Source organism: Camelus dromedarius, unplaced genomic scaffold, assembly GCF_036321535.1.
Source record: "Camelus dromedarius isolate mCamDro1 unplaced genomic scaffold, mCamDro1.pat HAP1_SCAFFOLD_169, whole genome shotgun sequence".
Classification (NCBI taxonomy): Eukaryota; Metazoa; Chordata; class Mammalia; order Artiodactyla; family Camelidae; genus Camelus; species Camelus dromedarius.
Window position 1 is genome coordinate 722,830 of NW_026989778.1, and position 72,089 is coordinate 794,918.

Sequence of the window (72,089 nt, forward strand, 5' to 3'; positions counted from 1 at the left end):
AGCTTGTTGGGAACACAAAGTTTCTTTTCAGTTGCCAACTCCATTCCATAAATATATATGGGGAGGTACTAGCTCCAACTCGGTTTTACAGTGAAAACTGCAGGAACTTCAAACCGGCCCTAGGAAACAGACTGAGAAAGCAGAGAAACAGTGTCTCCTGCAACCCGTTCCCTTGGTGCTAAATGAACGAACGTCTCTCCACTTGCTAAGTTCTGAGAGATAAGTGAGAATGATAGGCTTCCTTCACCAAGCTTGTTGGGAACACAAAGTTTCTTTTCAGTTGCAAACTCCATTCCATACATATATAAGGGGAGGTACAAGCTCCAACTCGGTTTTACAGTGAAAACTGCAGGAACTTCAAACCGGCACTAGGAAACAGACTGAGAAAGCAGAGAAAAAGTGTCTCCTGCAACCCGTTCCCTTGGTGCTAGATGAACGAACGTCTCTCCACTTGCTCAGTTCTGAGAGATAAGTGTGTGTGAAAGTCGTCCTTCACCTATCTTGTTGGGAACACAAAGTTTCTTTTCAGTTGCAAACTCCACTCCATCCATATATATGGGGATTTACTAGCTCCAACTGGGTTTGACAGTGAAAATTGCAGGAACTTCAAAACGGCACTAGGAAACAGACTGAGAAAGCAGAGAAAAAGTGTCTCCTGCAACCCGTTCCCTTGGTGCTAAATGAACGAACGTCTCTCCACTTGCTCAGTTCTGAGAGATAAGTGTTTGAAAGCCGTCCTTCACCTAGCTTGTTGGGAACACAAAGTTTCTTTTTAGTTGCAAACTCCATTCCATATATATATAAGGGGAGGTACTAGCTCCAACTAGGTTTGACAGTGAAAACTGCAGGAACTTCAAACCAGCACTAGGAAACAGACTGAGAAAGCAGAGAAAAAGTGTCTCCTGCAACCCGTTCCCTTGGTGCTAGATGAACAAACGTCTCTCCACTTGCTCAGTTCTGAGAGATAAGTGTGTGTGAAAGACGTCCTTCACCTAGCTTGTTGGGAACACAAAGTTTCTTCTCAGTTGCAAACTCCATTCCAAACATATATATGTGGAGGTACTAGCTCCAACTCGGTTTTGGAGTGAAAACTGCATGAACTTCAAACCGGCACTAGGAAACAGACTGAGAAAGCATAGAAAAGTGTCTCCTGCAACCCGTTCCCTTGATGCTAGATGAACGAACGTCTCTCCACTTGCTCAGTTCTGAGAGGTAAGTGTGTGTGAAAGCCGCTCTTCACCTAGCTTGTTGGGAACACAAAGTTTCTTTTCAGTTGCAAACTCCATTCCATACATATATATGGGGAGGTACTAGCTCCAACTCGGTTTGACAGTGAAAAATGCAGGAACTTCAAACCGGCATTAGGAATCAGACTGAGAATGCAGAGAAAATGTGTCTCCTGCAACCCGTTCCCTTGGTGCTAGATGAACGAACGTCTCTCCACTTGCTCAGTTCTGAGAGATAAGTGAGTGTGATAGCCTTCCATTACAAAGCTTGTTGGGAACACAAAGTTTCTTTTCAGTTGCAAACTCCATTCCATACATATATATTTGGAGGTAAAAGCTCCAACTCGGTTTTACAGTGAAAATTGCAGAAACGTCAAACCGGCTCTAGGAAACAGACTGAGAAAGCAGAGAAAAAGTGTCTCCTGCATCCCGTTCCCTTGGTGCTAGGTGAACGAACGTCTCTCCACTTGCTCAGTTCTGAGAGATAATTGTGTGTGAAAGCCGCTCTTCACCTAGCTTGTTGGGAACACAAAGTTTCTTTTCAGTTGCAAAATCCATTCCATACATATATATGGGGAGGTACTAGCTCCAACTCGTTTTGACAGTGAAAACTGCAGGAACTTCAAACCGGCACTAGGAAACAGACTGAGAAAGCAGAGAAAAAGTTTCTCATGCAACACGTTCCCTTGGTGCTAGATGAACGAACGTCTCTCCACTTGCTCAGTTCTGAGAGATAAATGTGTGTGAAAGCCGTCCTTCACCTAGCTTGTTGGGAACACAAAGTTTCTTTTCAGTTGCAAACTCCACTCCATCCATATATATGGGGATTTACTAGCTCCAACTCGGTTTGACAGTGAAAACTGCAGGAACTTCAAAACGGCACTTGGAAACAGACTGAGAAAGCAGAGAAAAAGTGTCTCCTGCAACCCGTTCCCTTGGTGCTAGATGAACGAACGTCTCTCCACTTGCTCAGTTCTGAGAGATAAGTGAGAGTGATAGGCTTCCATCACCAAGCTTGTTGGGAACACAATGTTTCTTTTCAGTTGCAAAATCCATTCCATACATATATATGGGGAGGTACTAGGTCCAACTCGGTTTGAGAGTGAAAACTGCAGGAACTTCAAACCGGCACTAGGAATCAGACTGAGAAAGCAGAGAAAAAGTGTTTACTGCAACCCGTTCCCTTGGTGCTAGATGAACGAACGTCTCTCCACTTGCCCAGTGCTGAGAGATAAGTGTGTGTGAAAGCCGTCTTTCACCTAGCTTGTTGGGAACACAAAGTTTCTTTTCAGTTGCAAACTCCATTCCATACATATATATTTGGAGGTACAAGCTCCAACTCGGTTTTACAGTGAAAATTGCAGAAACGTCAAACCGGCTCTAGGAAACAGACTGAGAAAGCAGAGAAAAAGTGTCTCCTGCAACCCGTTCCCTTGGTGCTAGGTGAACGAACGTCTCTCCACTTGCTCAGTTCTGAGAGATAATTGTGTGTGAAAGCCGCTCTTCACCTAGCTTGTTGGGAACACAAAGTTTCTTTTCAGTTGCAAAATCCATTCCATACATATATATGGGGAGGTACTAGCTCCAACTCGTTTTGACAGTGAAAACTGCAGGAAATTCAAACCGGCACTAGGAAACAGACTGAGAAAGCAGGGAAAAAGTTTCTCATGCAACACGTTCCCTTGGTGCTAGATGAACGAACGTCTCTCCACTTGCTCAGTTCTGAGAGATAAGTGTGTGTGAAAGCCGTCCTTCACCTAGCTTGTTGGGAACACAAAGTTTCTTTTCAGTTGCAAACTCCACTCCATCCATATATATGGGGATTTACTAGCTCCAACTCGGTTTGACAGTGAAAACTGCAGGAACTTCAAAACGGCACTTGGAAACAGACTGAGAAAGCAGAGAAAAAGTGTCTCCTGCAACCCGTTCCCTTGGTGCTGAATGAACGAACGTCTCTCCACTTGCTCAGTTCTGAGAGATAAGTGTTTGAAAGCCGTCCTTCACCTAGCTTGTTGGGAACACAAAATTTCTTTTTAGTTGCAAACTCCATTCCATATATATATAAGGGGAGGTACTAGCTCCAACTAGGTTTGACAGTGAAAACTGCAGGAACTTCAAACCGGCACTAGGAAACAGACTGAGAAAGCAGAGAAAAGTGTCCCCTGCAACCCGCTACCTTGGTGCTAGATGAACGAACGTCTCTCCACTTGCTCAGTTCTGAGAGATAAGTGTGTGTGAAAGCCGTCCTTCAACTAGCTTGTTGGGAACACAAAGTTTCTTTTCAATTGCAAACTCCATTTCATACATATATATGGGGAGGTGCTAGCTCCAAGTCAGTTTGACAGTGAAAACTGCAGGAACTTCAAACCGGCACTAGGAAACAGACTGAGAAAGCAGAGAAAAAGTGTCTCCTGCAACCCGTTCCCTTGATGCTAGATGAACGAACGTCTCTCCACTTGCTCAGTTCTGAGAGGTAAGTGTGTGAGAAAGCCGCTCTTCACCTAGCTTGTTGGGAACACAAAGATTCTTTTCAGTTGCAAACTCCATTCCATACATATATATGGGGAGGTACTAGCTCCAACTCGGTTTGACAATGAAAAATGCAGGAACTTCAAACCGGCATTAGGAATCAGACTGAGAAAGCAGAGAAAATGTGTCTCCTGCAACCCGTTCCCTTGGTGCTAGATGAACGAACGTCTCTCCACTTGCTCAGTTCTGAGAGATAAGTGAGTGTGATAGCCTTCCATCACAAAGCTTGTTGGGAACACAAAGTTTCTTTTCAGTTGCAAACTCCATTCCATACATATATATGGGGAGGTACTAGCTCCAAATCGGTTTGACAGTGAAAACTGCAGGAACTTCAAACAGGCACTAGGAAACACACTGAGAAAGCAGAGAAAAAGTGTCTCCTGCAACCCGTTCCCTTGGTGCTAGATGAACGAACGACTCTCCACTTGCTCAGTTCTGAGAGATAAGTGTGTGTGAAAGCCGTCCTTCACCTAGCTTGTTGGGAACACAAAGTTTCTTTTCAGTTGCAAACTACACTCAATCCATATATATGGGGAGGTACTAGCTCCAACTCGGTTTGACAGTGAAAACTGCAGGAACTTCAAACCGGCACTAGGAAACAGACTGAGAAAGCAGAGAAAAAGAGTCCCCTGCAACCCGTTCCCTTGGTGCTAGATGAACGAACGTCTCTCCACTTGCTCAGTTCTGAGAGATAAGTGAGTGTGATAGGCTTCCATCACCAAGCTTGTTGGGAACACAATGTTTCTTTTCAGTTGCAAACTCCATTCCATACATATATATGTTGAGGTACTAGGTCCAACTCGGTTTGACAGTGAAAACTGCAGGAACTTCAAACCGGCACTAGGAATCAGACTGAGAAAGCAGAGAAAAAGTGTTTACTGCAACCCGTTCCCTTGGTGCTAGATGAACGAACGTCTCTCCACTTGCCCAGTGCTGAGAGATAAGTGTGTGTGAAAGCCGTCCTTCACCTAGCTTGTTGGGAACAAAAAGTTTCTTTTCAGTTGCAAACTCCATTCCATACATATATATTTGGAGGTACAAGCTCCAACTCGGTTTTACAGTGAAAATTGCAGAAACGTCAAACCGGCTCTAGGAAACAGACTGAGAAAGCAGAGAAAAAGTGTCTCCTGCAACCCGTTCCCTTGGTGCTAGATGAACGAACGTCTCTCCACTTGCTCAGTTCTGAGAGATAATTGTGTGTGAAAGCCGCTCTTCACCTAGCTTGTTGGGAACACAAAGTTTCTTTTCAGTTGCAAACTCCATTGCATGCATATATATCGGTAGGTACTAGCTCCAACTCGTTTTGACAGTGAAAACTGCAGGAAATTCAAACCGGCACTAGGAAACAGACTGAGAAAGCAGAGAAAAAGTGTCTCATGCAACCCGTTCCCTTGGTGCTAGATGAACGAACGTCTCTCCACTTGCTCAGTTCTGAGACATAAGTGTGTGTGAAAGCCGTCCTTCACCTAGCTTGTTGGGAACACAAAGTTTCTTTTCAGTTGCAAACTCCATTCCATACATATATAAGGGGAGGTACAAGCTCCAACTCGGTTTTACTGTGAAAACTGCAGGAACTTCAAACCGGCACTAGGAAACAGACTGAGAAAGCAGAGAAAAAGTGTCTCCTGCAACCCGTTCCCTTGGTGCTAGATGAACGAACGTCTCTCCACTTGCTCAGTTCTGAGAGAGAAGTGTGTGTGAAAGTCGTCCTTCACCTAGCTTTTTGGGAACACAAAGTTTCTTTTCAGTTGCAAACTCCACTCCATCCATATATATGGGGATTTACTAGCTCCAACTCGGTTTGACAGTGAAAACTGCAGGAACTTCAAAACGGCACTAGGAAACAGACTGAGAAAGCAGAGAAAAAGTGTCTCCTGCAACCCGTTCCCTTGGTGCTAGATGAACGAACCTCTCTCCACTTGCTCAGTTCTGAGAGATAAGTGTTTGAAAGCCGTCCTTCACCTAGCTTGTTGGGAACACAAAGTTTCTTTTTAGTTGCAATCTCCATTCCATATATATATAAGGGGAGGTACAAGCTCCAACTAGGTTTGACAGTGAAAACTGCAGGAACTTCAAACCGGCACTAGGAAACAGACTGAGAAAGCTGAGAAAAAGTGTCTCCTCAACCCGTTCCCATGGTGCTAGATGAACGAACGTCTCCCCACTTGCTCAGTTCTGAGAGAAAAGTGTGTGTGAAAGCCGTCCTTCACCTAGCTTGTTGGGAACACAAAGCTTCTTCTCAGTGGCAAATTCCATTCCATACATATATAAGGGCAGGTACTAGCTCCAAGTCGGTTTTACAGTGAAAACTGCAGGAACTTCAAACCGGCACTAGGAAACAGACTGAGAAAGCAGAGAAAAAGTGTCTCCTGCAACCCGTTCCCTTGGTGCTAGATGAACGAACGTCTCTCCACTTGCTCAGTTCTGAGAGATAAGTGTGTGTGAAAGGTGTCCTTCAACTAGCTTGTTGGGAACACAAAGTTTCTTTTCAGTTGCAAACTCCATTCAATACATATATATGGGGAGGTACTAGCTCCAACTCGGTTTGACAGTGAAAACTGCAGGAACTTCAAACCGGCACTAGAAAACAGACTGAGAAAGCAGAGAAAAAGTGTCTCCTGCAACCCGTTCCCTTGGTGCTAGATGAACGAACGTCTCCCCACTTGCTCAGTTCTGAGAGATAAGTGTGTGTGAAAGCCGTCCTTCACCTAGCTTGTTGGGAACACAAAGTTTCTTCTCAGTTGCAAATTCCATTCCATACATATATAAGGGCAGGTACTAGCTCCAACTCGGTTTTACATTGAAAACTGCAGGAACTTCAAACCGGCACTAGGAAACAGACTGAGAAAGCAGAGAAAAAGTGTCTCCTGCAACCCGTTCCCTTGGTGCTAGATGAACGAAAGTCTCTCCACTTGCTCAGTTCTGAGAGATAAGTGTGTGTGAAAGGTGTCCTTCACCTAGCTTGTTGGGAACACAAAGTTTCTTTTCAGTTGCAAACTCCATTCAATACATATATATGGGGAGGTACTAGTTCCAACTCGGTTTGACAGTGAAAACTGCAGTAACTTCAAACCGGCACTAGGAAACAGACTGAGAAAGCAGAGAAAAAGTGTCTCCTGCAACCCGTTCCCTTGGTGCTAGATGAACAAACGTCTCTCCACTTGCTCAGTTCTGAGAGATAACTGTGTGTGAAAGCCGTCCTTCACCAACTTGTTGGGAACACAAAGTTTCTTCTCAGTTGCAAACTCCATTCCATACATATATATGGGGAGGTACTAGCTCCAAATCGGTTTTGGAGTGAAAACTGCAGGAACTTCAAACCGGCACTAGGAAACAGACTGAGAAAGCAGAGAAAAAGTGTCCCCTGCAACCCGCTCCCTTGGTGCTAGATGAACAAACGTCTCTCCACTTGCTCAGTTCTGAGAGATAAGTGTGTGTGAAAGCCGTCCTTCACCTAGCTTGTTGGGAACACAAAGTTTCTTTTCAGTTGCAAACTCCATTCCATACATATATATGGGGAGGTACTAGCTCCAAGTCAGTTTGACAGTGAAAATTGCAGGAACTTCAAACCGGCACTAGGAAACAGACTGAGAAAGCAGAGAAAATGTGTCTCCAGCAACCCGTTCCCTTGGTGCTAGATGAACGAACGTCTCTCCACTTGCTCAGTTCTGAGAGATATGTGTGTGTGAAAGCCGTCCTTCAAATAGCTTGTTGGGAACACAAAGTTTCTTTTCAGTTGCAAACTCCATTCCATACATATATATGGGGAGGTACTATCTCCAAATCTGTTTTACAGTGAAAACTGCAGGAACTTCAAACCGGCACTAGGAAACAGACTGAGAAACCAGAGAAAAAGTGTCTCCTGCAACCCGTTCCCTTGGTGCTAGATGAACGAACGTCTCCCCACTTGCTCAGTTCTGAGAGAAAAGTGTGTGTGAAAGCCGTCCTTCACCTAGCTTGTTGGGAACACAAAGTTTCTTCTCAGTTGCAAATTCCATTCCATACATATATAAGGGGAGGTACTAGCCCCAACTCGGTTTTACAGTGAAAACTGCAGGAACTTCAAACCGGCACTAGGAAACAGACTGAGAAAGCAGAGAAAAAGTGTCTCCTGCAACCCGTTCCCTTGGTGCTAGATGAACGAACGTCTCTCCACTTGCTCAGTTCTGAGAGATAAGTGTGTGTGAAAGCCTTCCTTCACCTATCTTGTTGGGAACACAAAGTTTCTTTTCAGTTGCAAACTCCATTCCATACATATATAAGGGGAGGTACAAGCTCCAACTCGATTTTACAGTGAAAAATGCAGGAACTTCAAACCGGCACTAGAAAACAGACTGAGAAAGCAGAGAAAAAGTGTCTCCTGCAACCCGTTCCCTTGGTGCTAGATGAACGAACGTCTCTCCACTTGCTCAGTTCTGAGAGATAAGTGTGTGTGAAAGCCGTCCTTCACCTAGCTTGTTGGGAACACAAAGTTTCTTTTCAGTTGCAAACTCCATTCCATACATATATATGGGGAGGTACTATCTCCAAATCGGTTTTACAGTGAAAACTGCAGGAACTTCAAACCGGCACTAGGAAACAGACTGAGAAACCAGAGAAAAAGTACTTCCTGCAACCCGTTCCCTTGGTGCTAGATGAACGAACGTCTCTCCACTTGCTCAGTTCTGAGAGATAAGTGTTTGAAAGCCGTTCTTCACCCAGCTTGTTTGGAACACAAAGTTCCTTTTCAGTTGCAAACTCCATTGCATATATATATAAGGGGATGTACTAGCTCCAACTCGGTTTGACAGTGAAAACTGCAGGAACTTCATACCGGCACTAGGAAACAGACTGAGAAAGCAGAGAAAAAGTGTCTCCTGCAACCCGTTCCCTTGGTGCTAGATGAACGAACGTCTCTCCACTTGCTCAGTTCTGAGAGATAAGTGTGTGTGAAAGCCGTCCTTCAACTAGCTTGTTGGGAACACAAATTTTCTTTTCGGTTCCAAACTCCATTCCATACATATATATGGGGACGTACTAGCTCCAACTCGGTTTGACAGTGAAAACTGCAGGAACTTCAAACCGGCACTAGGAAACAGACTGAGAAAGCAGAGAAAAAGTGTCTCCTGCAACCCGTTCCCTTGGTGCTAGATGAACGAACGTCTCTCCACTTGCTCAGTTCTGAGAGATAAGTGTGTGTGAAAGCCGTCCTTCAAATAGCTTGTTGGGAACACAAAGTTTCTTTTCAGTTGCAAACTCCATTCCATACATATATATGGGGAGGTACTATCTCCTAATCTGTTTTAAAGTGAAAACTGCAGGAACTTCAAACCGGCACTATGAAACAGACTGAGAAACCAGAGAAAAAGTGTCTCCTGCAACCCGTTCCCTTGGTGCTAGATGAACGAACGTCTCTACACTTGCTCAGTTCTGAGAGATAAGTGTTTGAAAGCCGTCCTTCACCTAGCTTGTTGGGAACACAAAGTTTCTTTTCAGTTGCAAACTCCATTCCATATATATATAAGGGGAGGTACTAGCTCCAACTCGGTTTGACAGTGAAAACTGCAGGAACTTCAAACCGGCACTAGGAAACAGACTGAGAAAGCAGAGAAAAAGTGTCTCCTGCAACCCGTTCCCTTGGTGCTAGATGAACGAACGTCTCCCCACTTGCTCAGTTCTGAGAGATAAGTGTGTGTGAAAGCCGTCCTTCACCTAGCTTGTTGGGAACACAAAGTTTCTTCTCAGTTGCAAATTCCATTCCATACATATATAAGGGGAGGTACTAGCTCCAACTCGGTTTTACAGTGAAAACTGCAGGAACTTCAAACAGGCACTAGGAAACAGACTTAGAAAGCAGGGAAAAAGTGTCTCCTGCAACCCGTTCCCTTGGTGCTAGATGAACGAACGTCTCTCCACTTGCTCAGTTCTGAGAGATAAGTGTGTGTGAAAGCCTTCCTTCACCTAGCTTGTTGGGAACACAAAGTTTCTTTTCAGTTGCAAACTCCATTCCATACATATATAAGGGGAGGTACAAGCTCCAACTCGATTTTACAGTGAAAACTGCAGGAACTTCAAACCGGCACTAGAAAACAGTCTGAGAAAGCAGAGAAAAAGTGTCTCCTGCAACCCGTTCCCTTGGTGCTAGATGAACGAACGTCTCTCCACTTGCTAAGTTCTGAGAGATAAGTGTGTGTGAAAGCCGTCCTTCACCTAGCTTGTTGGGAACACAAAGTTTCTTTTCAGTTGCAAACTCCATTCCATACATATATATGGGGAGGTACTATCTCCAAATCGGTTTTACAGTGAAAACTGCAGGAACTTCAAACCGGCACTAGGAAACAGACTGAGAAACCAGAGAAAAAGTATTTCCTGAAACCCGTTCCCTTGGTGCTAGATGAACGAACGTCTCTCCACTTGCTCAGTTCTGAGGGATAATTGTTTGAAAGCCGTTCTTCACCTAGCTTGTTTGGAACACAAAGTTCCTTTTCAGTTGCAAACTCCATTGCATATATATATAAGGGGATGTACTAGCTCCAACTCGGTTTGACAGAGAAAACTGCAGGAACTTCAAACCGGCACTAGGAAACAGACTGAGAAAGCAGAGAAAAAGTGTCTCCTGCAACCCGTTCCCTTGGTGCTAGATGAACGAACGTCTCTCCACTTGCTCAGTTCTGAGAGATAAGTGTGTGTGAAAGCCGTCCTTCACCTAGCTTGTTGGGAACACAAAGTTTCTTTTCTGTTGCAAACTCCATTCCATACATATATATGGGGAGGTACTAGCTCCAACTCGGTTTCACAGTGAAAACTGCAGGAACTTCAAATCGGCACTAGGAAACAGACTGAGAAAGCAGAGACAATGTGTCTCCTGCAACCCGTTCCCTTGGTGCTAGATGAACGAACGTCTCTCCACTTGCTCAGTTCTGAGAGATAAGTGTGTGTGAAAGCCGTCCTTCAACTAGCTTGTTGGGAACACAAAGTTTCTTTTCAGTTGCAAACCCCAATCCATACGTATATATGGGGATGTACTAGCTCCAACTCGGTTTGACAGTGAAAACTGCAGGAACTTCAAACCGGCACTAGGAAACAGACTGAGAAAGCAGAGAAAAATTGTCTCCTGCAACCCGTTCCCTTGGTGCTAGATGAACGAACGTCTCTCCATTTGCTCAGTTCTGAGAGATAAGTGTGTGTGAAAGCCGTCCTTCAACTAGCTTGTTGGGAACACAAAGTTACTTTTCAGTTGCAATCTCCATTGCATACATATATATGGGTAGGTACAAGCTCCAACTCGGTTTTACAGTGAAAACTGCAGGAACTTCAAACCGGCACTAGGAAACAGACTGAGGAAGCAGAGAAAAAGTGTCTCCTGCAACCCGTTCCCTTGGTTCTAGATGAACGAACGTCTCTCCACTTGCTCAGTTCTGAGAGATAAGTGTGTGTGAAAGCCGTCCTTCACCTAGCTTGTTGGGAACACAAAGTTTCTTTTCAGTTGCAAACTCCATTCCATACATATATATGGGGAGGTACTAGCTCCAAGTCAGTTTGACAGTGAAAACTGCAGGAACTTCAAACCGGCACTAGGAAACAGACTGAGAAAGCAGAGAAAAAGTGTCTCCAGCAACCCGTTCCCTTGGTGCTAGATGAACGAACGTCTATCCACTTGCTCAGTTCTGAGAGATAAGTGAGTGTGATAGCCTTCCATTAACAAGCTTGTTGGGAACACAAAGTTTCTTTTCAGTTGCAAACTCCATTCCATACATATATATGGGGAGGTACTAGCTCCAAATCGGTTTGACAGTGAAAACTGCAGGAACTTCAAACCGGCACTAGGAAACAGACTGAGAAAGCAGAGAAAAAGTGTCTCCTGCAACCCGTTCCCTTGGTGCTAGATGAACGAACGTCTCTCCACTTGCTCAGTTCTGAGAGATAAGTGTGTGTGAAAGCCATCCTTCACCTAGCTTGTTGGGAACACAAAGTTTCTTTTCAGTTGCAAACTCCATTCCATCCATATATATTGGGAGGTAAGAGCTCCAACTCTGTTTGACAGTGAAAACTGCAGGAACTTCAAACCGGCACTAGGAAACAGACTGAGAAAGCAGAGAAAAAGTGTCTCCTGCAACCCGTTCCCTTGGTGCTAGATGAACGAACGTCTCTCCACTTGCTCAGTTCTAAGAGAGAAGTGTGTGTGAAAGCCGCTCTTCACCTAGCTTGTTGGGAACACAAAGTTTCTTTTCAGTTGCAAACACCATTCCATACATATATATGGGGAGGTACTAGGTCCAACTCGGTTTGACAGTGAAAACTGCAGGAACTTCAAACCGGCACTAGGAATCAGACTGAGAAAGCAGAGAAAAAGTGTTTACTGCAACCCGTTCCCTTGGTGCTAGATGAACGAACGTCTCTCCACTTGCCCAGTGCTGAGAGATAAGTGTGTGTGAAAGCCGTCCTTCACCTAGCTTGTTGGGAACACAAAGTTTCTTTTCAGTTGCAAACTCCATTCCATACATATATATGGGGAGGTACAAGCTCCAACTCGGTTTTACAGTGAAAACTGCAGAAACGTCAAACCGGCTCTAGGAAACAGACTGAGAAAACAGAGAAAAAGTGTCTCCTGCAAACCGTTCCCTTGGTGCTAGATGAACGAACGTCTCTCCACTTGCTCAGTTGTGAGAGATAAGGGTGTGTGAAAGCCGCTCTTCACCTAGCTTGTTGGGAACACAAAGTTTCTTTTCAGTTGCAAACTCCATTCCATACATATATATGGGGAGGTACTAGCTCCAACTCGTTTTGACTATGAAAACTGCAGGAACTTCAAACTGGCACTAGGAAACAGACTGAGAAAGCAGGGAAAAAGTGTCTCCTGCAACCCGTTCCCTTGGTGCTAGATGAACGAACGTCTCTCCACTTGTTCAGTTCTGAGAGATAAGTGTGTGTGAAAGCCGTCCTTCACCTAGCTTGTTGGGAACACAAAGTTTCTTTTCAGTTGCAAACTCCATTCCATACATATATAAGGGGAGGTACAAGCTCCAACTCGGTTTGACAGTGAAAACTGCAGGAACTTCAAACCGGCACTAGGAAACAGACTGAGAAAGCAGAGAAAAAGTGTCTCCTGCAACCCGTTCCCTTGGTGCTAGATGAACGAACGTCTCTCCACTTGCTCAGTTCTGAGAGAGAAGTGTGTGTGAAAGTCGTCCTTCACCTAGCTTGTTGGGAACACAAAGTTTCTTTTCTGTTGCAAACTCCACTCCATCCATATATATGGGGATTTACTAGCTACAACTCGGTTTGACAGTGAAAACTGCAGGAACTTCAAAACGGCACTAGGAAGCAGACTGAGAAAGCAGAGAAATAGTGTCTCCTGCAACCCGTTCCCTTGGTGCTAGATGAACGAACGTCTGTCCACTTGCTCAGTTCTGAGAGATAAGTGTTTGAAAGCCGTCCTTCACCTAGCTTGTTGGGATCACAAAGTTTCTTTTTAGTTGCAAACTCCATTCCATATATATATAAGGGGAGGTACTAGCTCCAACTAGGTTTGACAGTGAAAACTGCAGGAACTTCAAACCGGCACTAGGAAACAGACTGAGAAAGCAGAGAAAAAGTGTCTCCTGCAACCCGTTCCCTTGGTGCTAGATGAACAAACGTCTCTCCACTTGCAAGTTCTGAGAGATAAGTGTGTGTGAAAGCCGTCCTTCAACTAGCTTGTTGGGAACACAAAGTTTCTTCTCAGTTGCAAACTCCATTCCATACATATATATGGGGAGGTACTAGTTCCAACTCGGTTTTGGAGTGAAAACTGCAGGAAATTCAAACCGGCACTAGGAAACAGACTGAGAAAGCAGAGAAAAATTGTCCCCTGAAACCCGCTCCCTTGGTTCTAGATGAACGAACGTCTCTCCACTTGCTCAGTTCTGAGAAATAAGTGTGTGTGAAAGCCGTCCTTCACCTAGCTTGTTGGGAACACAAAGTTTCTTTTCAGTTGCAAACTCCATTCCATACATATATATGGGGAGGTACAAGCTCCAAGTCAGTTTGACAGTGAAAACTGCAGGAACTTCAAACCGGCACTAGGAAACAGACTGAGAAAGCAGAGAAAAAGTGTCTCCTGCAACCCGTTCCCTTGGTGCTAGATGAACGAACGTCTCTCCACTTGCTCAGTTCTGAGAGGTAAGTGTGTGTGAAAGCCGCTCTTCACCTAGCTTGTTGGGAACAGAAAGTTTCTTTTCAGTTGCAAACTCCATTCCATACATATATATGGTGAGGTACTAGCTCCAACTCGGTTTGACAGTGAAAAATGCAGGAACTTCAAACCGGCATTAGGAATCAGACTGAGAAAGCAGAGAAAATGTGTCTCCTGCAACCCGTTCCCTTGGTGCTAGATGAACGAACGTCTCTCCACTTTCTCAGTTCTGAGAGATAAGTGAGTGTGATAGCCTTCCATCACCAAGCTTGTTGGGAACACAAAGTTTCTTTTCAGTTGAAAACTCCATTCCATACATATATATGGGGAGGTACTAGCTCCAAATAGGTTTGACAGTGAAAACTGCAGGAAATTCAAACCGGCACTAGGAAACAGACTGAGAAAGCAGAGAAAAAGTGTCTCCTGCAACCCGTTCCCTTGGTGCTAGATGAACAAACGTCTCTCCACTTACAAGTTCTGAGAGATAAGTGTGTGTGAAAGCCGTCCTTCACCTAGCTTGTTGGGAACACAATGTTTCTTCTCAGTTGCAAACTCCATTCCATATATATATATGGGGAGGTACTAGCTCCAACTCGGTTTTGGAGTGAAAACTGCAGGAACTTCAAACCAGCACTAGGAAACAGACTGAGAAAGCAGAGAAAAAGTGTCCCCTGCAACACGCTCCCTTGGTGCTAGATGAACGAACGTCTCTCCACTTGCTCAGTTCTGAGAAATAAGTGTGTGTGAAAGCCGTCCTTCACCTAGCTTGTTGGGAACACAAAGTTTCTTTTCAGTTGCAAACTCCATTCCATACATATACATGGGGAGGTACTAACTCCAAGTCAGTTTGACAGTGAAAACTGCAGGAACTTCAAACCGGCACTAGGAAACAGACTGAGAAAGCAGAGAAAAAGTGTCTCCTGCAACCCGTTCCCTTGGTGCTAGATGAACGAACGTCTCTCCACTTGCTCAGTTCTGAGAGGTAAGTGTGTGTGAAAGCCGCTCTTCACATAGCTTGTTGGGAACACAAAGTTTCTTTTCAGTTGCAAACTCCAATCCATACATATATATGGGGAGGTACTAGCTCCAACTCGGTTTTACAGTGAAAACTGCAGGAACTTCAAACCGGCACTAGGAAACAGACTGAGAAAGCAGAGAAAAAGTGTCTCCTGCAACCCGTTCCCTTGGTGCTAGATGAACGAACGTCTCTCCACTTGCTCAGTTCTGAGATATAAGTGTGTGTGAAAGCCTTCCTTCAACTAGCTTGTTAGGAACACAAAGTTTCTTTTCAGTTGCAAACTCCATTCCATACATATATAAGGGGAGGTACAAGCTCCAACTCGATTTTACAGTGAAAACTGCAGGAACTTCAAACCGGCACTAGAAAACAGACTGAGGAAGCAGAGAAAAAGTGTCTCCTGCAACCCGTTCCCTTGGTTCTAGATGAACGAACGTCTCTCCACTTGCTCAGTTCTGAGAGATAAGTGTGTTTGAAAGCCGTCCTTCAACTAGCTTGTTGGGAACACAAAGTTTCTTTTCAGTTGCAAACTCCATTCCATACATATATATGGGGAGGTACTAGCTCCAACTCGGTTTGACAGTCAAAACAGCAGGAACTTGAAACCGGCACTAGGAAACAGAATGAGAAAGCAGAGAAAAAGTGTCTCCTGCAACCCGTTCCATTGGTGCTAGATGGACGAACGTCTCTCCACTTGCTGACTTCTGAGAGATAAGTGTGTGTGAAAGCCGTCCTTCACCTAGCTTTTTGGGAACACAAAGTTTCTTTTCAGTTGCAAACTCCATTCCATACATATATAAGGGGAGGTACAAGCTCCAACTCGATTTTACAGTGAAAACTGCAGGAACTTCAAACCGGCACTAGAAAACTGACTGAGAAAGCAGAGAAAAAGTGTCTCCTGCAACCCGTTCCCTTGGTGCTAGATGAACGAACGTCTCTCCACTTGCTCAGTTCTGAGAGATAAGTGTGTGTGAAAGCCGTACTTCACCTAGCTTGTTGGGAACACAAAGTTTCTTTTCAGTTGCAAACTCCATTCCATACATATATATGGGGAGGTACTATCTCCAAATCGGTTTTACAGTGAAAACTGCAGGAACTTCAAACCGGCACTAGGAATCAGACTGAGAAAGCAGAGAAAAAGTGTTTACTGCAACCCGTTCCCTTGGTGCTAGATGAACGAACGTCTCTCCACTTGCCCAGTGCTGAGAGATAAGTGTGTGTGAAAGCCGTCCTTCACCTAGCTTGTTGGGAACACAAAGTTTCTTTTCAGTTGCAAACTCCATTCCATACATATATATGGGGAGGTACAAGCTCCAACTCGGTTTGACAGTGAAAACTGCAGGAACTTCAAACCGGCACTAGGAAACAGACTGAGAAAGCAGAGAAAAAGTGTCTCTTGCAACCCGTTCCCTTGGTGCTAGATGAACGAACGTCTCTCCACTTGCTCTGTTCTGAGAGATAAGTGTGTGTGAAAGCCGTCCTTCACCTAGCTTGTTGGGAACACAAAGTTTCTTTTCAGTTGCCAACTCCATTCCATACATATATATGGGGAGGTAGAAGCTCCAACTCGGTTTGACAGTGAAAACTGCAGGAACTTCAAACCGGCACTAGGAAACAGACTGAGAAAGCAGAGAAAAAGTGTCTCCTGCAACCCGTTCCCTTGGTGCTAGATGAACGAACGTCTCTCCACTTGCTCAGTTCTGAGAGATAAGTGTGTGTGAAAGCCGTCCTTAACCTAGCTTGTTGGGAACACAAAGTTTCTTTTCAGTTGCAAACGCCATTCCATACATATATATGGGGAGGTACTGGCTCCAACTCGGTTTGACAGTGAAAAATGCAGGAACTTCAAACCGGCATTAATAATCAGACTGAGAAAGCAGAGAAAAAGTGTCTCCTGCAACCCGTACCCTTGGTGCTAGATGAACGAACGTCTCTCCACTTGCTCAGTTCTGAGAGATAAGTGAGTGTGATAGCCTTCCATCACCAAGCTTGTTGGGAACACAAAGTTTCTTTTCAGTTGCAAACTCCATTCCATACATATATATGGGGAGGTTCTAGCTCCAAATCGGTTTGACAGTGAAAACTGCAGGAACTTCAAACCGGCACTAGGAAACAGACTGAGAAAGCAGAGAAAAAGTGTCTCATGCAACCCGTTCCCTTGGTGCTAGATGAACGAACGTCTCTCCACTTGCTCAGTTCTGAGAGATAAGTGTGTGTGAAAGCCGTCCTTCACCTAGCTTGTTGGGAACACAAAGTTTATTTTCAGTTGCAAACTCCATTCCATCCATATATATTGGGAGGTAAGAGCTCCAACTCTGTTTGACAGTGAAAACTGCAGAAACGTCAAACCGGCTCTAGGAAACAGACTGAGAAAGCAGAGAAAAAGTGTCTCCTGCAACCCGTTCCCTTGGTGCTAGATGAACGAACGTCTCTCCACTTGCTCAGTTGTGAGAGATAAGTGTGTGTGAAAGCCGCTCTTCACCTTGCTTGTTGGGAACACAAAGATTCTTTTCAGTTGCAAACTCCATTCCATACATATATATGGGGAGGTACTAGCTCCAACTCGTTTTGACTATGAAAACTGCAGGAACTTCAAACTGGCACTAGGAAACAGACTGAGAAAGCAGAGAAATAGTGTCTCCTGCAACCCGTTCCCTTGGTGCTAGATGAACGAACGTCTCTCCACTTGCTCAGTTCTGAGAGATAAGTGTGTGTGAAAGCCGTCCTTCACCTAGCTTGTTGGGAACACAAAGTTTCTTTTCAGTTGCAAACTCCATTCCATACATATATAAGGGGAGGTACAAGCTCCAACTCGGTTTTACAGTGTAAACTGCAGGAACTTCAAACCGGCACTAGGAAAGAGACTGAGAAAGCAGAGAAAAAGTGTCTCCTGCAACCCGTTCCCTTGGTGCTAGATGAACGAACGTCTCTCCACTTGCCCAGTGCTGAGAGATAAGTGTGTGTGAAAGCCGTCCTTCACCTAGCTTTTTGGGAACACAAAGTTTCTTTTCAGTTGCAAACTCCATTCCATACATATATATGGGGAGGTACAAGCTCCAACTCGGTTTGACAGTGAAAACTGCAGGAACTTCAAACCGGCACTAGGAAACAGACTGAGAAAGCAGAGAAAAAGTGTCTCCTGCAACCCGTTCCCTTGGTGCTAGATGAACGAACGTCTCTCCACTTGCTCTGTTCTGAGAGATAAGTGTGTGTGAAAGCCGTCCTTCACCTAGCTTGTTGGGAACACAAAGTTTCTTTTCAGTTGCAAACTCCATTCCATACATATATATGGGGAGGTAGAAGCTCCAACTCGGTTTGACAGTGAAAACTGCAGGAACTTCAAACCGGCACTAGGAAACAGACTGAGAAAGCAGAGAAAAAGTGTCTCCTGCAACCCGTTCCCTTGGTGCTAGATGAACGAACGTCTCTCCACTTGCTCAGTTCTGAGAGATAAGTGTGTGTGAAAGCCGTCCTTAACCTAGCTTGTTGGGAACACAAAGTTTCTTTTCAGTTGCAAACTCCATTCCATACATATATATGGGGAGGTACTAGCTCCAACTCGGTTTGACAGTGAAAAATGCAGGAACTTCAAATCGGCATTAGTAATCAGACTGAGAAAGCAGAGAAAAAGTGTCTCCTGCAACCCGTTCCCTTGGTGCTAGATGAACGAACGTCTCTCCACTTGCTCAGTTCTGAGAGATAAGTGAGTGTGATAGCCTTCCATCACCAAGCTTGTTGGGAACACAAAGTTTCTTTTCAGTTGCAAACTCCATTCCATACATATATATGGGGAGGTACTAGCTCCAAATCGGTTTGACAGTGAAAACTGCAGGAACTTCAAACCGGCACTAGGAAACAGACTGAGAAAGCAGAGAAAAAGTTTCTCCTGCAACCCGTTCCCTTGGTGCTAGATGAACGAACGTCTCTCCACTTGCTCAGTTCTGAGAGATAAGTGTGTGTGAAAGCCGTCCTTCACCTAGCTTGTTGGGAACACAAAGTTTATTTTCAGTTGCAAACTCCATTCCATCCATATATATTGGGAGGTAAGAGCTCCAACTCTGTTTGACAGTGAAAACTGCAGGAACTTCAAACCGGCACTAGGAAACAGACTGAGAAAGCAGAGAAAAAGTGTCTCCTGCAACCCGTTCCCTTGGTGCTAGATGAACGAACGTCTCTCCACTTGCTCAGTTGTAAGAGAGAAGTGTGTGTGAAAGCCGTCCTTCACCTAGCTTGTTGGGAACACAAAGTTTCTTTTCAGTTGCAAACTCCATTCCATACATATATATGGGGAGGTACTAGCTCCAAATCGGTTTGACAGTGAAAACTGCAGGAACTTCAAACCGGCACTAGGAAACAGACTGAGAAAGCAGAGGAAAAGTGTCTCCTGCAACCCGTTCCCTTGGTGCTAGATGAACGAACGTCTCTCCACTAGCTCAGTTCTGAGAGATAACTGTGTGTGAAAGCCGTCCTTCACCTAGCTTGTTGGGAACACAAAGTTTCTTTTCAGTTGCAAACTCCATTCCATCCATATATATTGGGAGGTAAGAGCTCCAACTCTGTTTGACAGTGAAAACTGCAGGAACTTCAAACCGGCACTAGGAAACAGACTGAGAAAGCAGAGAAAATGTGTCTCCTGCAACCCGTTCCCTTGGTGCTAGATGAACGAAAGTCTCTCCACTTGCTCAGTTCTAAGAGAGAAGTGTGTGTGAAAGCCGCTCTTCACCTAGCTTGTTGGGAACACAAAGTTTCTTTTCAGTTGCAAACACCATTCCATACATATATATGGGGAGGTACTAGGTCCAACTCGGTTTGACAGTGAAAACTGCAGGAACTTCAAACCGGCACTAGGAATCAGACTGAGAAAGCAGAGAAAAAGTGTTTACTGCAACCCGTTCCCTTGGTGCTAGATGAACGAACGTCTCTCCACTTGCCCAGTGCTGAGAGATAAGTGTGTGTGAAAGCCGTCCTTCACCTAGCTTGTTGGGAACACAAAGTTTCTTTTCAGTTGCAAACTCCATTCCATACATATATATGGGGAGGTACAAGCTCCAACTCGGTTTTACAGTGAAAACTGCAGAAACGTCAAACCGGCTCTAGGAAACAGACTGAGAAAACAGAGAAAAAGTGTCTCCTGCAAACCGTTCCCTTGGTGCTAGATGAACGAACGTCTCTCCACTTGCTCAGTTGTGAGAGATAAGGGTGTGTGAAAGCCGCTCTTCACCTAGCTTGTTGGGAACACAAAGTTTCTTTTCAGTTGCAAACTCCATTCCATAAATATATATGGGGAGGTACTAGCTCCAACTCGTTTTGACTATGAAAACTGCAGGAACTTCAAACTGGCACTAGGAAACAGACTGAGAAAGCAGGGAAAAAGTGTCTCCTGCAACCCGTTCCCTTGGTGCTAGATGAACGAACGTCTCTCCACTTGTTCAGTTCTGAGAGATAAGTGTGTGTGAAAGCCGTCCTTCACCTAGCTTGTTGGGAACACAAAGTTTCTTTTCAGTTGCAAACTCCATTCCATACATATATAAGGGGAGGTACAAGCTCCAACTCGGTTTTACAGTGAAAACTGCAGGAACTTCAAACCGGCACTAGGAAACAGACTGAGAAAGCAGAGAAAAAGTGTCTCCTGCAACCCGTTCCCTTGGTGCTAGATGAACGAACGTCTCTCCACTTGCTCAGTTCTGAGAGAGAAGTGTGTGTGAAAGTCGTCCTTCACCTAGCTTGTTGGGAACACAAAGTTTCTTTTCTGTTGCAAACTCCACTCCATCCATATATATGGGGATTTACTAGCTACAACTCGGTTTGACAGTGAAAACTGCAGGAACTTCAAAACGGCACTAGGAAACAGACTGAGAAAGCAGAGAAATAGTGTCTCCTGCAACCCGTTCCCTTGGTGCTAGATGAACGAACGTCTGTCCACTTGCTCAGTTCTGAGAGATAAGTGTTTGAAAGCCGTCCTTCACCTAGCTTGTTGGGATCACAAAGTTTCTTTTTAGTTGCAAACTCCATTCCATATATATATAAGGGGAGGTACTAGCTCCAACTAGGTTTGACAGTGAAAACTGCAGGAACTTCAAACCGGCACTAGGAAACAGACTGAGAAAGCAGAGAAAAAGTGTCTCCTGCAACCCGTTCCCTTGGTGCTAGATGAACAAACGTCTCTCCACTTGCAAGTTCTGAGAGATAAGTGTGTGTGAAAGCCGTCCTTCAACTAGCTTGTTGGGAACACAAAGTTTCTTCTCAGTTGCAAACTCCATTCCATACATATATATGGGGAGGTACTAGTTCGAACTCGGTTTTGGAGTGAAAACTGCAGGAAATTCAAACCGGCACTAGGAAACAGACTGAGAAAGCAGAGAAAAATTGTCCCCTGAAACCCGCTCCCTTGGTTCTAGATGAACGAACGTCTCTCCACTTGCTCAGTTCTGAGAAATAAGTGTGTGTGAAAGCCGTCCTTCACCTAGCTTGTTGGGAACACAAAGTTTCTTTTCAGTTGCAAACTCCATTCCATACATATTTATGGGGAGGTACAAGCTCCAAGTCAGTTTGACAGTGAAAACTGCAGGAACTTCAAACCGGCACTAGGAAACAGACTGAGAAAGCAGAGAAAAAGTGTCTCCTGCAACCCGTTCCCTTGGTGCTAGATGAACGAACGTCTCTCCACTTGCTCAGTTCTGAGAGGTAAGTGTGTGTGAAAGCCGCTCTTCACCTAGCTTGTTGGGAACAGAAAGTTTCTTTTCAGTTGCAAACTCCATTCCATACATATATATGGTGAGGTACTAGCTCCAACTCGGTTTGACAGTGAAAAATGCAGGAACTTCAAACCGGCATTAGGAATCAGACTGAGAAAGCAGAGAAAATGTGTCTCCTGCAACCCGTTCCCTTGGTGCTAGATGAACGAACGTCTCTCCACTTTCTCAGTTCTGAGAGATAATTGAGTGTGATAGCCTTCCATCACCAAGCTTGTTGGGAACACAAAGTTTCTTTTCAGTTGAAAACTCCATTCCATACATATATATGGGGAGGTACTAGCTCCAAATAGGTTTGACAGTGAAAACTGCAGGAAATTCAAACCGGCACTAGGAAACAGACTGAGAAAGCAGAGAAAAAGTGTCTCCTGCAACCCGTTCCCTTGGTGCTAGATGAACAAACGTCTCTCCACTTACAAGTTCTGAGAGATAAGTGTGTGTGAAAGCCGTCCTTCACCTAGCTTGTTGGGAACACAATGTTTCTTCTCAGTTGCAAACTCCATTCCATATATATATATGGGGAGGTACTAGCTCCAACTCGGTTTTGGAGTGAAAACTGCAGGAACTTCAAACCAGCACTAGGAAACAGACTGAGAAAGCAGAGAAAAAGTGTCCCCTGCAACACGCTCCCTTGGTGCTAGATGAACGAACGTCTCTCCACTTGCTCAGTTCTGAGAAATAAGTGTGTGTGAAAGCCGTCCTTCACCTAGCTTGTTGGGAACACAAAGTTTCTTTTCAGTTGCCAACTCCATTCCATACATATATATGGGGAGGTACTAACTCCAAGTCAGTTTGACAGTGAAAACTGCAGGAACTTCAAACCGGCACTAGGAAACAGACTGAGAAAGCAGAGAAAAAGTGTCTCCTGCAACCCGTTCCCTTGGTGCTAGATGAACGAACGTCTCTCCACTTGCTCAGTTCTGAGAGGTAAGTGTGTGTGAAAGCCGCTCTTCACATAGCTTGTTGGGAACACAAAGTTTCTTTTCAGTTGCAAACTCCAATCCATACATATATATGGGGAGGTACTAGCTCCAACTCGGTTTTACAGTGAAAACTGTAGGAACTTCAAACCGGCACTAGGAAACAGACTGAGAAAGCAGAGAAAAAGTGTCTCCTGCAACCCGTTCCCTTGGTGCTAGATGAACGAACGTCTCTCCACTTGCTCAGTTCTGAGAGATAAGTGTGTGTGAAAGCCTTCCTTCAACTAGCTTGTTAGGAACACAAAGTTTCTTTTCAGTTGCAAACTCCATTCCATACATATATAAGGGGAGGTACAAGCTCCAACTCGATTTTACAGTGAAAACTGCAGGAACTTCAAACCGGCACTAGAAAACAGACTGAGGAAGCAGAGAAAAAGTGTCTCCTGCCACCCGTTCCCTTGGTTCTAGATGAACGAACGTCTCTCCACTTGCTCAGTTCTGAGAGATAAGTGTGTGTGAAAGCCGTCATTCAACTAGCTTGTTGGGAACACAAAGTTTCTTTTCAGTTGCAAACTCCATTCCATACATATATATGGGGAGGTACTAGCTCCAACTCGGTTTGACAGTCAAAACAGCAGGAACTTGAAACCGGCACTAGGAAACAGAATGAGAAAGCAGAGAAAAAGTGTCTCCTGCAACCCGTTCCATTGGTGCTAGATGGACGAACGTCTCTCCACTTGCTGACTTCTGAGAGATAAGTGTGTGTGAAAGCCGTCCTTCACCTAGCTTTTTGGGAACACAAAGTTTCTTTTCAGTTGCAAACTCCATTCCATACATATATATGGGGAGGTACTAGCTCCAACTCGTTTTGACTATGAAAACTGCAGGAACTTCAAACTGGCACTAGGAAACAGACTGAGAAAGCAGAGAAATAGTGTCTCCTGCAACCCGTTCCCTTGGTGCTAGATGAACGAACGTCTCTCCACTTGCTCAGTTCTGAGAGATAAGTGTGTGTGAAAGCCGTCCTTCACCTATCTTGTTGGGAACACAAAGTTTCTTTTCAGTTGCAAACTCCATTCCATACATATATAAGGGGAGGTACAAGCTCCAACTCGGTTTTACAGTGTAAACTGCAGGAACTTCAAACCGGCACTAGGAAAGAGACTGAGAAAGCAGAGAAAAAGTGTCTCCTGAAACCCGTTCCCTTGGTGCTAGATGAACGAACGTCTCTCCACTTGCCCAGTGCTGAGAGATAAGTGTGTGTGAAAGCCGTCCTTCACCTAGCTTGTTGGGAACACAAAGTTTCTTTTCAGTTGCAAACTCCATTCCATACATATATATGGGGAGGTACAAGCTCCAACTCGGTTTGACAGTGAAAACTGCAGGAACTTCAAACCGGCACTAGGAAACAGACTGAGAAAGCAGAGAAAAAGTGTCTCCTGCAACCCGTTCCCTTGGTGCTAGATGAACGAACGTCTCTCCACTTGCTCTGTTCTGAGAGATAAGTGTGTGTGAAAGCCGTCCTTCACCTAGCTTGTTGGGAACACAAAGTTTCTTTTCAGTTGCAAACTCCATTCCATACATATATATGGGGAGGTAGAAGCTCCAACTCGGTTTGACAGTGAAAACTGCAGGAACTTCAAACCGGCACTAGGAAACAGACTGAGAAAGCAGAGAAAAAGTGTCTCCTGCAACCCGTTCCCTTGGTGCTAGATGAACGAACGTCTCTCCACTTGCTCAGTTCTGAGAGATAAGTGTGTGTGAAAGCCGTCCTTAACCTAGCTTGTTGGGAACACAAAGTTTCTTTTCAGTTGCAAACTCCATTCCATACATATATATGGGGAGGTACTAGCTCCAACTCGGTTTGACAGTGAAAAATGCAGGAACTTCAAACCGGCATTAGTAATCAGACTGAGAAAGCAGAGAAAAAGTGTCTCCTGCAACCCGTTCCCTTGGTGCTAGATGAACGAACGTCTCTCCACTTGCTCAGTTCTGAGAGATAAATGAGTGTGATAGCCTTCCATCACCAAGCTTGTTGGGAACACAAAGTTTCTTTTCAGTTGCAAACTCCATTCCATACATATATATGGGGAGGTACTAGCTCCAAATCGGTTTGACAGTGAAAACTGCAGGAACTTCAAACCGGCACTAGGAAACAGACTGAGAAAGCAGAGAAAAAGTTTCTCCTGCAACCCGTTCCCTTGGTGCTAGATGAACGAACGTCTCTCCACTTGCTCAGTTCTGAGAGATAAGTGTGTGTGAAAGCCGTCCTTCACCTAGCTTGTTGGGAACACAAAGTTTATTTTCAGTTGCAAACTCCATTCCATCCATATATATTGGGAGGTAAGAGCTCCAACTCTGTTTGACAGTGAAAACTGCAGGAACTTCAAACCGGCACTAGGAAACAGACTGAGAAAGCAGAGAAAAAGTGTCTCCTGCAACCCGTTCCCTTGGTGCTAGATGAACGAACGTCTCTCCACTTGCTCAGTTCTAAGAGAGAAGTGTGTGTGAAAGCCGCTCTTCACCTAGCTTGTTGGGAACACAAAGTTTCTTTTCAGTTGCAAACACCATTCCATACATATATATGGGGAGGTACTCGGTCCAACTCGGTTTGACAGTGAAAACTGCAGGAACTTCAAACCGGCACTAGGAATCAGACTGAGAAAGCAGAGAAAAAGTGTTTACTGCAACCCGTTCCCTTGGTGCTAGATGAACGAACGTCTCTCCACTTGCCCAGTGCTGAGAGATAAGTGTGTGTGAAAGCCGTCCTTCACCTAGCTTGTTGGGAACACAAAGTTTCTTTTCAGTTGCAAACTCCATTCCATACATATATATGGGGAGGTACAAGCTCCAACTCGGTTTTACAGTGAAAACTGCAGAAACGTCAAACCGGCTCTAGGAAACAGACTGAGAAAGCAGAGAAAAAGTGTCTCCTGCAACCCGTTCCCTTGGTGCTAGATGAACGAACGTCTCTCCACTTGCTCAGTTGTGAGAGATAAGTGTGTGTGAAAGCCGCTCTTCACCTTGCTTGTTGGGAACACAAAGTTTGTTTTCAGTTGCAAACTCCATTCCATACATATATATGGGGAGGTACTAGCTCCAACTCGTTTTGACTATGAAAACTGCAGGAACTTCAAACTGGCACTAGGAAACAGACTGAGAAAGCAGAGAAAAAGTGTCTCCTGCAACCCGTTCCCTTGGTGCTAGATGAACGAACGTCTCTCCACTTGCTCAGTTCTGAGAGATAAGTGTGTGTGAAAGCCGTACTTCACCTAGCTTGTTGGGAACACAAAGTTTCTTTTCAGTTGCAAACTCCATTCCATACATATATAAGGGGAGGTACAAGCTCCAACTCGGTTTTACAGTGAAAACTGCAGGAACTTCAAACCGGCACTAGGAAAGAGACTGAGAAAGCAGAGAAAAAGTGTCTCCTGCAACCCGTTCCCTTGGTGCTAGATGAACGAACGTCTCTCCACTTGCTCAGTTCTGAGAGATAAGTGTGTGTGAAAGTCGTCCTTCACCTAGCTTGTTGGGAACACAAAGTTTCTTTTCTGTTGCAAACACCACTCCATCCATATATATGGGGATTTACTAGCTACAACTCGGTTTGACAGTGAAAACTGCAGGAACTTCAAAACGGCACTAGGAAACAGACTGAGAAAGCAGAGAAAAAGTGTCTCCTGCAACCCGTTCCCTTGGTGCTAGATGAACGAACGTCTCTCCACTTGCTCAGTTCTGAGAGATAAGTGTGTGTGAAAGCCGTCCTTCACCTAGCTTGTTGGGAACACAAAGTTTATTTTCAGTTGCAAACTCCATTCCATCCATATATATTGGGAGGTAAGAGCTCCAACTCTGTTTGACAGTGAAAACTCCAGGAACTTCAAACCGGCACTAGGAAACAGACTGAGAAAGCAGAGAAAAAGTGTCTCCTGCAACCCGTTCCCTTGGTGCTAGATGAACGAACGTCTCTCCACTTGCTCAGTTCTAAGAGAGAAGTGTGTGTGAAAGCCGCTCTTCACCTAGCTTGTTGGGAACACAAAGTTTCTTTTCAGTTGCAAACACCATTCCATACATATATATGGGGAGGTACTCGGTCCAACTCGGTTTGACAGTGAAAACTGCAGGAACTTCAAACCGGCACTAGGAATCAGACTGAGAAAGCAGAGAAAAAGTGTTTACTGCAACCCGTTCCCTTGGTGCTAGATGAACGAACGTCTCTCCACTTGCCCAGTGCTGAGAGATAAGTGTGTGTGAAAGCCGTCCTTCACCTAGCTTGTTGGGAACACAAAGTTTCTTTTCAGTTGCAAACTCCATTCCATACATATATATGGGGAGGTACAAGCTCCAACTCGGTTTTACAGTGAAAACTGCAGAAACGTCAAACCGGCTCTAGGAAACAGACTGAGAAAGCAGAGAAAAAGTGTCTCCTGCAACCCGTTCCCTTGGTGCTAGATGAACGAACGTCTCTCCACTTGCTCAGTTGTGAGAGATAAGTGTGTGTGAAAGCCGCTCTTCACCTTGCTTGTTGGGAACACAAAGTTTCTTTTCAGTTGCAAACTCCATTCCATCCATATATATGGGGAGGTACTAGCTCCAACACCTTTTGACTATGAAAACTGCAGGAACTTCAAACTGGCACTAGGAAACAGACTGAGAAAGCAGAGAAATAGTGTCTCCTGCAACCCGTTCCCTTGGTGCTAGATGAACGAACGTCTCTCCACTTGCTCAGTTCTGAGAGATAAGTGTGTGTGAAAGCCGTCCTTCACCTAGCTTGTTGGGAACACAAAGTTTCTTTTCAGTTGCAAACTCCATTCCATACATATATAAGGGGAGGTACAAGCTCCAACTCGGTTTTACAGTGTAAACTGCAGGAACTTCAAACCGGCACTAGGAAAGAGACTGAGAAAGCAGAGAAAAAGTGTCTCCTGCAACCCGTTCCCTTGGTGCTAGATGAACGAACGTCTCTCCACTTGCCCAGTGCTGAGAGATAAGTGTGTGTGAAAGCCGTCCTTCACCTAGCTTGTTGGGAACACAAAGTTTCTTTTCAGTTGCAAACTCCATTCCATACATATATATGGGGAGGTACAAGCTCCAACTCGGTTTGACAGTGAAAACTGCAGGAACTTCAAACCGGCACTAGGAAACAGACTGAGAAAGCAGAGAAAAAGTGTCTCCTGCAACCCGTTCCCATGGTGCTAGATGAACGAACGTCTCTCCACTTGCTCTGTTCTGAGAGATAAGTGTGTGTGAAAGCCGTCCTTCACCTAGCTTGTTGGGAACACAAAGTTTCTTTTCAGTTGCAAACTCCATTCCATACATATATATGGGGAGGTAGAAGCTCCAACTCGGTTTGACAGTGAAAACTGCAGGAACTTCAAACCGGCACTAGGAAACAGACTGAGAAAGCAGAGAAAAAGTGTCTCCTGCAACCCGTTCCCTTGGTGCTAGATGAACGAACGTCTCTCCACTTGCTCAGTTCTGAGAGATAAGTGTGTGTGAAAGCCGTCCTTAACCTAGCTTGTTGGGAACACAAAGTTTCTTTTCAGTTGCAAACTCCATTCCATACATATATATGGGGAGGTACTAGCTCCAACTCGGTTTGACAGTGAAAAATGCAGGAACTTCAAACCGGCATTAGTAATCAGACTGAGAAAGCAGAGAAAAAGTGTCTCCTGCAACCCGTTCCCTTGGTGCTAGATGAACGAACGTCTCTCCACTTGCTCAGTTCTGAGAGATAAGTGAGTGTGATAGCCTTCCATCACCAAGCTTGTTGGGAACACAAAGTTTCTTTTCAGTTGCAAACTCCATTCCATACATATATATGGGGAGGTACTAGCTCCAAATCGGTTTGACAGTGAAAACTGCAGGAACTTCAAACCGGCACTAGGAAACAGACTGAGAAAGCAGAGAAAAAGTTTCTCCTGCAACCCGTTCCCTTGGTGCTAGATGAACGAACGTCTCTCCACTTGCTCAGTTCTGAGAGATAAGTGTGTGTGAAAGCCGTCCTTCACCTAGCTTGTTGGGAACACAAAGTTTATTTTCAGTTGCAAACTCCATTCCATCCATATATATTGGGAGGTAAGAGCTCCAACTCTGTTTGACAGTGAAAACTGCAGGAACTTCAAACCGGCACTAGGAAACAGACTGAGAAAGCAGAGAAAAAGTGTCTCCTGCAACCCGTTCCCTTGGTGCTAGATGAACGAACGTCTCTCCACTTGCTCAGTTCTAAGAGAGAAGTGTGTGTGAAAGCCGCTCTTCACCTAGCTTGTTGGGAACACAAAGTTTCTTTTCAGTTGCAAACACCATTCCATACATATATATGGGGAGGTACTCGGTCCAACTCGGTTTGACAGTGAAAACTGCAGGAACTTCAAACCGGCAGTAGGAATCAGACTGAGAAAGCAGAGAAAAAGTGTTTACTGCAACCCGTTCCCTTGGTGCTAGATGAACGAAGGTCTCTCCACTTGCCCAGTGCTGAGAGATAAGTGTGTGTGAAAGCCGTCCTTCACCTAGCTTGTTGGGAACACAAAGTTTCTTTTCAGTTGCAAACTCCATTCCATACATATATATGGGGAGGTACAAGCTCCAACTCGGTTTTACAGTGAAAACTGCAGAAACGTCAAACCGGCTCTAGGAAACAGACTGAGAAAGCAGAGAAAAAGTGTCTCCTGCCACCCGTTCCCTTGGTGCTAGATGAACGAACGTCTCTCCACTTGCTCAGTTGTGAGAGATAAGTGTGTGTGAAAGCCGCTCTTCACCTTGCTTGTTGGGAACACAAAGTTTGTTTTCAGTTGCAAACTCCATTCCATACATATATATGGGGAGGTACTAGCTCCAACTCGTTTTGACTATGAAAACTGCAGGAACTTCAAACTGGCACTAGGAAACAGACTGAGAAAGCAGAGAAATAGTGTCTCCTGCAACACGTTCCCTTGGTGCTAGATGAACGAACGTCTCTCCACTTGCTCAGTTCTGAGAGATAAGTGTGTGTGAAAGCCGTCCTTCACCTAGCTTGTTGGGAACACAAAGTTTCTTTTCAGTTGCAAACTCCATTCCATACATATATAAGGGGAGGTACAAGCTCCAACTCGGTTTTACAGTGAAAACTGCAGGAACTTCAAACCGGCACTAGGAAAGAGACTGAGAAAGCAGAGAAAAAGTGACTCCTGCAACCCGTTCCCTTGGTGCTAGATGAACGAACGTCTCTCCACTTGCTCAGTTCTGAGAGATAAGTGTGTGTGAAAGTCGTCCTTCACCTAGCTTGTTGGGAACACAAAGTTTCTTTTCTGTTGCAAACTCCACTCCATCCATATATATGGGGATTTACTAGCTACAACTCGGTTTGACAGTGAAAACTGCAGGAACTTCAAAACGGCACTAGGAAACAGACTGAGAAAGCAGAGAAAAAGTGTCTCCTGCAACCCGTTCCCTTGGTGCTAAATGAACGAACGTCTCTCCACTTGCTCAGTTCTGAGAGATAAGTGTTTGAAAGCCGTCCTTCACCTAGCTTGTTGGGATCACAAAGTTTCTTTTTAGTTGCAAACTCCATTCCATATATATATAAGGGGAGGTACTAGCTCCAACTAGGTTTGACAGTGAAAACTGCAGGAACTTCAAACCGGCACTAGGAAACAGACTGAGAAAGCAGAGAAAAAGTGTCTCCTGCAACCCGTTCCCTTGGTGCTAGATGAACAAACGTCTCTCCACTTGCAAGTTCTGAGAGATAAGTGTGTGTGAAAGCCGTCCTTCACCTAGCTTGTTGGGAACACAAAGTTTCTTCTCAGTTGCAAACTCCATTCCATACATATATATGGGGAGGTACAAGCTCCAACTCGGTTTTGGAGTGAAAACTGCAGGAACTTCAAACCGGCACTAGGAAACAGACTGAGAAAGCAGAGAAAAAGTGTCTCCTGCAACCCGTTCCCTTGGTGCTAGATGAACGAACGTCTCTCCACTTGCTCAGTTCTGAGAGGTTAGTGTGTGTGAAAGCCGCTCTTCACCTAGCTTGTTGGGAACAGAAAGTTTCTTTTCAGCTGCAAACTCCATTCCATACATATATATGGTGAGGTACAAGCTCCAACTCGGTTTGACAGTGAAAAATGCAGGAACTTCAAACCGGCATTAGGAATCAGACTGAGAAAGCAGAGAAAATGTGTCTCCTGCAACCCGTTCCCTTGGTGCTAGATGAACGAACGTCTCTCCACTTGCTCAGTTCTGAGAGATAAGTGAGTGTGATAGCCTTCCATCAACAAGCTTGTTGGGAACACAAAGTTACTTTTCAGTTGCAAACTCCATTCCATACATATATATGGGGAGGTACTATCTCCAAATAGGTTTGACAGTGAAAACTGCAAGAACTTCAAACCGGCACTAGGAAACAGACTGAGAAAGCAGAGAAATAGTGTCCCCTGCAACACGCTCCCTTGGTGCTAGATGAACGAACGTCTCTCCACTTGCTCAGTTCTGAGAAATAAGTGTGTGTAAAAGCCGTCCTTCACCTAGCTTGTTGGGAACACAAAGTTTCTTTTCAGTTGCAAACTCCATTCAATACTTATATATGGGGAGGTACTAGCTCCAAGTCAGTTTGACAGTGAAAACTGCAGGAACTTCAAACCGGCACTAGGAAACAAACTGAGAAAGCAGAGAAAAAGTGTCCCCTGCAACACGCTCCCTTGGTGCTAGATGAACGAACGTCTCTCCACTTGCTCAGTTCTGAGAGGTAAGTGTGTGTGAAAGCCGCTCTTCACATAGCTTGTTGGGAACACAAAGTTTCTTTTCAGTTGCAAACTCCATTCCATACATATATAAGGGGAGGTACAAGCTCCAACTCGATTTTACAGTGAAAACTGCAGGAACTTCAAACCGGCACTAGAAAACAGACTGAGGAAGCAGAGAAAAAGTGTCTCCTGCAACCCGTTCCCTTGGTTCTAGATGAACGAACGTCTCTCCACTTGCTCAGTTCTGAGAGATAAGTGTGTGTGAAAGCCGTCCTTCACCTAGCTTGTTGGGAACACAAAGTTTCTTTTCAGTTGCAAACTCCATTCCATACATATATATGGGGAGGTACTAGCTCCAACTGGGTTTGACAGACAAAACAGCAGGAACTTGAAACCGGCACTAGGAAACAGAATGAGAAAGCAGAGAAAAAGTGTCTCCTGCAACCCGTTCCATTGGTGCTAGATGGACGAACGTCTCTCCACTTGCTGACTTCTGAGAGATAAGTGTGTGTGAAAGCCGTCCTTCACCTAGCTTTTTGGGAACACAAAGTTTCTTTTCAGTTGCAAACTCCATTCCATACATATATATGGGGAGGTAGAAGCTCTAACTCGGTTTGACAGTGAAAACTGCAGGAACTTCAAACCGGCACTAGGAAACAGACTGAGAAAGCAGAGAAAAAGTGTCTCCTGCAACCCGTTCCCTTGGTGCTAGATGAACGAACGTCTCTCCACTTGCTCAGTTCTGAGAGATAAGTGTGTGTGAAAGCCTTCCTTCACCTAGCTTGTTGGGAACACAAAGTTTCTTTTCAGTTGCAAACTCCATTCCATACATATATAAGGGGAGGTACAAGCTCCAACTCGATTTTACAGTGAAAACTGCAGGAACTTCAAACCGGCACTAGAAAACAGACTGAGAAAGCAGAGAAAAAGTGTCTCCTGCAACCCGTTCCCTTGGTGCTAGATGAACGAACGTCTCTCCACTTGCTCAGTTCTGAGAGATAAGTGTTTGAAAGCCGTCCTTCACCTAGCTTGTTGGGATCACAAAGTTTCTTTTTAGTTGCAAACTCCATTCCATATATATATAAGGGGAGGTACTAGCTCCAACTAGGTTTGACAGTGAAAACTGCAGGAACTTCAAACCGGCACTAGGAAACAGACTGAGAAAGCAGAGAAAAAGTGTCTCCTGCAACCCGTTCCCTTGGTGCTAGATGAACAAACGTCTCTCCACTTGCAAGTTCTGAGAGATAAGTGTGTGTGAAAGCCGTCCTTCACCTAGCTTGTTGGGAACACAAAGTTTCTTCTCAGTTGCAAACTCCATTCCATACATATATATGGGTAGGTACAAGCTCCAACTCGGTTTTGGAGTGAAAACTGCAGGAACTTCAAACCGGCACTAGGAAACAGACTGAGAAAGCAGAGAAAAAGTGTCTCCTGCAACCCGTTCCCTTGGTGCTAGATGAACGAACGTCTCTCCACTTGCTCAGTTCTGAGAGGTAAGTGTGTGTGAAAGCCGCTCTTCACCTAGCTTGTTGGGAACAGAAAGTTTCTTTTCAGCTGCAAACTCCATTCCATACATATATATGGTGAGGTACAAGCTCCAACTCGGTTTGACAGTGAAAAATGCAGGAACTTCAAACCGGCATTAGGAATCAGACTGAGAAAGCAGAGAAAATGTGTCTCCTGCAACCCGTTCCCTTGGTGCTAGATGAACGAACGTCTCTCCACTTGCTCAGTTCTGAGAGATAAGTGAGTGTGATAGCCTTCCATCAACAAGCTTGTTGGGAACACAAAGTTTCTTTTCAGTTGCAAACTCCATTCCATACATATATATGGGGAGGTACTATCTCCAAATAGGTTTGACAGTGAAAACTGCAAGAACTTCAAACCGGCACTAGGAAACAGACTGAGAAAGCAGAGAAAAAGTGTCTCCTGCAACCCGTTCCCTTGGTGCTAGATGAACAAACGTCTCTCCACTTGCAAGTTCTGAGAGATAAGTGTGTGTGAAAGCCGCACTTCAGCTAGCTTGTTGGGAACACAAAGTTTCTTCTCAGTTGCAAACTTCATTCCATACATATATATGGGGAGGTACTAGCTCCAACTCGGTTTTGGAGTGAAAACTGCAGGAACTTCAAACCAGCACTAGGAAACAGACTGAGAAAGCAGAGAAATAGTGTCCCCTGCAACACGCTCCCTTGGTGCTAGATGAACGAACGTCTCTCCACTTGCTCAGTTCTGAGAAATAAGTGTGTGTAAAAGCCGTCCTTCACCTAGCTTGTTGGGAACACAAAGTTTCTTTTCAGTTGCAAACTCCATTCAATACTTATATATGGGGAGGTACTAGCTCCAAGTCAGTTTGACAGTGAAAACTGCAGGAACTTCAAACCGGCACTAGGAAACAGACTGAGAAAGCAGAGAAAAAGTGTCCCCTGCAACACGCTCCCTTGGTGCTAGATGAACGAACGTCTCTCCACTTGCTCAGTTCTGAGAGGTAAGTGTGTGTGAAAGCCGCTCTTCACATAGCTTGTTGGGAACACAAAGTTTCTTTTCAGTTGCAAACTCCATTCCATACATATATAAGGGGAGGTACAAGCTCCAACTCGATTTTACAGTGAAAACTGCAGGAACTTCAAACCGGCACTAGAAAACAGACTGAGGAAGCAGAGAAAAAGTGTCTCCTGCAACCCGTTCCCTTGGTTCTAGATGAACGAACGTCTCTCCACTTGCTCAGTTCTGAGAGATAAGTGTGTGTGAAAGCCGTCCTTCACCTAGCTTGTTGGGAACACAAAGTTTCTTTTCAGTTGCAAACTCCATTCCATACATATATATGGGGAGGTACTAGCTCCAACTGGGTTTGACAGACAAAACAGCAGGAACTTGAAACCGGCACTAGGAAACAGAATGAGAAAGCAGAGAAAAAGTGTCTCCTGCAACCCGTTCCATTGGTGCTAGATGGACGAACGTCTCTCCACTTGCTGACTTCTGAGAGATAAGTGTGTGTGAAAGCCGTCCTTCACCTAGCTTTTTGGGAACACAAAGTTTCTTTTCAGTTGCAAACTCCATTCCATACATATATATGGGGAGGTAGAAGCTCTAACTCGGTTTGACAGTGAAAACTGCAGGAACTTCAAACCGGCACTAGGAAACAGACTGAGAAAGCAGAGAAAAAGTGTCTCCTGCAACCCGTTCCCTTGGTGCTAGATGAACGAACGTCTCTCCACTTGCTCAGTTCTGAGAGATAAGTGTGTGTGAAAGCCTTCCTTCACCTAGCTTGTTGGGAACACAAAGTTTCTTTTCAGTTGCAAACTCCATTCCATACATATATAAGGGGAGGTACAAGCTCCAACTCGATTTTACAGTGAAAACTGCAGGAACTTCAAACCGGCACTAGAAAACAGACTGAGAAAGCAGAGAAAAAGTGTCTCCTGCAACCCGTTCCCTTGGTGCTAGATGAACGAACGTCTCTCCACTTGCTCAGTTCTGAGAGATAAGTGTGTGTGAAAGCCATCCTTCACCTAGCTTGTTGGGAACACAAAGTTTCTTTTCAGTTGCAAACTCCATTCCATACATATATATGGGGAGGTACTATCTCCAAATCGGTTTTACAGTGAAAACTGCAGGAACTTCAAACCGGCACTAGGAAACAGACTGAGAAAGCAGAGCAAAAGTGTCTACTGCAACCCGTTCCCTTGGTGCTAGATGAACGAACGTCTCTCCACTTGCTCAGTTCTAAGAGAGAAGTGTGTGTGAAAGCCGCTCTTCACCTAGCTTGTTGGGAACACAAAGTTTCTTTTCAGTTGCAAACACCATTCCATACATATATATGGGGAGGTACTAGGTCCAACACGGTTTGACAGTGAAAACTGCAGGAACTTCAAACCGGCACTAGGAATCAGACTGAGAAAGCAGAGAAAAAGTGTTTACTGCAACCCGTTCCCTTGGTGCTAGATGAACGAACGTCTCTCCACTTGCTCAGTGCTGAGAGATAAGTGTGTGTGAAAGCCGTCCTTCACCTAGCTTGTTGGGAACACAAAGTTTCTTTTCAGTTGCAAACTCCATTCCATACATATATATGGGGAGGTACAAGCTCCAACTCGGTTTGACAGTGAAAACTGCAGGAACTTCAAACCGGCACTAGGAAACAGACTGAGAAAGCAGAGAAAAAGTGTCTCCTGCAACCCGTTCCCTTGGTGCTAGATGAACGAACGTCTCTCCACTTGCTCTGTTCTGAGAGATAAGTGTGTGTGAAAGCCGTCCTTCACCTAGCTTGTTGGGAACACAAAGTTTCTTTTCAGTTGCTAACTCCATTCCATACATATATATGGGGAGGTAGAAGCTCCAACTCGGTTTGACAGTGAAAACTGCAGGAACTTCAAACCGGCACTAGGAAACAGACTGAGAAAGCAGAGAAAAAGTGTCTCCTGCAACCCGTTCCCTTGGTGCTAGATGAACGAACGTCTCTCCACTTGCTCAGTTCTGAGAGATAATTGTGTGTGAAAGCCGCTCTTCACCTAGCTTGTTGGGAACACAAAGTTCTTTTCAGTGTAAACCCCATTCCATACATATATATGGGGAGATACTAGCACCAAATCGGTTTGACAGTGAAAACTGCAGGAACTTCAAACCGGCACTAGGAAACAGACTGAGAAAGCAGAGAAAAAGTGTCTCCTGCAACCCGTTCACTTGGTGCTAGATGAACGAACGTCTCTCCACTTGCTCAGTTCTGAGAGATAAGTGTGTGTGAAAGCCGTCCTTAACCTAGCTTGTTGGGAACACAAAGTTTCTTTTCAGTTGCAAACTCCATTCCATACATATATATGGGGAGGTACTAGCTCCAACTCGGTTTGACAGTGAAAACTGCAGGAACTTCAAACCGGCACTAGGAAACAGACTGAGAAAGCAGAGAAAAAGTGTCTCCTGCAACCCGTTCCCTTGGTGCTAGATGAACGAACGTCTCTCCACTTGCTCAGTTCTGAGAGATAAGTGTGTGTGAAAGCCGTCCTTCACCTAGCTTGTTGGGAACACAAAGTTTATTTTCAGTTGCAAACTCCATTCCATCCATATATATTGGGAGGTAAGAGCTCCAACTCTGTTTGACAGTGAAAACTCCAGGAACTTCAAACCGGCACTAGGAAACAGACTGAGAAAGCAGAGAAAAAGTTTCTCCTGCAACCCGTTCCCTTGGTGCTAGATGAACGAACGTCTCTCCACTTGCTCAGTTCTAAGAGAGAAGTGTGTGTGAAAGCCGTCCTTCACCTAGCTTGTTGGGAACACAAAGTTTCTTTTCAGTTGCAAACTCCATTCCATACATATATATGGGGAGGTACAAGCTCCAACTCGGTTTTACAGTGAAAACTGCAGAAACGTCAAACCGGCTCTAGGAAACAGACTGAGAAAGCAGAGAAAAAGTGTCTCCTGCAACCCGTTCCCTTGGTGCTAGATGAACGAACGTCTCTCCACTTGCTCAGTTGTGAAAGATAAGTGTGTGTGAAAGCCGCTCTTCACCTTGCTTGTTGGGAACACAAAGTTTCTTTTCAGTTGCAAACTCCATTCCATACATATATATGGGGAGGTTCTAGCTCCAACTCTTTTTGACTATGAAAACTGCAGGAACTTCAAACTGGCACTAGGAAACAGACTGAGAAAGCAGAGAAATAGTGTCTCCTGCAACCCGTTCCCTTGGTGCTAGATGAACGAACGTCTCTCCACTTGCTCAGTTCTGAGAGATAAGTGTGTGTGAAAGCCGTCCTTCACCTAGCTTGTTGGGAACACAAAGTTTCTTTTCAGTTGCAAACTCCATTCCATACATATATAAGGGGAGGTACAAGCTCCAACTCGGTTTTACAGTGTAAACTGCAGGAACTTCAAACCGGCACTAGGAAAGAGACTGAGAAACCAGAGAAAAAGTGTCTCCTGCAACCCGTTCCCTTGGTGCTAGATGAACGAACGTCTCTCCACTTGCCCAGTGCTGAGAGATAAGTGTGTGTGAAAGCCGTCCTTCACCTAGCTTGTTGGGAACACAAAGTTTCTTTTCAGTTGCAAACTCCATTCCATACATATATATGGGGAGGTACAAGCTCCAACTCGGTTTGACAGTGAAAACTGCAGGAACTTCAAACCGGCACTAGGAAACAGACTGAGAAAGCAGAGAAAAAGTGTCTCCTGCAACCCGTTCCCTTGGTGCTAGATGAACGAACGTCTCTCCACTTGCTCTGTTCTGAGAGATAAGTGTGTGTGAAAGCCGTCCTTCACCTAGCTTGTTGGGAACACAAAGTTTCTTTTCAGTTGCAAACTCCATTCCATACATATATATGGGGAGGTAGAAGCTCCAACTCGGTTTGACAGTGAAAACTGCAGGAACTTCAAACCGGCACTAGGAAACAGACTGAGAAAGCAGAGAAAAAGTGTCTCCTGCAACCCGTTCCCTTGGTGCTAGATGAACGAACGTCTCTCCACTTGCTCAGTTCTGAGAGATAAGTGTGTGTGAAAGCCGTCCTTAACCTAGCTTGTTGGGAACACAAAGTTTCTTTTCAGTTGCAAACTCCATTCCATACATATATATGGGGAGGTACTAGCTCCAACTCGGTTTGACAGTGAAAAATGCAGGAACTTCAAACCGGCATTAGTAATCAGACGGAGAAAGCAGAGAAAAAGTGTCTCCTGCAACCCGTTCCCTTGGTGTTAGATGAACGAACGTCTCTCCACTTGCTCAGTTCTGAGAGATAAGTGAGTGTGATAGCCTTCCATCACCAAGCTTGTTGGGAACACAAAGTTTCTTTTCAGTTGCAAACTCCATTCCATACATATATATGGGGAGGTACTAGCTCCAAATCGGTTTGACAGTGAAAACTGCAGGAACTTCAAACCGGCACTAGGAAACAGACTGAGAAAGCAGAGAAAAAGTTTCTCCTGCAACCCGTTCCCTTGGTGCTAGATGAACGAACGTCTCTCCACTTGCTCAGTTCTGAGAGATAAGTGTGTGTGAAAGCCGTCCTTCACCTAGCTTGTTGGGAACACAAAGTTTATTTTCAGTTGCAAACTCCATTCCATTCATATATATTGGGAGGTAAGAGCTCCAACTCTGTTTGACAGTGAAAACTGCAGGAACTTCAAACCGGCACTAGGAAACAGACTGAGAAAGCAGAGAAAAAGTGTCTCCTGCAACCCGTTCCCTTGGTGCTAGATGAACGAACGTCTCTCCACTTGCTCAGTTCTAAGAGAGAAGTGTGTGTGAAAGCCGCTATTCACCTAGCTTGTTGGGAACACAAAGTTTCTTTTCAGTTGCCAACACCATTCCATACATATATATGGGGAGGTACTCGGTCCAACTCGGTTTGACAGTGAAAACTGCAGGAACTTCAAACCGGCACTAGGAATCAGACTGAGAAAGCAGAGAAAAAGTGTTTACTGCAACCCGTTCCCTTGGTGCTAGATGAACGAACGTCTCTCCACTTGCCCAGTGCTGAGAGATAAGTGTGTGTGAAAGCCGTCCTTCACCTAGCTTGTTGGGAACACAAAGTTTCTTTTCAGTTGCAAACTCCATTCCATACATATATATGGGGAGGTACAAGCTCCAACTCGGTTTTACAGTGAAAACTGCAGAAACGTCAAACCGGCTCTAGGAAACAGACTGAGAAAGCAGAGAAAAAGTGTCTCCTGCAACCCGTTCCCTTGGTGCTAGATGAACGAACGTCTCTCCACTTGCTCAGTTGTGAGAGATAAGTGTGTGTGAAAGCCGCTCTTCACCTTGCTTGTTGGGAACACAAAGTTTGTTTTCAGTTGCAAACTCCATTCCATACATATATATGGGGAGGTACGAGCTCCAACTCGTTTTGACTATGAAAACTGCAGGAACTTCAAACTGGCACTAGGAAACAGACTGAGAAAGCAGAGAAAATGTGTCTCCTGCAACCCGTTCCCTTGGTGCTAGATGAACGAACGTCTCTCCACTTGCTCAGTTCTGAGAGATAAGTGTGTGTGAAAGCCGTCCTTCACCTAGCTTGTTGGGAACACAAAGTTTCTTTTCAGTTGCAAACTCCATTCCATACATATATAAGGGGAGGTACAAGCTCCAACTCGGTTTTACAGTGAAAACTGCAGGAACTTCAAACCAGCACTAGGAAAGAGACTGAGAAAGCAGAGAAAAAGTGTCTCCTGCAACCCGTTCCCTTGGTGCTAGATGAACGAACGTCTCTCCACTTGCTCAGTTCTGAGAGATAAGTGTGTGTGAAAGCCGTCCTTCACCTAGCTTGTTGGGAACACAAAGTTTCTTTTCAGTTGCAAACTCCATTCCATACATATATAAGGGGAGGTACAAGCTCCAACTCGGTTTTACAGTGAAAACTGCAGGAACTTCAAACCAGCACTAGGAAAGAGACTGAGAAAGCAGAGAAAAAGTGTCTCCTGCAACCCGTTCCCTTGGTGCTAGATGAACGAACGTCTCTCCACTCGCTCAGTTCTGAGAGATAAGTGAGTGTGATAGCCTTCCATCACCAAGCTTGTTGGGAACACAAAGTTTCTTTTCAGTTGCAAACTCCATTCCATACATATATATGGGGAGGTACTATCTCCAAATAGGTTTGACAGTGAAAACTGCAAGAACTTCAAACCGGCACTAGGAAACAGACTGAGAAAGCAGAGAAAAAGTGTCTCCTGCAACCCGTTCCCTTGGTGCTAGATGAACAAACGTCTCTCCACTTGCAAGTTCTGAGAGATGTGTGTGTGAAAGCCGCCCTTCAGCTAGCTTGTTGGGAACACAAAGTTTCTTCTCAGTTGCAAACTCCATTCCATACATATATATGGGGAGGTACTAGCTCCAACTCGGTTTTGGAGTGAAAACTGCAGGAACTTCAAACCAGCACTAGGAAACAGACTGAGAAAGCAGAGAAATAGTGTCCCCTGCAACACGCTCCCTTGGTGCTAGATGAACGAACGTCTCTCCACTTGCTCAGTTCTGAGAATTAAGTGTGTGTAAAAGCCGTCCTTCACCTAGCTTGTTGGGAACACAAAGTTTCTTTTCAGTTGCAAACTCCATTCAATACATATATATGGGGAGGTACTAGCTCCAAGTCAGTTTGACAGTGAAAACTGCAGGAACTTCAAACCGGCACTAGGAAACAGACTGAGAAAGCAGAGAAAAAGTGTCCCCTGCAACACGCTCCCTTGGTGCTAGATGAACGAACGTCTCTCCACTTGCTCAGTTCTGAGAGGTAAGTGTGTGTGAAAGCCGCTCTTCACATAGCTTGTTGGGAACACAAAGTTTCTTTTCAGTTGCAAACTACATTCCATACATATATAAGGGGAGGTACAAGCTCCAACTCGATTTTACAGTGAAAACTGCAGGAACTTCAAACCGGCACTAGAAAACAGACTGAGGAAGCAGAGAAAAAGTGTCTCCTGCAACCCGTTCCCTTGGTTCTAGATGAACGAACGTCTCTCCACTTGCTCAGTTCTGAGAGATAAGTGTGTGTGAAAGCCGTCCTTCACCTAGCTTGTTGGGAACACAAAGTTTCTTTTCAGTTGCAAACTCCATTCCATACATATATATGGGGAGGTACTAGCTCCAACTGGGTTTGACAGACAAAACAGCAGGAACTTGAAACCGGCACTAGGAAACAGAATGAGAAAGCAGAGAAAAAGTGTCTCCTGCAACCCGTTCCATTGGTGCTAGATGGACGAACGTCTCTCCACTTGCTGACTTCTGAGAGATAAGTGTGTGTGAAAGCCGTCCTTCACCTAGCTTTTTGGGAACACAAAGTTTCTTTTCAGTTGCAAACTCCATTCCATACATATATATGGGGAGGTAGAAGCTCTAACTCGGTTTGACAGTGAAAACTGCAGGAACTTCAAACCGGCACTAGGAAACAGACTGAGAAAGCAGGGAAATGTGTCTCCTGCAACCCGTTCCCTTGGTGCTAGATGAACGAACGTCTCTCCACTTGCTCAGTTCTGAGAGATAAGTGTGTGTGAAAGCCTTCCTTCACCTAGCTTGTTGGGAACACAAAGTTTCTTTTCAGTTGCAAACTCCATTCCATACATATATAAGGGGAGGTACAAGCTCCAACTCGATTTTACAGTGAAAACTGCAGGAACTTCAAACTGGCACTAGAAAACAGACTGAGAAAGCAGAGAAAAAGTGTCTCCTGCAACCCGTTCCCTTGGTGCTAGATGAACGAACGTCTCTCCACTTGCTCAGTTCTGAGAGATAAGTGTGTGTGAAAGCCATCTTTCACCTAGCTTGTTGGGAACACAAAGTTTCTTTTCAGTTGCAAACTCCATTCCATACATATATATGGGGAGGTACTATCTCCAAATCGGTTTTACAGTGAAAACTGCAGGAACTTCAAACCGGCACTAGGAAACAGACTGAGAAAGCAGAGCAAAAGTGTCTACTGCAACCCGTTCCCTTGGTGCTAGATGAACGAACGTCTCTCCACTTGCTCAGTTCTAAGAGAGAAGTGTGTGTGAAAGCCGCTCTTCACCTAGCTTGTTGGGAACACAAAGTTTCTTTTCAGTTGCAAACACCATTCCATAAATATATATGGGGAGGTACTAGGTCCAACACGGTTTGACAGTGAAAACTGCAGGAACTTCAAACCGGCACTAGGAATCAGACTGAGAAAGCAGAGAAAAAGTGTTTACTGCAACCGGTTCCCTTGGTGCTAGATGAACGAACGTCTCTCCACTTGCTCAGTGCTGAGAGATAAGTGTGTGTGAAAGCCGTCCTTCACCTAGCTTGTTGGGAACACAAAGTTTCTTTTCAGTTGCAAACTCCATTCCATACATATATATGGGGAGGTACAAGCTCCAACTCGGTTTGACAGTGAAAACTGCAGGAACTTCAAACCGGCACTAGGAAACAGACTGAGAAAGCAGAGAAAAAGTGTCTCCTGCAACCCGTTCCCTTGGTGCTAGATGAACGAACGTCTCTCCACTTGCTCTGTTCTGAGAGATAAGTGTGTGTGAAAGCCGTCCTTCACCTAGCTTGTTGGGAACACAAAGTTTCTTTTCAGTTGCAAACTCCATTCCATACATATATATGGGGAGGTAGAAGCTCCAACTAGGTTTGACAGTGAAAACTGCAGGAACTTCAAACCGGCACTAGGAAACAGACTGAGAAAGCAGAGAAAAAGTGTCTCCTGCAACCCGTTCCCTTGGTGCTAGATGAACGAACGTCTCTCCACTTGCTCAGTTCTGAGAGATAAGTGTGTGTGAAAGCCGCTCTTCACCTAGCTTGTTGGGAACACAAAGTTCTTTTCAGTGTAAACCCCATTCCATACATATATATGGGGAGATACTAGCTCCAAATCGGTTTGACAGTGAAAACTGCAGGAACTTCAAACCGGCACTAGGAAACAGACTGAGAAAGCAGAGAAAAAGTGTCTCCTGCAACCCGTTCACTTGGTGCTAGATGAACGAACGTCTCTCCACTTGCTCAGTTCTGAGAAATAAGTGTGTGTGAAAGCCGTCCTTAACCTAGCTTGTTGGGAACACAAAGTTTCTTTTCAGTTGCAAACTCCATTCCATACATATATATGGGGAGGTACTAGCTCCAACTCGGTTTGACAGTGAAAACTGCAGGAACTTCAAACCGGCACTAGGAAACAGACTGAGAAAGCAGAGAAAAAGTGTCTCCTGCAACCCGTTCCCTTGGTGCTAGATGAACGAACGTCTCTCCACTTGCTCAGTTCTGAGAGATAAGTGTGTGTGAAAGCCGTCCTTCACCTAGCTTGTTGGGAACACAAAGTTTATTTTCAGTTGCAAACTCCATTCCATCCATATATATTGGGAGGTAAGAGCTCCAACTCTGTTTGACAGTGAAAACTCCAGGAACTTCAAACCGGCACTAGGAAACAGACTGAGAAAGCAAGGAAAAAGTGTCTCCTGCAACCCGTTCCCTTGGTGCTAGATGAACGAACGTCTCTCCACTTGCTCAGTTCTAAGAGAGAAGTGTGTGTGAAAGCCGCTCTTCACCTAGCTTGTTGGGAACACAAAGTTTCTTTTCAGTTGCAAACACCATTCCATACATATATATGGGGAGGTACTAGGTCCAACTCGGTTTGACAGTGAAAACTGCAGGAACTTCAAACCGGCACTAGGAATCAGACTGAGAAAGCAGAGAAAAAGTGTTTACTGCAACCCGTTCCCTTTGTGCTAGATGAACGAACGTCTCTCCACTTGCCAAGTGCTGAGAGATAAGTGTGTGTGAAAGCCGTCCTTCACCTAGCTTGTTGGGAACACAAAGTTTCTTTTCAGTTGCAAACTCCATTCCATACATATATATGGGGAGGTACAAGCTCCAACTCGGTTTTACAGTGAAAACTGCAGAAACGTCAAACCGGCTCTAGGAAACAGACTGAGAAAGCAGAGAAAAAGTGTCTCCTGCAACCCGTTCCCTTGGTGCTAGATGAACGAACGTCTCTCCACTTGCTCAGTTGTGAGAGATAAGTGTGTGTGAAAGCCGCTCTTCACCTTGCTTGTTGGGAACACAAAGTTTCTTTTCAGTTGCAAACTCCATTCCATACATATATATGGGGAGGTACTAGCTCCAACTCGTTTTGACTATGAAAACTGCAGGAACTTCAAACTGGCACTAGGAAACAGACTGAGAAAGCAGAGAAAAAGTGTCTCCTGCAACCCGTTCCCTTGGTGCTAGATGAACGAACGTCTCTCCACTTGCTCAGTTCTGAGAGATAAGTGTGTGTGAAAGCCGTCCTTCACCTAGCTTGTTGGGAACACAAAGTTTCTTTTCAGTTGCAAACTCCATTCCATACATATATAAGGGGAGGTACAAGCTCCAACTCGGTTTTACAGTGTAAACTGCAGGAACTTCAAACCGGCACTAGGAAAGAGACTGAGAAAGCAGAGAAAAAGTGTCTCCTGCAACCCGTTCCCTTGGTGCTAGATGAACGAACGTCTCTCCACTTGCCCAGTGCTGAGAGATAAGTGTGTGTGAAAGCCGTCCTTCACCTAGCTTGTTGGGAACACAAAGTTTCTTTTCAGTTGCAAACTCCATTCCATACATATATATGGGGAGGTACAAGCTCCAACTCGGTTTGACAGTGAAAACTGCAGGAACTTCAAACCGGCACTAGGAAACAGACTGAGAAAGCAGAGAAAAAGTGTCTCCTGCAACCCGTTCCCTTGGTGCTAGATGAACGAACGTCTCTCCACTTGTCAAGTGCTGAGAGATAAGTGTGTGTGAAAGCCGCTCTTCACCTAGCTTGTTGGGAACACAAAGTTTCTTTTCAGTTGCAAACACCATTCCATACATATATATGGGGAGGTACTAGGTCCAACTCGGTTTGACAGTGAAAACTGCAGGAACTTCAAACCGGCACTAGGAATCAGACTGAGAAAGCAGAGAAAAAGTGTTTACTGCAACCCGTTCCCTTGGTGCTAGATGAACGAACGTCTCTCCACTTGCCCAGTGCTGAGAGATAAGTGTGTGTGAAAGCCGTCCTTCACCTAGCTTGTTGGGAACACAAAGTTTCTTTTCAGTTGCAAACTCCATTCCATACATATATATGGGGAGGTACAAGCTCCAACTCGGTTTTACAGTGAAAACTGCAGAAACGTCAAACCGGCTCTAGGAAACAGACTGAGAAAGCAGAGAAAAAGTGTCTCCTGCAACCCGTTCCCTTGTTTCTAGATGAACGAACGTCTCTCCACTTGCTCAGTTGTGAGAGATAAGTGTGTGTGAAAGCCGCTCTTCACCTTGCTTGTTGGGAACACAAAGTTTCTTTTCAGTTGCAAACTTCATTCCATACATATATATGGGGAGGTACTAGCTCCAACTCGTTTTGACTATGAAAACTGCAGGAACTTCAAACTGGCACTAGGAAACAGACTGAGAAAGCAGAGAAAAAGTGTCTCCTGCAACCCGTTCCCTTGGTGCTAGATGAACGAACGTCTCTCCACTTGCTCAGTTCTGAGAGATAAGTGTGTGTGAAAGCCGTCCTTCACCTAGCTTGTTGGGAACACAAAGTTTCTTTTCAGTTGCAAACTCCATTCCATACATATATAAGGGGAGGTACAAGCTCCAACTCGGTTTTACAGTGTAAACTGCAGGAACTTCAAACCGGCACTAGGAAAGAGACTGAGAAAGCAGAGAAAAAGTGTCTCCTGCAACCCGTTCCCTTGGTGCTAGATGAACGAACGTCTCTCCACTTGCCCAGTGCTGAGAGATAAGTGTGTGTGAAAGCCGTCCTTCACCTAGCTTGTTGGGAACACAAAGTTTCTTTTCAGTTGCAAACTCCATTCCATACATATATATGGGGAGGTACAAGCTCCAACTCGGTTTGACAGTGAAAACTGCAGGAACTTCAAACCGGCACTAGGAAACAGACTGAGAAAGCAGAGAAAAAGTGTCTCCTGCAACCCGTTCCCTTGGTGCTAGATGAACAAACGTCTCTCCACTTGCAAGTTCTGAGAGATAAGTGTGTGTGAAAGCCGTCCTTCACCTAGCTTGTTGGGAACACAAAGTTTCTTCTCAGTTGCAAACTCCATTCCATACATATATATGGGGAGGTACAAGCTCCAACTCGGTTTTGGAGTGAAAACTGCAGGAACTTCAAACCGGCACTAGGAAACAGACTGAGAAAGCAGAGAAAAAGTGTCTCCTGCAACCCGTTCCCTTGGTGCTAGATGAACGAACGTCTCTCCACTTGCTCAGTTCTGAGAGGTAAGTGTGTGTGAAAGCCGCTCTTCACCTAGCTTGTTGGGAACAGAAAGTTTCTTTTCAGCTGCAAACTCCATTCCATACATATATATGGTGAGGTACAAGCTCCAACTCGGTTTGACAGTGAAAAATGCAGGAACTTCAAACCGGCATTAGGAATCAGACTGAGAAAGCAGAGAAAATGTGTCTCCTGCAACCCGTTCCCTTGGTGCTAGATGAACAAACGTCTCTCCACTTGCAAGTTCTGAGAGATAAGTGTGTGTGAAAGCCGCCCTTCAGCTAGCTTGTTGGGAACACAAAGTTTCTTCTCAGTTGCAAACTCCATTCCATACATATATATGGGGAGGTACTAGCTCCAACTCGGTTTTGGAGTGAAAACTGCAGGAACTTCAAACCAGCACTAGGAAACAGACTGAGAAAGCAGAGAAAACTGTCCCCTGCAACACGCTCCCTTGGTGCTAGATGAACGAACGTCTCTCCACTTGCTCAATACTGAGAAATAAGTGTGTGTAAAAGCCGTCCTTCACCTAGCTTGTTGGGAACACAAAGTTTCTTTTCAGTTGCAAACTCCATTCCATACATATATATGGGGAGGTACTAGCTCAAAGTCAGTTTGACAGTGAAAACTGCAGGAACTTCAAACCGGCACTAGGAAACAGACTGAGAAAGCAGAGAAAAAGTGTCCCCTGCAACACGCTCCCTTGGTGCTAGATGAACGAACGTCTCTCCACTTGCTCAGTTCTGAGAGGTAAGTGTGTGTGAAAGCCGCTCTTCACATAGCTTGTTGGGAACACAAAGTTTCTTTTCAGTTGCAAACTCCATTCCATACATATATAAGGGGAGGTACAAGCTCCAACTCGATTTTACAGTGAAAACTGCAGGAACTTCAAACCGGCACTAGAAAACAGACTGAGGAAGCAGAGAAAAAGTGTCTCCTGCAACCCGTTCCCTTGGTTCTAGATGAACGAACGTCTCTCCACTTGCTCAGTTCTGAGAGATAAGTGTGTGTGAAAGCCGTCCTTCACCTAGCTTGTTGGGAACACAAAGTTTCTTTTCAGTTGCAAACTCCATTCCATACATATATATGGGGAGGTACTAGCTCCAACTGGGTTTGACAGACAAAACAGCAGGAACTTGAAACCGGCACTAGGAAACAGAATGAGAAAGCAGAGAAAAAGTGTCTCCTGCAACCCGTTCCATTGGTGCTAGATGGACGAACGTCTCTCCACTTGCTGACTTCTGAGAGATAAGTGTGTGTGAAAGCCGTCCTTCACCTAGCTTGTTGGGAACACAAAGTTTCTTTTCAGTTGCAAACTCCATTCCATACATATATATGGGGAGGTAGAAGCTCTAACTCGGTTTGACAGTGAAAACTGCAGGAACTTCAAACCGGCACTAGGAAACAGACTGAGAAAGCAGAGAAAATGTGTCTCCTGCAACCCGTTCCCTTGGTGCTAGATGAACGAACGTCTCTCCACTTGCTCAGTTCTGAGAGATAAGTGTGTGTGAAAGCCTTCCTTCACCTAGCTTGTTGGGAACACAAAGTTTCTTTTCAGTTGCAAACTCCATTCCATACATATATAAGGGGAGGTACAAGCTCCAACTCGATTTTACAGTGAAAACTGCAGGAACTTCAAACCGGCACTAGAAAACAGACTGAGAAAGCAGAGAAAAAGTGTCTCCTGCAACCCGTTCCCTTGGTGCTAGATGAACGAACGTCTCTCCACTTGCTCAGTTCTGAGAGGTAAGTGTGTGTGAAAGCCATCCTTCACCTAGCTTGTTGGGAACACAAAGTTTCTTTTCAGTTGCAAACTCCATTCCATACATATATATGGGGAGGTACTATCTCCAAATCGGTTTTACAGTGAAAACTGCAGGAACTTCAAACCGGCACTAGGAAACAGACTGAGAAAGCAGAGCAAAAGTATCTACTGCAACCCGTTCCCTTGGTGCTAGATGAACGAACGTCTCTCCACTTGCTCAGTTCTAAGAGAGAAGTGTGTGTGAAAGCCGCTCTTCACCTAGCTTGTTGGGAACACAAAGTTTCTTTTCAGTTGCAAACACCATTCCATACATATATATGGGGAGGTACTAGGTCCAACTCGGTTTGACAGTGAAAACTGCAGGAACTTCAAACCGGCACTAGGAATCAGACTGAGAAAGCAGAGAAAAAGTGTATACTGCAACCCGTTCCCTTGGTGCTAGATGAACGAACGTCTCTCCACTTGCTCAGTGCTGAGAGATAAGTGTGTGTGAAAGCCGTCCTTCACCTAGCTTGTTGGGAACACAAAGTTTCTTTTCAGTTGCAAACTCCATTCCATATATATATATGGGGAGGTACAAGCTCCAACTCGGTTTGACAGTGAAAACTGCAGGAACTTCAAACCGGCACTAGGAAACAGACTGAGAAAGCAGAGAAAAAGTGTCTCCTGCAACCCGTTCCCTTGGTGCTAGATGAACGAACGTCTCTCCACTTGCTCTGTTCTGAGAGATAAGTGTGTGTGAAAGCCGTCCTTCACCTAGCTTGTTGGGAACACAAAGTTTCTTTTCAGTTGCAAACTCCATTCCATACATATATATGGGGAGGTAGAAGCTCCAACTCGGTTTGACAGTGAAAACTGCAGGAACTTCAAACCGGCACTAGGAAACAGACTGAGAAAGCAGAGAAAAAGTGTCTCCTGCAACCCGTTCCCTTGGTGCTAGATGAACGAACGTCTCTCCACTTGCTCAGTTCTGAGAGATAAGTGTGTGTGAAACCCGCTCTTCACCTAGCTTGTTGGGAACACAAAGTTCTTTTCAGTGTAAACCCCATTCCATACATATATATGGGGAGATACTAGCTCCAAATCGGTTTGACAGTGAAAAATGCAGGAACTTCAAACCGGCACTAGGAAACAGACTGAGAAAGCAGAGAAAAAGTGTCTCCTGCAACCCGTTCACTTGGTGCTAGATGAACGAACGTCTCTCCACTTGCTCAGTTCTGAGAGATAAGTGTGTGTGAAAGCCGTCCTTAACCTAGCTTGTTGGGAACACAAAGTTTCTTTTCAGTTGCAAACTCCATTCCATACATATATATGGGGAGGTACTAGCTCCAACTCGGTTTGACAGTGAAAACTGCAGGAACTTCAAACCGGCACTAGGAAACAGACTGAGAAAGCAGAGAAAAAGTGTCTCCTGCAACCCGTTCCCTTGGTGCTAGATGAACGAACGTCTCTCCACTTGCTCAGTTCTGAGAGATAAGTGTGTGTGAAAGCCGTCCTTCACCTAGCTTGTTGGGAACACAAAGTTTATTTTCAGTTGCAAACTCCATTCCATCCATATATATTGGGAGGTAAGAGCTCCAACTCTGTTTGACAGTGAAAACTCCAGGAACTTCAAACCGGCACTAGGAAACAGACTGAGAAAGCAGAGAAAAAGTGTCTCCTGCAACCCGTTCCCTTGGTGCTAGATGAACGAACGTCTCTCCACTTGCTCAGTTCTAAGAGAGAAATGTGTGTGAAAGCCGCTCTTCACCTAGCTTGTTGGGAACACAAAGTTTCTTTTCAGTTGCAAACACCATTCCATACATATATATGGGGAGGTACTAGGTCCAACTCGGTTTGACAGTGAAAACTGCAGGAACTTCAAACCGGCACTAGGAATCAGACTGAGAAAGCAGAGAAAAAGTGTTTACTGCAACCCGTTCCCTTGGTGCTAGATGAACGAACGTCTCTCCACTTGCCCAGTGCTGAGAGATAAGTGTGTGTGAAAGCCGTCCTTCACCTAGCTTGTTGGGAACACAAAGTTTCTTTTCAGTTGCAAACTCCATTCCATACATATATATGGGGAGGTACAAGCTCCAACTCGGTTTTACAGTGAAAACTGCAGAAACGTCAAACCGGCTCTAGGAAACAGACTGAGAAAGCAGAGAAAAAGTGTCTCCTGCAACCCGTTCCCTTGGTGCTAGATGAACGAACGTCTCTCCACTTGCTCAGTTGTGAGAGATAAGTGTGTGTGAAAGCCGCTCTTCACCTTGCTTGTTGGGAACACAAAGTTTCTTTTCAGTTGCAAACTCCATTCCATACATATATATGGGGAGGTACTAGCTCCAACTCGTTTTGACTATGAAAACTGCAGGAACTTCAAACTGGCACTAGGAAACAGACTGAGAAAGCAGAGAAATAGTGTCTCCTGCAACCCGTTCCCTTGGTGCTAGATGAACGAACGTCTCTCCACTTGCTCAGTTCTGAGAGATAAGTGTGTGTGAAAGCCGTCCTTCACCTAGCTTGTTGGGAACACAAAGTTTCTTTTCAGTTGCAAACTCCATTCCATACATATATAAGGGGAGGTACAAGCTCCAACTCGGTTTTACAGTGTAAACTGCAGGAACTTCAAACCGGCACTAGGAAAGAGACTGAGAAAGCAGAGAAAAAGTGTCTCCTGCAACCCGTTCCCTTGGTGCTAGATGAACGAACGTCTCTCCACTTGCCCAGTGCTGAGAGATAAGTGTGTGTGAAAGCCGTCCTTCACCTAGCTTGTTGGGAACACAAAGTTTCTTTTCAGTTGCAAACTCCATTCCATACATATATATGGGGAGGTACAAGCTCCAACTCGGTTTGACAGTGAAAACTGCAGGAACTTCAAACCGGCACTAGGAAACAGACTGAGAAAGCAGAGAAAAAGTGTCTCCTGCAACCCGTTCCCTTGGTGCTAGATGAACGAACGTCTCTCCACTTGCTCTGTTCTGAGAGATAAGTGTGTGTGAAAGCCGTCCTTCACCTAGCTTGTTGGGAACACAAAGTTTCTTTTCAGTTGCAAACTCCATTCCATACATATATATGGGGAGGTAGAAGCTCCAACTCGGTTTGACAGTGAAAACTGCAGGAACTTCAAACCGGCACTAGGAAACAGACTGAGAAAGCAGAGAAAAAGTGTCTCCTGCAACCCGTTCCCTTGGTGCTAGATGAACGAACGTCTCTCCACTTGCTCAGTTCTGAGAGATAAGTGTGTGTGAAAGCCGTCCTTAACCTCGCTTGTTGGGAACACAAAGTTTCTTTTCAGTTGCAAACTCCATTCCATACATATATATGGGGAGGTACTAGCTCCAACTCGGTTTGACAGTGAAAAATGCAGGAACTTCAAACCGGCATTAGTAATCAGACTGAGAAAGCAGAGAAAAAGTGTCTCCTGCAACCCGTTCCCTTGGTGCTAGATGAACGAACGTCTCTCCACTTGCTCAGTTCTGAGAGATAAGTGAGTGTGATAGCCTTCCATCACCAAGCTTGTTGGGAACACAAAGTTTCTTTTCAGTTGCAAACTCCATTCCATACATATATATGGGGAGGTACTAGCTCCAAATCGGTTTGACAGTGAAAACTGCAGGAACTTCAAACCGGCACTAGGAAACAGACTGAGAAAGCAGAGAAAAAGTTTCTCCTGCAACCCGTTCCCTTGGTGCTAGATGAACGAACGTCTCTCCACTTGCTCAGTTCTGAGAGATAAGTGTGTGTGAAAGCCGTCCTTCACCTAGCTTGTTGGGAACACAAAGTTTATTTTCAGTTGCAAACCCCATTCCATCCATATATATTGGGAGGTAAGAGCTCCAACTCTGTTTGACAGTGAAAACTGCAGGAACTTCAAACCGGCACTAGGAAACAGACTGAGAAAGCAGAGAAAAAGTGTCTCCTGCAACCCGTTCCCTTGGTGCTAGATGAACGAACGTCTCTCCACTTGCTCAGTTCTAAGAGAGAAGTGTGTGTGAAAGCCGCTCTTCACCTAGCTTGTTGGGAACACAAAGTTTCTTTTCAGTTGCAAACACCATTCCATACATATATATGGGGAGGTACTCGGTCCAACTCGGTTTGACAGTGAAAACTGCAGGAACTTCAAACCGGCACTAGGAATCAGACTGAGAAAGCAGAGAAAAAGTGTTTACTGCAACCCGTTCCCTTGGTGCTAGATGAACGAACGTCTCTCCACTTGCCCAGTGCTGAGAGATAAGTGTGTGTGAAAGCCGTCCTTCACCTAGCTTGTTGGGAACACAAAGTTTCTTTTCAGTTGCAAACTCCATTCCATACATATATATGGGGAGGTACAAGCTCCAACTCGGTTTTACAGTGAAAACTGCAGAAACGTCAAACCGGCTCTAGGAAACAGACTGAGAAAGCAGAGAAAAAGTGTCTCCTGCAACCCGTTCCCTTGGTGCTAGATGAACGAACGTCTCTCCACTTGCTCAGTTGTGAGAGATAAGTGTGTGTGAAAGCCGCTCTTCACCTTGCTTGTTGGGAACACAAAGTTTGTTTTCAGTTGCAAACTCCATTCCATACATATATATGGGGAGGTACTAGCTCCAACTCGTTTTGACTATGAAAACTGCAGGAACTTCAAACTGGCACTAGGAAACAGACTGAGAAAGCAGAGAAAAAGTGTCTCCTGCAACCCGTTCCCTTGGTGCTAGATGAACGAACGTCTCTCCACTTGCTCAGTTCTGAGAGATAAGTGTGTGTGAAAGCCGTCCTTCACCTAGCTTGTTGGGAACACAAAGTTTCTTTTCAGTTGCAAACTCCATTCCATACATATATAAGGGGAGGTACAAGCTCCAACTCGGTTTTACAGTGAAAACTGCAGGAACTTCAAACCGGCACTAGGAAAGAGACTGAGAAAGCAGAGAAAAAGTGTCTCCTGCAACCCGTTCCCTTGGTGCTAGATGAACGAACGTCTCTCCACTTGCTCAGTTCTGAGAGATAAGTGTGTGTGAAAGTCGTCCTTCACCTAGCTTGTTGGGAACACAAAGTTTCTTTTCTGTTGCAAACTCCACTCCATCCATATATATGGGGATTTACTAGCTACAACTCGGTTTTACAGTGAAAACTGCAGGAACTTCAAAACGGCACTAGGAAACAGACTGAGAAAGCAGAGAAAAAGTGTCTCCTGCAACCCGTTCCCTTGGTGCTAGATGAACGCACGTCTCTCCACTTGCTCAGTTCTGAGAGATAAGTGTTTGAAAGCCGTCCTTCACCTAGCTTGTTGGGATCACAAAGTTTCTTTTTAGTTGCAAACTCCATTCCATATATATATAAGGGGAGGTACTAGCTCCAACTAGGTTTGACAGTGAAAACTGCAGGAACTTCAAACCGGCACTAGGAAACAGACTGAGAAAGCAGAGAAAAAGTGTCTCCTGCAACCCGTTCCCTTGGTGCTAGATGAACAAACGTCTCTCCACTTGCAAGTTCTGAGAGATAAGTGTGTGTGAAAGCCGTCCTTCACCTAGCTTGTTGGGAACACAAAGTTTTTTCTCAGTTGCAAACTCCATTCCATACATATATATGGGGAGGTACAAGCTCCAACTCGGTTTTGGAGTGAAAACTGCAGGAACTTCAAACCGGCACTAGGAAACAGACTGAGAAAGCAGAGAAAAAGTGTCTCCTGCAACCCGTTCCCTTTGTGCTAGATGAACGAACGTCTCTCCACTTGCTCAGTTCTGAGAGGTAAGTGTGTGTGAAAGCCGCTCTTCACCTAGCTTGTTGGGAACAGAAAGTTTCTTTTCAGCTGCAAACTCCATTCCATACATATATATGGTGAGGTACAAGCTCCAACTCGGTTTGACAGTGAAAAATGCAGGAACTTCAAACCGGCATTAGGAATCAGACTGAGAAAGCAGAGAAAATGTGTCTCCTGCAACCCGTTCCCTTGGTGCTAGATGAACGAACGTCTCTCCACTTGCTCAGTTCTGAGAGATAAGTGAGTGTGATAGCCTTCCATCAAAAAGCTTGTTGGGAACACAAAGTTTCTTTTCAGTTGCAAACTCCATTCCATACATATATATGGGGGTTACTATCTCCAAATAGGTTTGACAGTGAAAACTGCAAGAACTTCAAACTGGCACTAGGAAACAGACTGAGAAAGCAGAGAAAAAGTGTCTCCTGCAACCCGTTCCCTTGGTGCTAGATGAACAAACGTCTCTCCACTTGCAAGTTCTGAGAGATAAGTGTGTGTGAAAGCCGCCCTTCAGCTAGCTTGTTGGGAACACAAAGTTTCTTCTCAGTTGCAAACTCCATTCCATACATATATATGGGGAGGTACTAGCTCCAACTCGGTTTTGGAGTGAAAACAGCAGGAACTTCAAACCAGCACTAGGAAACAGACTGAGAAAGCAGAGAAATAGTTTCCCCTGCAACACGCTCCCTTGGTGCTAGATGAACGAACGTCTCTCCACTTGCTCAGTTCTGAGAAATAAGTGTGTGTAAAAGCCGTCCTTCACCTAGCTTGTTGGGAACACAAAGTTTCTTTTCAGTTGCAAACTCCATTCAATACATATATATGGGGAGGTACTAGCTCCAAGTCAGTTTGACAGTGAAAACTGCAGGAACTTCAAACCGGCACTAGGAAACAGACTGAGAAAGCAGAGAAAAAGTGTCCCCTGCAACACGCTCCCTTGGTGCTAGATGAACGAACGTCTCTCCACTTGCTCAGTTCTGAGAGGTAAGTGTGTGTGAAAGCCGCTCTTCACATAGCTTGTTGGGAACACAAAGTTTCTTTTCAGTTGCAAACTCCATTCCATACATATATAAGGGGAGGTACAAGCTCCAACTCGATTTTACAGTGAAAACTGCAGGAACTTCAAACCGGCACTAGAAAACAGACTGAGGAAGCAGAGAAAAAGTGTCTCCTGCAACCCGTTCCCTTGGTTCTAGATGAACGAACGTCTCTCCACTTGCTCAGTTCTGAGAGATAAGTGTGTGTGAAAGCCGTCCTTCACCTAGCTTGTTGGGAACACAAAGTTTCTTTTCAGTTGCAAACTCCATTCCATACATATATATGGGGAGGTACTAGCTCCAACTGGGTTTGACAGACAAAACAGCAGGAACTTGAAACCGGCACTAGGAATCAGAATGAGAAAGCAGAGAAAAAGTGTCTCCTGCAACCCGTTCCCTTGGTGCTAGATGGACGAACGTCTCTCCACTTGCTGACTTCTGAGAGATAAGTGTGTGTGAAAGCCGTCCTTCACCTAGCTTTTTGGGAACACAAAGTTTCTTTTCAGTTGCAAACTCCATTCCATACATATATATGGGGAGGTAGAAGCTCTAACTCGGTTTGACAGTGAAAACTGCAGGAACTTCAAACCGGCACTAGGAAACAGACTGAGAAAGCAGAGAAAAAGTGTCTCCTGCAACCCGTTCCCTTGGTGCTAGATGAACGAACGTCTCTCCACTTGCTCAGTTCTGAGAGATAAGTGTGTGTGAAAGCCTTCCTTCACCTAGCTTGTTGGGAACACAAAGTTTCTTTTCAGTTGCAAACTCCATTCCATACATATATAAGGGGAGGTACAAGCTCCAACTCGATTTTACAGTGAAAACTGCAGGAACTTCAAACCGGCACTAGAAAACAGACTGAGAAAGCAGAGAAAAAGTGTCTCCTGCAACACGTTCCCTTGGTGCTAGATGAACGAACGTCTCTCCACTTGCTCAGTTCTGAGAGATAAGTGTGTGTGAAAGCCATCCTTCACCTAGCTTGTTGGGAACACAAAGTTTCTTTTCAGTTGCAAACTCCATTCCATACATATATATGGGGAGGTACTATCTCCAAATCGGTTTTACAGTGAAAACTGCAGGAACTTCAAACCGGCACTAGGAAACAGACTGAGAAAACAGAGCAAAAGTGTCTACTGCAACCCGTTCCCTTGGTGCTAGATGAACGAACGTCTCTCCACTTGCTCAGTTCTAAGAGAGAAGTGTGTGTGAAAGCCGCTCTTCACCTAGCTTGTTGGGAACACAAAGTTTCTTTTCAGTTGCAAACACCATTCCATACATATATATGGGGAGGTACTAGGTCCAAAACGGTTTGACAGTGAAAACTGCAGGAACTTCAAACCGGCACTAGGAATCAGACTGAGAAAGCAGAGAAAAAGTGTTTACTGCAACCCGTTCCCTTGGTGCTAGATGAACGAACGTCTCTCCACTTGCTCAGTGCTGAGAGATAAGTGTGTGTGAAAGCCGTCCTTCAACTAGCTTGTTGGGAACACAAAGTTTCTTTTCAGTTGCAAACTCCATTCCATACATATATATGGGGAGGTACAAGCTCCAACTCGGTTTGACAGTGAAAACTGCAGGAACTTCAAACCGGCACTAGGAAACAGACTGAGAAAGCAGAGAAAAAGTGTCTCCTGCAACCCGTTCCCTTGGTGCTAGATGAACGAACGTCTCTCCACTTGCTCTGTTCTGAGAGATAAGTGTGTGTGAAAGCCGTCCTTCACCTAGCTTGTTGGGAACACAAAGTTTCTTTTCAGTTGCAAACTCCATTCCATACATATATATGGGGAGGTAGAAGCTCCAACTCGGTTTGACAGTGAAAACTGCAGGAACTTCAAACCGGCACTAGGAAACAGACTGAGAAAGCAGAGAAAAAGTGTCTCCTGCAACCCGTTCCCTTGGTGCTAGATGAACGAACGTCTCTCCACTTGCTCAGTTCTGAGAGATAAGTGTGTGTGAAAGCCGCTCTTCACCTAGCTTGTTGGGAACACAAAGTTCTTTTCAGTGTAAACCCCATTCCATACATATATATGGGGAGATACTAGCTCCAAATCGGTTTGACAGTGAAAACTGCAGGAACTTCAAACCGGCACTAGGAAACAGACTGAGAAAGCAGAGAAAAAGTGTCTCCTGCAACCCGTTCACTTGGTGCTAGATGAACGAACGTCTCTCCACTTGCTCAGTTCTGAGAGATAAGTGTGTGTGAAAGCCGTCCTTAACCTAGCTTGTTGGGAACACAAAGTTTCTTTTCAGTTGCAAACTCCATTCCATACATATATATGGGGAGGTACTAGCTCCAACTCGGTTTGACAGTGAAAACTGCAGGAACTTCAAACCGGCACTAGGAAAGAGACTGAGAAAGCAGAGAAAAAGTGTCTCCTGCAACCCGTTCCCTTGGTGCTAGATGAACGAACGTCTCTCCACTTGCCCAGTGCTGAGAGATAAGTGTGTGTGAAAGCCGTCCTTCACCTAGCTTGTTGGGAACACAAAGTTTCTTTTCAGTTGCAAACTCCATTCCATACATATATATCGGGAGGTACAAGCTCCAACTCGGTTTGACAGTGAAAACTGCAGGAACTTCAAACCGGCACTAGGAAACAGACTGAGAAAGCAGAGAAAAAGTGTCTCCTGCAACCCGTTCCCTTGGTGCTAGATGAACGAACGTCTCTCCACTTGCTCTGTTCTGAGAGATAAGTGTGTGTGAAAGCCGTCCTTCACCTAGCTTGTTGGGAACACAAAGTTTCTTTTCAGTTGCAAACTCCATTCCATACATATATATGGGGAGGTAGAAGCTCCAACTCGGTTTGACAGTGAAAACTGCAGGAACTTCAAACCGGCACTAGGAAACAGACTGAGAAAGCAGAGAAAAAGTGTCTCCTGCAACCCGTTCCCTTGGTGCTAGATGAACGAACGTCTCTCCACTTGCTCAGTTCTGAGAGATAAGTGTGTGTGAAAGCCGCTCTTCACCTAGCTTGTTGGGAACACAAAGTTCTTTTCAGTGTAAACCCCATTCCATACATATATATGGGGAGGTACTAGCTCCAAATCGGTTTGACAGTGAAAACTGCAGGAACTTCAAACCGGCACTAGGAAACAGACTGAGAAAGCAGAGAAAAAGTGTCTCCTGCAACCCGTTCACTTGGTGCTAGATGAACGAACGTCTCTCCACTTGCTCAGTTCTGAGAGATAAGTGTGTGTGAAAGCCGTCCTTAAACTAGCTTGTTGGGAACACAAAGTTTCTTTTCAGTTGCAAACTCCATTCCATACATATATATGGGGAGGTACTAGCTCCAACTCGTTTTGACTATGAAAACTGCAGGAACTTCAAACTGGCACTAGGAAACAGACTGAGAAAGCAGAGAAATAGTGTCTCCTGCAACCCGTTCCCTTGGTGCTAGATGAACGAACGTCTCTCCACTTGCTCAGTTCTGAGAGATAAGTGTGTGTGAAAGCCGTCCTTCACCTAGCTTGTTGGGAACACAAAGTTTCTTTTCAGTTGCAAACTCCATTCCATACATATATAAGGGGAGGTACAAGCTCCAACTCGGTTTTACAGTGTAAACTGCAGGAACTTCAAACCGGCACTAGGAAAGAGACTGAGAAAGCAGAGAAAAATTGTCTCCTGCAACCCGTTCCTTTGGTGCTAGATGAACGAACGTCTCTCCACTTGCCCAGTGCTGAGAGATAAGTGTGTGTGAAAGCCGTCCTTCACCTAGCTTGTTGGGAACACAAAGTTTCTTTTCAGTTGCAAACTCCATTCCATACATATATATCGGGAGGTACAAGCTCCAACTCGGTTTGACAGTGAAAACTGCAGGAACTTCAAACCGGCACTAGGAAACAGACTGAGAAAGCAGAGAAAAAGTGTCTCCTGCAACCCGTTCCCTTGGTGCTAGATGAACGAACGTCTCTCCACTTGCTCTGTTCTGAGAGATAAGTGTGTGTGAAAGCCGTCCTTCACCTAGCTTGTTGGGAACACAAAGTTTCTTTTCAGTTGCAAACTCCATTCCATACATATATATGGGGAGGTAGAAGCTCCAACTCGGTTTGACAGTGAAAACTGCAGGAACTTCAAACCGGCACTAGGAAACAGACTGAGAAAGCAGAGAAAAAGTGTCTCCTGCAACCCGTTCCCTTGGTGCTAGATGAACGAACGTCTCTCCACTTGCTCAGTTCTGAGAGATAAGTGTGTGTGAAAGCCGTCCTTAACCTAGCTTGTTGGGAACACAAAGTTTCTTTTCTGTTGCAAACTCCATTCCATACATATATATTTGGAGGTACTAGCTCCAACTCGGTTTGACAGTGAAAAATGCAGGAACTTCAAACCGGCATTAGTAATCAGACTGAGAAAGCAGAGAAAAAGTGTCTCCTGCAACCCGTTCCCTTGGTGCTAGATGAACGAACGTCTCTCCACTTGCTCAGTTCTGAGAGATAAGTGAGTGTGATAGCCTTCCATCACCAAGCTTGTTGGGAACACAAAGTTTCTTTTCAGTTGCAAACTCCATTCCATACATATATATGGGGAGGTACTAGCTCCAAATCGGTTTGACAGTGAAAACTGCAGGAACTTCAAACCGGCACTAGGAAACAGACTGAGAAAGCAGAGAAAAAGTTTCTCCTGCAACCCGTTCCCTTGGTGCTAGATGAACGAACGTCTCTCCACTTGCTCAGTTCTGAGAGATAAGTGTGTGTGAAAGCCGTCCTTCACCTAGCTTGTTGGGAACACAAAGTTTATTTTCAGTTGCAAACTCCATTCCATCCATATATATTGGGAGGTAAGAGCTCCAACTCTGTTTGACAGTGAAAACTGCAGGAACTTCAAACCGGCACTAGGAAACAGACTGAGAAAGCAGAGAAAAAGTGTCTCCTGCAACCCGTTCCCTTGGTGCTAGATGAACGAACGTCTCTCCACTTGCTCAGTTCTAAGAGAGAAGTGTGTGTGAAAGCCGCTCTTCACCTAGCTTGTTGGGAACACAAAGTTTCTTTTCAGTTGCCAACACCATTCCATACATATATATGGGGAGGTACTCGGTCCAACTCGGTTTGACAGTGAAAACGGCAGGAACTTCAAACCGGCTCTAGGAAACAGACTGAGAAAGCAGAGAAAAAGTGTCTCCTGCAACCCGTTCCCTTGGTGCTAGATGAACGAACGTCTCTCCACTTGCTCAGTTGTGAGAGATAAGTGTGTGTGAAAGCCGCTCTTCACCTTGCTTGTTGGGAACACAAAGTTTGTTTTCAGTTGCAAACTCCATTCCATACATATATATGGGGAGGTAGGAGCTCCAACTCGTTTTGACTATGAAAACTGCAGGAACTTCAAACTGGCACTAGGAAACAGACTGAGAAAGCAGAGAAATAGTGTCTCCTGCAACCCGTTCCCTTGGTGCTAGATGAACGAACGTCTCTCCACTTGCTCAGTTCTGAGAGATAAGTGTGTGTGAAAGCCGTCCTTCACCTAGCTTGTTGGGAACACAAAGTTTCTTTTCAGTTGCAAACTGCATTCCATACATATATAAGGGGAGGTACAAGCTCCAACTCGGTTTTACAGTGAAAACTGCAGGAACTTCAAACCGGCACTAGGAAAGAGACTGAGAAAGCAGAGAAAAAGTGTCTCCTGCAACCCGTTCCCTTGGTGCTAGATGAACGAACGTCTCTCCACTTGCTCAGTTCTGAGAGATAAGTGTGTGTGAAAGTCGTCCTTCACCTAGCTTGTTGGGTACACAAAGTTTCTTTTCTGTTGCAAACTCCACTCCATCCATATATATGGGGATTTACTAGCTACAACTCGGTTTGACAGTGAAAACTGCAGGAACTTCAAAACGGCACTAGGAAACAGACTGAGAAAGCAGAGAAAAAGTGTCTCCTGCAACCCGTTCCCTTGGTGCTAGATGAACGAACGTCTCTCCACTTGCTCAGTTCTGAGAGATAAGTGTTTGAAAGCCGTCCTTCACCTAGCTTGTTGGGATCACAAAGTTTCTTTTTAGTTGCAAACTCCATTCCATATATATATAAGGGGAGGTACTAGCTCCAACTCGGTTTGACAGTGAAAACTGCAGGAACTTCAAACCGGCACTAGGAAACAGACTGAGAAAGCAGAGAAAAAGTGTCTCCTGCAACCCGTTCTCTTGGTGCTAGATGAACAAACGTCTCTCCACTTGCAAGTTCTGAGAGATAAGTGTGTGTGAAAGCCGTCCTTCACCTAGCTTGTTGGGAACACAAAGTTTCTTCTCAGTTGCAAACTCCATTCCATACATATATATGGGGAGGTACAAGCTCCAACTCGGTTTTGGAGTGAAAACTGCAGGAACTTCAAACCGGCACTAGGAAACAGACTGAGAAAGCAGAGAAAAAGTGTCTCCTGCAACCCGTTCCGTTGGTGCTAGATGAACGAACGTCTCTCCACTTGCTCAGTTCTGAGAGGTATGTGTGTGTGAAAGCCGCTCTTCACCTAGCTTGTTGGGAACAGAAAGTTTCTTTTCAGCTGCAAACTCCATTCCATACATATATATGGTGAGGTACAAGCTCCAACTCGGTTTGACAATGAAAAATGCAGGAACTTCAAACCGGCATTAGGAATCAGACTGAGAAAGCAGAGAAAATGTGTCTCCTGCAACCCGTTCCCTTGGTGCTAGATGAACGAACGTCTCTCCACTTGCTCAGTTCTGAGAGATAAGTGAGTGTGATAGCCTTCCATCACCAAGCTTGTTGGGAACACAAAGTTTCTTTTCAGTTGCAAACTCCATTCCATACATATATATGGGGAGGTACTATCTCCAAATAGGTTTGACAGTGAAAACTGCAAGAACTTCAAACCGGCACTAGGAAACAGACTGAGAAAGCAGAGAAAAAGTGTCTCCTGCAACCCGTTCCCTTGGTGCTAGATGAACAAACGTCTCTCCACTTGCAAGTTCTGAGAGATAATTGTGTGTGAAAGCCGCCCTTCAGCTTGCTTGTTGGGAACACAAAGTTTCTTCTCAGTTGCAAACTCCATTCCATACATATATATGGGGAGGTACTAGCTCCAACTCGGTTTTGGAGTGAAAACTGCAGGAACTTCAAACCAGCACTAGGAAACAGACTGAGAAAGCAGAGAAATAGTGTCCCCTGCAACACGCTCCCTTGGTGCGAGATGAACGAACGTCTCTCCACTTGCTCAGTTCTGAGAATTAAGTGTGTGTAAAAGCCGTCCTTCACCTAGCTTGTTGGGAACACAAAGTTTCTTTTCAGTTGCAAACTCCATTCAATACATATATATGGGGAGGTACAAGCTCCAAGTCAGTTTGTCAGTGAAAACTGCAGGAACTTCAAACCGGCACTAGGAAACAGACTGAGAAAGCAGAGAAAAAGTGTCCCCTGCAACACGCTCCCTTGGTGCTAGATGAACGAACGTCTCTCCACTTGCTCAGTTCTGAGAGGTAAGTGTGTGTGAAAGCCGCTCTTCACATAGCTTGTTGGGAACACAAAGTTTCTTTTCAGTTGCAAACTCCATTCCATACATATATAAGGGGAGGTACAAGCTCCAACTCGATTTTACAGTGAAAACTGCAGGAACTTCAAACCGGCACTAGAAAACAGACTGAGGAAGCAGAGAAAAAGTGTCTCCTGCAACTCGTTCCCTTGGTTCTAGATGAACGAACGTCTCTCCACTTGCTCAGTTCTGAGATATAAGTGTGTGTGAAAGCCGTCCTTCACCTAGCTTGTTGGGAACACAAAGTTTCTTTTCAGTTGCAAACTCCATTCCATACATATATATGGGGAGGTACTAGCTCCAACTGTGTTTGACAGACAAAACAGCAGGAACTTGAAACCGGCACTAGGAAACAGAATGAGAAAGCAGAGAAAAAGTGTCTCCTGCAACCCGTTCCATTGGTGCTAGATGGACGAACGTCTCTCCACTTGCTGACTTCTGAGAGATAAGTGTGTGTGAAAGCCGTCCTTCACCTAGTTTTTTGGGAACACAAAGTTTCTTTTCAGTTGCAAACTCCATTCCATACATATATATGGGGAGGTAGAAGCTCTAACTCGGTTTGACAGTGAAAACTGCAGGAACTTCAAACCGGCACTAGGAAACAGACTGAGAAAGCAGAGAAAAAGTGTCTCCTGCAACCCGTTCCCTTGGTGCTAGATGAACGAACGTCTCTCCACTTGCTCAGTTCTGAGAGATAAGTGTGTGTGAAAGCCTTCCTTCACCTAGCTTGTTGGGAACACAAAGTTTCTTTTCAGTTGCAAACTCCATTCCATACATATATAAGGGGAGGTACAAGCTCCAACTCGATTTTACAGTGAAAACTGCAGGAACTTCAAACCGGCACTAGAAAACAGACTGAGAAAGCAGAGAAAAAGTGTCTCCTGCAACCCGTTCCCTTGGTGCTAGATGAACGAACGTCTCTCCACTTGCTCAGTTCTGAGAGATAAGTGTGTGTGAAAGCCATCCTTCACCTAGCTTTTTGGGAACACAAAGTTTCTTTTCAGTTGCAAACTCCATTCCATACATATATATGGGGAGGTACTATCTCCAAATCGGTTTTACAGTGAAAACTGCAGGAACTTCAAACCGGCACTAGGAAACAGACTGAGAAAGCAGAGCAAAAGTGTCTACTGCAACCCGTTCCCTTGGTGCTAGATGAACGAACGTCTCTCCACTTGCTCAGTTCTAAGAGAGAAGTGTGTGTGAAAGCCGCTCTTCACCTAGCTTGTTGGGAACACAAAGTTTCTTTTCAGTTGCAAACACCATTCCATACATATATATGGGGAGGTACTAGGTCCAACACGGTTTGACAGTGAAAACTGCAGGAACTTCAAACCGGCACTAGGAATCAGACTGAGAAAGCAGAGAAAAAGTGTTTACTGCAACCCGTTCCCTTGGTGCTAGATGAACGAACGTCTCTCCACTTGCTCAGTGCTGAGAGATAAGTGTGTGTGAAAGCCGTCCTTCACCTAGCTTGTTGGGAACACAAAGTTTCTTTTCAGTTGCAAACTCCATTCCATACATATATATGGGGAGGTACAAGCTCCAACTCGGTTTGACAGTGAAAACTGCAGGAACTTCAAACCGGCACTAGGAAACAGACTGAGAAAGCAGAGAAAAAGTGTCTCCTGCAACCCGTTCCCTTGGTGCTAGATGAACGAACGTCTCTCCACTTGCTCTGTTCTGAGAGATAAGTGTGTGTGAAAGCCGTCCTTCACCTAGCTTGTTGGGAACACAAAGTTTCTTTTCAGTTGCAAACTCCATTCCATACATATATATGGGGAGGTAGAAGCTCCAACTCGGTTTGACAGTGAAAACTGCAGGAACTTCAAACCGGCACTAGGAAACAGACTGAGAAAGCAGAGAAAAATTGTCTCCTGCAACCCGTTCCCTTGGTGCTAGATGAACGAACGTCTCTCCACTTGCTCAGTTCTGAGAGATAAGTGTGTGTGAAAGCCGCTCTTCACCTAGCTTGTTGGGAACACAAAGTTCTTTTCAGTGTAAACCCCATTCCATACATATATATGGGGAGATACTAGCTCCAAATCGGTTTGACAGTGAAAACTGCAGGAACTTCAAACCGGCACTAGGAAACAGACTGAGAAAGCAGAGAAAAAGTGTCTCCTGCAACCCGTTCACTTGGTGCTAGATGAACGAACGTCTCTCCACTTGCTCAGTTCTGAGAGATAAGTGTGTGTGAAAGCCGTCCTTAACCTAGCTTGTTGGGAACACAAAGTTTCTTTTCAGTTGCAAACTCCATTCCATACATATATATGGGGAGGTACTAGCTCCAACTCGGTTTGACAGTGAAAACTGCAGGAACTTCAAACCGGCACTAGGAAACAGACTGAGAAAGCAGAGAAAAAGTGTCTCCTGCAACCCGTTCCCTTGGTGCTAGATGAACGAACGTCTCTCCACTTGCTCAGTTCTGAGAGATAAGTGTGTGTGAAAGCCGTCCTTCACCTAGCTTGTTGGGAACACAAAGTTTATTTTCAGTTGCAAACTCCATTCCATCCATATATATTGGGAGGTAAGAGCTCCAACTCTGTTTGACAGTGAAAACTCCAGGAACTTCAAACCGGCACTAGGAAACAGACTGAGAAAGCAGAGAAAAAGTGTCTCCTGCAACCCGTTCCCTTGGTGCTAGATGAACGAACGTCTCTCCACTTGCTCAGTTCTAAGAGAGAAGTGTGTGTGAAAGCCGCTCTTCACCTAGCTTGTTGGGAACACAAAGTTTCTTTTCAGTTGCAAACACCATTCCATACATATATATGGGGAGGTACTAGGTCCAACTCGGTTTGACAGTGAAAACTGCAGGAACTTCAAACCGGCACTAGGAATCAGACTGAGAAAGCAGAGAAAAAGTGTTTACTGCAACCCGTTCCCTTGGTGCTAGATGAACGAACGTCTCTCCACTTGCCCAGTGCTGAGAGATAAGTGTGTGTGAAAGCCGTCCTTCACCTAGCTTGTTGGGAACACAAAGTTTCTTTTCAGTTGCAAACTCCATTCCATACATATATATGGGGAGGTACAAGCTCCAACTCGGTTTTACAGTGAAAACTGCAGAAACGTCAAACCGGCTCTAGGAAACAGACTGAGAAAGCAGAGAAAAAGTGTCTCCTGCAACCCGTTCCCTTGGTGCTAGATGAACGAACGTCTCTCCACTTGCTCAGTTGTGAGAGATAAGTGTGTGTGAAAGCCGCTCTTCACCTTGCTTGTTGGGAACACAAAGTTTCTTTTCAGTTGCAAACTCCATTCCATACATATATATGGGGAGGTACTAGCTCCAACTCGGTTTGACTATGAAAACTGCAGGAACTTCAAACTGGCACTAGGAAACAGACTGAGAAAGCAGAGAAAAAGTGTCTCCTGCAACCCGTTCCCTTGGTGCTAGATGAACGAACGTCTCTCCACTTGCTCAGTTCTGAGAGATAAGTGTGTGTGAAAGCCGTCCTTCACCTAGCTTGTTGGGAACACAAAGTTTCTTTTCAGTTGCAAACTCCATTCCATACATATATAAGGGGAGGTACAAGCTCCAACTCGGTTTTACAGTGTAAACTGCAGGAACTTCAAACCGGCACTAGGAAAGAGACTGAGAAAGCAGAGAAAAAGTGTCTCCTGCAACCCGTTCCCTTGGTGCTAGATGAACGAACGTCTCTCCACTTGCCCAGTGCTGAGAGATAAGTGTGTGTGAAAGCCGTCCTTCACCTAGCTTGTTGGGAACACAAAGTTTCTTTTCAGTTGCAAACTCCATTCCATACATATATATGGGGAGGTACAAGCTCCAACTCGGTTTGACAGTGAAAACTGCAGGAACTTCAAACCGGCACTAGGAAACAGACTGAGAAAGCAGAGAAAAAGTGTCTCCTGCAACCCGTTCCCTTGGTGCTACATGAACGAACGTCTCTCCACTTGCTCTGTTCTGAGAAATAAGTGTGTGTGAAAGCCGTCCTTCACCTAGCTTGTTGGGAACACAAAGTTTCTTTTCAGTTGCAAACTCCATTCCATACATATATATGGGGAGGTAGAAGCTCCAACTCGGTTTGACAGTGAAAACTGCAGGAACTTCAAACCGGCACTAGGAAACAGACTGAGAAAGCAGAGAAAAAGTGTCTCCTGCAACCCGTTCCCTTGGTGCTAGATGAACGAACGTCTCTCCACTTGCTCAGTTCTGAGAGATAAGTGTGTGTGAAAGCCGTCCTTAACCTAGCTTGTTGGGAACACAAAGTTTCTTTTCAGTTGCAAACCCCATTCCATACATATATATGGGGAGGTACTAGCTCCAACTCGGTTTGACAGTGAAAAATGCAGGAACTTCAAACCGGCATTAGTAATCAGACTGAGAAAGCAGAGAAAAAGTGTCTCCTGCAACCCGTTCCCTTGGTGCTAGATGAACGAACGTCTCTCCACTTGCTCAGTTCTGAGAGATAAGTGAGTGTGATAGCCTTCCATCACCAAGCTTGTTGGGAACACAAAGTTTCTTTTCAGTTTCAAACTCCATTCCATACATATATATGGGGAGGTAGAAGCTCCAAATCGGTTTGACAGTGAAAACTGCAGGAACTTCAAACCGGCACTAGGAAAGAGACTGAGAAAGCAGAGAAAAAGTGTCTCCTGCAACCCGTTCCCTTGGTGCTAGATGAACGAACGTCTCTCCACTTGCTCAGTTCTGAGAGATAAGTGTGTGTGAAAGCCGTCCTTCACCTAGCTTGTTGGGAACACAAAGTTTATTTTCAGTTGCAAACTCCATTCCATCCATATATATTGGGAGGTAAGAGCTCCAACTCTGTTTGACAGTGAAAACTGCAGGAACTTCAAACCGGCACTAGGAAACAGACTGAGAAAGCAGAGAAAAAGTGTCTCCTGCAACCCGTTCCCTTGGTGCTAGATGAACGAACGTCTCTCCACTTGCTCAGTTCTAAGAGAGAAGTGTGTGTGAAAGCCGCTCTTCACCTAGCTTGTTGGGAACACAAAGTTTCTTTTCAGTTGCAAACACCATTCCATACATATATATGGGGAGGTACTCGGTCCAACTCGGTTTGACAGTGAAAACTGCAGGAACTTCAAACCGGCACTAGGAATCAGACTGAGAAAGCAGAGAAAAAGTGTTTACTGCAACCCGTTCCCTTGGTGCTAGATGAACGAACGTCTCTCCACTTGCCCAGTGCTGAGAGATAAGTGTGTGTGAAAGCCGTCCTTCACCTAGCTTGTTGGGAACACAAAGTTTCTTTTCAGTTGCAAACTCCATTCCATACATATATATGGGGAGGTACAAGCTCCAATTCGGTTTTACAGTGAAAACTGCAGAAACGTCAAACCGGCTCTAGGAAACAGACTGAGAAAGCAGAGAAAAAGTGTCTCCTGCAACCCGTTCCCTTGGTGCTAGATGAACGAACGTCTCTCCACTTGCTCAGTTGTGAGAGATAAGTGTGTGTGAAAGCCGCTCTTCACCTTGCTTGTTGGGAACACAAAGTTTGTTTTCAGTTGCAAACTCCATTCCATACATATATATGGGGAGGTACGAGCTCCAACTCGTTTTGACTATGAAAACTGCAGGAAATTCAAACTGGCACTAGGAAACAGACTGAGAAAGCAGAGAAAAAGTGTCTCCTGCAACCCGTTTCCTTGGTGCTAGATGAACGAACGTCTCTCCACTTGCTCAGTTCTGAGAGATAAGTGTGTGTGAAAGCCGTCCTTCACCTAGCTTGTTGGGAACACAAAGTTTCTTTTCAGTTGCAAACTCCATTCCATACATATATAAGGGGAAGTACAAGCTCCAACTCGGTTTTACAGTGAAAACTGCAGGAACTTCAAACCGGCACTAGGAAAGAGACTGAGAAAGCAGAGAAAAAGTGTCTCCTGCAACCCGTTCCCTTGGTGCTAGATGAACGAACGTCTCTCCACTTGCTCAGTTCTGAGAGATAAGTGTGTGTGAAAGTCGTCCTTCACCTAGCTTGTTGGGAACACAAAGTTTCTTTTCTGTTGCAAACTCCACTCCATCCATATATATGGGGATTTACTAGCTACAACTCGGTTTGACAGTGAAAACTGCAGGAACTTCAAAACGGCACTAGGAAACAGACTGAGAAAGCAGAGAAAAAGTGTCTCCTGCAACCCGTTCCCTTGGTGCTAGATGAACGAACGTCTCTCCACTTGCTCAGTTCTGAGAGATAAGTGTTTGAAAGCCGTCCTTCACCTAGCTTGTTGGGATCACAAAGTTTCTTTTTAGTTGCAAACTCCATTCCATATATATATAAGGGGAGGTACTAGCTCCAACTAGGTTTGACAGTGAAAACTGCAGGAACTTCAAACCGGCACTAGGAAACAGACTGAGAAAGCAGAGAAAAAGTGTCTCCTGCAACCCGTTCCCTTGGTGCTAGATGAACAAACGTCTCTCCACTTGCAAGTTCTGAGAGATAATTGTGTGTGAAAGCCGTCCTTCACCTAGCTTGTTGGGAACACAAAGTTTCTTCTCAGTTGCAAACTCCATTCCATACATATATATGGGGAGGTACAAGCTCCAACTCGGTTTTGGAGTGAAAACTGCAGGAACTTCAAACCGGCACTAGGAAACAGACTGAGAAAGCAGAGAAAAAGTGTCTCCTGAAACCCGTTCCCTTGGTGCTAGATGAACGAACGTCTCTCCACTTGCTCAGTTCTGAGAGGTAAGTGTGTGTGAAAGCCGCTCTTCACCTAGCTTGTTGGGAACAGAAAGTTTCTTTTCAGCTGCAAACTCCATTCCATACATATATATGGTGAGGTACAAGCTCCAACTCGGTTTGACAGTGAAAAATGCAGGAACTTCAAACCGGCATTAGGAATCAGACTGAGAAAGCAGAGAAAATGTGTCTCCTGCAACCCGTTCCCTTGGTGCTAGATGAACGAACGTCTCTCCACTTGCTCAGTTCTGAGAGATAAGTGAGTGTGATAGCCTTCCATCACCAAGCTTGTTGGGAACACAAAGTTTCTTTTCAGTTGCAAACTCCATTCCATACATATATATGGGGAGGTACAAGCTCCAACTCGGTTTTACAGTGAAAACTGCAAGAACTTCAAACCGGCACTAGGAAACAGACTGAGAAAGCAGAGAAAATGTGTCTCCTGCAACCCGTTCCCTTGGTGCTAGATGAACAAACGTCTCTCCACTTGCAAGTTCTGAGAGATAAGTGTGTGTGAAAGCCGCCCTTCAGCTAGCTTGTTGGGAACACAAAGTTTCTTCTCAGTTGCAAACTCCATTCCATACATATATATGGGGAGGTACTATCTCCTAATCTGTTTTACAGTGAAAACTGCAGGAACTTCAAACCAGCACTAGGAAACAGACTGAGAAAGCAGAGAAAAAGTGTCCCCTGCAACACGCTCCCTTGGTGCTAGATGAACGAACGTCTCTCCACTTGCTCAGTTCTGAGAAATAAGTGTGTGTAAAAGCCGTCCTTCACCTAGCTTGTTGGGAACACAAAGTTTCTTTTCAGTTGCAAACTCCATTCCATACATATATATGGGGAGGTACTAGCTCCAAGTCAGTTTGACAGTGAAAACTGCAGGAACTTCAAACCGGCACTAGGAAACAGACTGAGAAAGCAGAGAAAAAGTGTCCCCTGCAACAGGCTCCCTTGGTGCTAGATGAACGAACGTCTCTCCACTTGCTCAGTTCTGAGAGGTAAGTGTGTGTGAAAGCCGCTCTTCACATAGCTTGTTGGGAACACAAAGTTTCTTTTCAGTTGCAAACTCCATTCCATACATATATAAGGGGAGGTACAAGCTCCAACTCGATTTTACAGTGAAAACTGCAGGAACTTCAAACCGGCACTAGGAAACAGACTGAGGAAGCAGAGAAAAAGTGTCTCCTGCAACCCGTTCCCTTGGTTCTAGATGAACGAACGTCTCTCCACTTGCTCAGTTCTGAGAGATAAGTGTGTGTGAAAGCCGTCCTTCACCTAGCTTGTTGGGAACACAAAGTTTCTTTTCAGTTGCAAACTCCATTCCATACATATATATGGGGAGGTACTAGCTCCAACTGGGTTTGACAGACAAAACAGCAGGAACTTGGAACCGGCACTAGGAAACAGAATGAGAAAGCAGAGAAAAAGTGTCTCCTGCAACCCGTTCCATTGGTGCTAGATGGACGAACGTCTCTCCACTTGCTGACTTCTGAGAGATAAGTGTGTGTGAAAGCCGTCCTTCAACTAGCTTGTTGGGAACACAAAGTTTCTTTTCAGTTGCAAACTCCATTCCATACATATATATGGGGAGGTAGAAGCTCTAACTCGGTTTGACAGTGAAAACTGCAGGAACTTCAAACCGGCACTAGGAAACAGACTGAGAAAGCAGAGAAAATGTGTCTCCTGCAACCCGTTCCCTTGGTGCTAGATGAACGAACGTCTCTCCACTTGCTCAGTTCTGAGAGATAAGTGTGTGTGAAAGCCTTCCTTCACCTAGCTTGTTGGGAACACAAAGTTTCTTTTCAGTTGCAAACTCCATTCCATACATATATAAGGGGAGGTACAAGCTCCAACTCGATTTTACAGTGAAAACTGCAGGAACTTCAAACCGGCACTAGAAAACAGACTGAGAAAGCAGAGAAAAAGTGTCTCCTGCAACCCGTTCCCTTGGTGCTAGATGAACGAACGTCTCTCCACTTGCTCAGTTCTGAGAGATAAGTGTGTGTGAAAGCCATCCTTCACCTAGCTTGTTTGAGAACACAAAGTTTCTTTTCAGTTGCAAACTCCATTCCATACATATATATGGGGAGGTACTATCTCCAAAACGGTTTTACAGTGAAAACTGCAGGAACTTCAAACCGGCACTAGGAAACAGACTGAGAAAGCAGAGCAAAAGTGTCTAATGCAACCCGTTCCCTTGGTGCTAGATGAACGAACGTCTCTCCACTTGCTCAGTTCTGAGAGATAAGTGTGTGTGAAAGCCGCTCTTCACCTAGCTTGTTGGGAACACAAAGTTTCTTTTCAGTTGCAAACACCATTCCATACATACATATGGGGAGGTACTAGGTCCAACTCGGTTTGACAGTGAAAACTGCAGGAACTTCAAACCGGCACTAGGAATCAGACTGAGAAAGCAGAGAAAAAGTGTTTACTGCAACCCGTTCCCTTGGTGCTAGATGAACGAACGTCTCTCCACTTGCTCAGTGCTGAGAGATAAGTGTGTGTGAAAGCCGTCCTTCACCTAGCTTGTTGGGAACACAAAGTTTCTTTTCAGTTGCAAACTCCATTCCATATATATATATGGGGAGGTACAAGCTCCAACTCGGTTTGACAGTGAAAACTGCAGGAACTTCAAACCGGCACTAGGAAACAGACTGAGAAAGCAGAGAAAAAGTGTCTCCTGCAACCCGTTCCCTTGGTGCTAGATGAACGAACGTCTCTCCACTTGCTCTGTTCTGAGAGATAAGTGTGTGTGAAAGCCGTCCTTCACCTAGCTTGTTGGGAACACAAAGTTTCTTTTCAGTTGCAAACTCCATTCCATACATATATATGGGGAGGTAGAAGCTCCAACTCGGTTTGACAGTGAAAACTGCAGGAACTTCAAACCGGCACTAGGAAACAGACTGAGAAAGCAGAGAAATATTGTCTCCTGCAACCCGTTCCCTTGGTGCTAGATGAACGAACGTCTCTCCACTTGCTCAGTTCTGAGAGATAAGTGTGTGTGAAACCCGCTCTTCACCTAGCTTGTTGGGAACACAAAGTTCTTTTCAGTGTAAACCCCATTCCATACATATATATGGGGAGATACTAGCTCCAAATCTGTTTGACAGTGAAAACTGCAGGAACTTCAAACCGGCACTAGGAAACAGACTGAGAAAGCAGAGAAAAAGTGTCTCCTGCAACCCGTTCACTTGGTGCTAGATGAACGAACGTCTCTCCACTTGCTCAGTTCAGAGAGATAAGTGTGTGTGAAAGCCGTCCTTAACCTAGCTTGTTGGGAACACAAAGTTTCTTTTCAGTTGCAAACTCCATTCCATACATATATATGGGGAGGTACTAGCTCCAACTCGGTTTGACAGTGAAAACTGCAGGAACTTCAAACCGGCACTAGGAAACAGACTGAGAAAGCAGAGAAAAAGTGTCTCCTGCAACCCGTTCCCTTGGTGCTAGATGAACGAAC